This window comes from Amphibalanus amphitrite, unplaced genomic scaffold (genome assembly GCF_019059575.1).
Source record: "Amphibalanus amphitrite isolate SeventyFive unplaced genomic scaffold, NRLGWU_Aamphi_draft 000097F_arrow, whole genome shotgun sequence".
NCBI classification, from domain to species: Eukaryota; Metazoa; Arthropoda; class Thecostraca; order Balanomorpha; family Balanidae; genus Amphibalanus; species Amphibalanus amphitrite.
In genome coordinates this window covers 485,967-557,647 of record NW_024881592.1, presented here as the reverse complement: position 1 = coordinate 557,647, position 71,681 = coordinate 485,967, and the positions used below count along the sequence as shown (strand labels likewise).

The 71,681-nt window shown below is 50.2% G+C and overlaps 2 protein-coding genes and 1 long non-coding RNA gene across 3 annotated transcripts in view; all 3 read left to right on the top strand.

Moving 5' to 3' along the window:
- The first annotated feature begins 18,591 nt into the window (after window positions 1-18,591).
- Window positions 18,592-20,492, top strand: LOC122380374. Its single transcript, XR_006256317.1, has 2 exons — window positions 18,592-19,242; window positions 19,496-20,492. It is a non-coding gene; the product is annotated as an uncharacterized LOC122380374 (long non-coding RNA).
- Window positions 20,493-22,055: 1,563 nt separating this feature from the next.
- On the top strand, window positions 22,056-55,210 carry LOC122380414 (MAU2 chromatid cohesion factor homolog). The gene is made up of 11 exons (XM_043363566.1): window positions 22,056-22,281; window positions 25,705-25,884; window positions 26,225-26,347; window positions 26,998-27,105; window positions 27,815-27,935; window positions 29,956-30,126; window positions 30,842-31,001; window positions 32,424-32,511; window positions 38,367-38,572; window positions 40,721-40,923; window positions 53,923-55,210. Exons 1-11 carry the CDS (start codon window positions 22,057-22,059, stop codon window positions 54,948-54,950), a joined length of 2,613 nt encoding a protein of 870 aa, XP_043219501.1. The 5' UTR covers window position 22,056; the 3' UTR covers window positions 54,951-55,210.
- Window positions 55,211-71,034: 15,824 nt separating this feature from the next.
- The window catches only part of LOC122380401, a 2,745-nt gene continuing 2,098 nt past the window's right edge, over window positions 71,035-71,681 (top strand). The window contains exon 1 of the mRNA XM_043363554.1: window positions 71,035-71,300. Coding sequence (XP_043219489.1) covers window positions 71,144-71,300 — 157 coding nt within the window. The 5' untranslated portion in view covers window positions 71,035-71,143. The remainder of the gene's footprint in view (window positions 71,301-71,681) is intronic.

Sequence of the window (71,681 nt, the reverse complement as noted above, 5' to 3'; positions counted from 1 at the left end):
CGTCACGGAAGGTCAAAATTGCAAAAGTGACGCATCTAACCTTGCAAGGAGTGCATCAAATCACGATTCTGTGTGCTTGAGATAGTTGGAGATCGTTCCCGGCGCCAGAATAGCAGTTTTCATTTTTCCCCATTGACTTATAATGGTGAGGTCACGAAAATGACCTGACCTCATATGACCTTTAGGAAAAATCCGAGATATACAAGTTGTGAGACTCATAATGGATACTAGATCCCGCAAGTTTCATTTCCCTGTGACATCTCCTCTGGCAGTGAGGGCGTTGCGAAGTTGCGACATCTGAAAACCGTGCAGAGGTTCACTTATGACGTCATAGGTCAGTGAACTGACCTGACCCAAAAGTGCGGTTGAAGTCAAAAGATGCGGCTTGGATCAAAGGTCAGGTATGCCAAGTTGTAGCTCTCTATCGCCAGCGTGTTCGGAGCTATCGCGAAAAAACCCTATGGGGGGGGGCACCCGCCCCCCCCCCTCAGCCGGCGAGGGTTAAAACCTTTAGCGATGAATGAAAGTAACAGTATTTATAAAACGTATGTCTGGGAATTTTGATATCGGTGACCTTAGGTCAGGTCAGTTTTGCGGCATGCCTATTAAAATTCAATGGGAGAAAATTGAAAAGCGTCTGTTTTGCACGAACGCCATTCTCGACACTCAAACATCGGGATGCAGGTAAAATTGACACACTGAACCGGAAAATGGCAACTGTGACCCCTCGTTATGTACCCGGGGTCATCTCAGGTCACGAATAGTGTTAAACAGTTTTTCGCTAATAACTTCTGATAGAGGCATGCTCAGTGGCGCGGAAACTTCTTTCAGACTGGGGGGGGGGGACTGACCCAAAATAGAGATCAACCTAAGGTACCCCCAAATCTAGTTTTCTCACCGGTTTTAGGCGACTTATTTTTCAGACCTTGGCCTTTTCAACGAAAAAAAAACGAAAATATTTGCAAAAAAGTGAGGTATTCCGTCTCAGCTGAGTGAAGGAACTACCGTTTTGGCAGCCTGGAATAAAGGTTTTAATCTGCCAAATGAGTTGCCGAGCCAGTGAAAGAGGTGGATTTTTCACTTACATGCTTTCTTCCTTTGTGACCCACAACTCCTAATTTGGGGAGGACAAGCTGCCCAACGGTTCCTGGCCTCATGAAAAGTTGTGGGGCACCGCCCCCATGGCCGCAGAGTTGTGGGGGCAAGCTTCCCCCACTGCCCCCTCCCCCGGTTCCCGCGCCTATGTATGAATCTATGGAATTATGTTGGTAGATTTCCGATTTCGATTCCTCCAGCTGGGGGGCTCGAATACATTACGAGCCCCCCCCCCCCCCCCACCCCGCACCCAGCCGAAAAGTTGGAGGGGCTCAGCCCCCGATAGCCCCCCGGTTCCCGCGCCACTGGGCATGCTGGAGTGATGAAAACGCCTTAGATGTATTCAGCAGACGATGCGGATCGACTGATATGCAACATGACCTTTTCCGGTCACGTCATGACTCATGACCTTGACCTGAGGTCAAATTTTCAAGTTGACCTTTCAAGGTTAAAATATGGTTCATTCGACGCGTCTCGATAAGAGGAACACGATGCTGGCAACAGAAATGTCGTGGCCCCTTAAGTCAAAAATTATTGCCGAAAATGAAACTTTCGCAAAAACGGCTATTTTTGGAGTTTTTCCCTCTGGAGGCTAAACCGTTGACCTGAGAGCATATTGGCGAGAGAGCGTTAACCCGCGCCGGGCCGGTGCTCTGAGATTCCGCAAGCGGCAATCGAAAGAACTTCCAAAATAAGGACGAAAACACTTCGGTCATTTTTTGGGTCAGGTCAAAGGTCAGGTCACCAGAGGTCACCAAAGGTAAAATGTTGACTGTTCAAACATTTTGGAAACTGCCAACGACTATCTCGGGAACCGATAGAGCTACAGCGCCGCGGAAAAGCGCATTGGATAGCCCTTTCACAGACCTTTCTGAGTAATGTTCTCAGATTTGACCTCAGGTCAACGGTTTAGCCTCCAGAGGGCAAAAACTAAAAAAATAGCCGTTTTTACGAAAAGTGGTTTTTCGGCAATAACTTTTGACTCAAAAGAGCTATGACATTAGTTTTGCCAGCATCGTGTTCCTCTCGTCGAGACGCGTCGAACGAACTATAATTTGACATTGAAAGGTCAACTTGAAAATTTGACCTCAGGTCAAGGTCATGACCTGACCGGAAAAGGTCATGTTGCATATCAGTCGATCCGCAACGTCGAGCCAAACACATCTAAGGCGTTTTCAGCGCTCTAGCGCTTCTCTATCAGAGGTTATTAGCGAAAAACTGTTAGATTCTGTTCGTGACCTGAGATGACCTCGGGGACATAACCAGGGGTCACAGTTGCCATTTTCCGGTTCAGTGTGTCAATTTTACCTACATCTCGATGTTTGAGAGTGTCTAGAATAGCGTTCGTGCAAAACAGACGCTTTTCAATTTTCTCCCGTTGACTTGCTATGACGACTACGAGCATTCTTATTTTTTCTGAGGTGAGGTCACTTGGCGTGACCTGGTGACCTGACCTAAAGCGACCTGGGTCTGAAATTTGCACAACACGTGCGGAAAAGATGCCCGAACAAGTGTGCCAAAAACGGCGGCGCTCCGCGCCGCCGTTTTTGAAATATCTGCGAAAAACCGCAGGGGGGGGGTGTTCAAACACCCCCCCGGCCCGGCGCGGGTTAACCCGCGCCCTGCTGGGGGGGTGTTTGAACACCCCCCCCCCCCTTGTGGTTTTTCGCGAATATCTCAAAAACGGCGGCGCGGAGCGCCGCTGTTTTTGGTACACCTTATCATTCATCAATTCTACACATGTTGTGAAAATTTCAGACCAAGGTCATTCAAGGTCAGGTCACCAGGTCACTTGAAGTGACCTCACCTCATAAAATGTTTCAATGTCTGTCATAGCTACACCGAGTGACCGATCGCTTTGAAACTTTCAGCGATTGCTAAGAGCAATAGCATGTACAAAATGTATATCTCAGAATTTTGATATCGTTGACCTAAGGTCAGGTCAATTTTGCGACCTCCCCATTATAAGTCAATGGGAGAAAATTGAAATGCGTCTCTTTTGGACGAAAGACATTATAAACACTCCCAAACACCGAATTACAAGTGGTTTAGACACACTGAACATGAAAATGGTGTCCGTGACCCTTGTTTATGCCCTGAGGTCATCTTAGGTCACGAATGGTATCTAACAGTTTTTCGCAAATAACTTTTGATAAAGGCATGCTAGAGCGATGAAAATGCCTTATATGTGTTCAGCTCGACGATACGGATCGACTGATATGCAACATGACCCTTTCCGGTCAGGTCATGACCTTGACCTGAGGTCAAATTTTCAAGTTGACCTTTCAAGGTCAAGTTATAGTTCATTCGATGCGTCTTGACGAGAGGAACACGATGCCGGTGAAAGTAAGCTCGTACAAGGCTTGGGTCAAAAGTTATTGCAGAAAATCTGTTTCCGAAAAAATCGGCTATTTTTGCAGTTTTTGCCCCCTGCGGGCAAAACCGTTGACGTTAGGTCAAATCTGAGAGAATTACTCAGAAAGGGCATTAAAAGGGCTATCGAATGCACTTTTCCGCGGCGCTGTAGCTCTATTGGTTCCCGAGTTATGCGTTGGCTTCTTGGAAGTTTTCGACATTCGACCTGGAAATCGGCGAAATTTAGCCTTCAATGACCTCTGGTGACCTGACCTTTGACCTAACCAAAAATTGACTGAAGTGATTTCGTCATTATTTTTTACGCTCTTTCGAACGCCGCCTTCCGCGTATCGCTACGTGGCCCAGGAGCCGAGTTACAAGGGGGGGTGTTCAAACACCCCCCCCCCCAGCAGGGCGTGGAAATCCAGGACCTCCAGCAGGGCGCGGGTTAAAAGAGCTATCGAATGCGCTTTTCCGCGACGCTGTATCTCTATCATTTCCTGACTTAGCCGTTGGCAGTTTCCAAAATGCTGAAATAGCCAACATTTTTACCTCTGGTGACCTGGTGACCTGACCTTTGACCTGACCAAAAAATGGCCGAAGTGTTTTCATCCTTATTTTGGACGTTCTTTCGAATGCCGCTTACCGCGTGTCGCTACGCGCTACGTGGACCAGAATCAGTGCTCAGACACCCCCCGGCCCGTCGCGGAAGTTGCGGAGCACCGGCCCGGCGCGGGTTAAACTTTGTCCAATCAAATCCTCCCGTTACCCGAAATTGCGCGATCGGACGGTGAGGGTCGGGGTCTACGCAACAAGCTCTGTTTAGCGTAGGCTCCGGCTCTGACAATCCGTTCATTAAAAAAGTCGGTCTAATCTCTGAAAAGTAAGATTAAAAAGTAAAAGAGGTTAGGTGCAAATATGATCAAGTCTGGTGCATTTGCCATATAAGCCGTCGTGAAAACGACTAGTATTGCACAATTGCTTGTGCTTATGATATGCAAAACGTTTCAAAGTTCTCAGTTCAAATATATACGAGCATGTCTACAGGACTCTGACCATATTTTCCTTGTTTCAGATAAGAATAATGATGCAAAGCTTCCCAGAAACAATGAGAACAGTCAACCTAGTCAACATCCAGACAATCGAAGTACAGAAGGACTTCTTGTACTCGAGGGAAAGTCTAGAAAATATCACATTTAGCAACATCAGCAAACTGCTGCTGTTGGAAGACTCCCTGATGCGTGAACCTCACCATCCAGCTCTATCAGTGATAATCGACAACGTGGTGAACCTGGAGATACATTCAAATGCAATCAACAGCTGGGGTCACGACAGCGAGCTCATCGTCAAGAATGTGGAAGTTTCCATGGTGAAGTGGTCTGCATTCTCAAGCACTTCAACACTTCGCAAGGTGCTCTTTGAAAACATATCGTCACTTAATTTCGAAGGAGGGGCATTTAAAGCAAATGTCTCCCACCTCATGATTAAAGACTCCACTTTACCCACGTGCTCCTTCAACACTTTTGGTGGACACATTGAAAACCTTTTGCTGCACTCTGCGAATGTTTCAGAAGTCGGAAAGGAATGTCTCAATGCGCACAGCATGAACAGTCTGGTCGTAAGATCCTGCCGCCTTCCGCAAATCAAGTCCAAGGCCTTCAGCACACCAATCAACAGTGTGGTTATTGAATCAGCCAGCATTGGTGTGATTGAAACGGAGGCATTTCGACTGCCAGTAGATACACTATCGATAAAGGCGAGCACCTTCCAGGACATTGCGTCAGATGCGCTGATTGTAAGGGCAACAAGGTACATTCTGCTTGACGGAAACAATGTGACCAAATTAAGAGAAAACAGCTTCAGAGGTCTGCAAATTGGCCATTCGGAAGCATCCATTAACATCACTAGACTATCCGTCCACCAGGCAGAAAACGGCTCCCTCCAGTTTGTCAATGGCGCCAACGTGGCTGTTCAAAAGCTAACGCTTCATGTTGATTGCATGTGTAACGTCGGACAACTGTTTCAGCGACTTGTGCGCGGACCAGAAGCTGCGCCATCTCACAACAGAACAGAAGGGGAGCTCCGACTCCAAGGACTGATCCACGACAGCTCGTGCTCGCTCGATAACGTCACTTTGGCTACGTCCGAGTTTATCGAGCAGTACTGCCGGGAGGAAGGGGGCAGTACCACTTCACCAGGATCCGCTGGATCCGAGGAACAGGGGACGGCCGCAGACCAACAACCCGACAAATCTTCGGAGGAAAACACTGTGCGCCCGCTGTTCGCCTTGGTTGCGGTTCCGGTCCTTCTGGTTGTGGTGATGGTGATCCTTGTCAAGAGACGATGGGCTGGAGCGAGCCAGGACTTCCCTGGCGAGGCGAAGACAGGCGCTGTGCATGTCGAGAATGCTGCCACCGAAGAGCCCCCTTTGACCAAGAAGCCAGCTGATGATGGCGAGGACGATCAGACGTATTGTGAGATCCTCGTCTCTGCTGACAAATCAGGTGAAGATAAGACGGTCATGTCCATCAGCTTGACTGCCTACGAGGATTTACAGTTCGGACAACCGAGTGTGGAAAACGAATATGAATCTGTCTATGAGGATGTGACGGCTGAAAAGTTTGCAACCATGAGTACAGAAGTAGCGGGTCAAAAGACGCAACCGAGCGTGTCCATGAAGACATTGAGGCAAACCCCCCTCCAAAGCGAGGAAACGTCAGAGCAAAATTCTATGGATGCAGTTCAAGCAGTGTATGCGAAAGTAGTAAAGAAAAAGTCAAAAGAAAATGCGGGAGGAACTGATAACAACAGCAAGTCCACGGGACCGTTCCCTCTTTATGCCAGTGTTGTGAAGGGAAAGACTGATGACAATATGTCACAAGTAGCTACCGCAAATGGCACACATGGTGGAAGCATCCACGGCTCGGAGCCAAGCGACCATGCTGACAATCCTAGTGGCGCAAGTGCAGAGACACTTCATGACGTTGACACTACGAACAAAGATATGCCTGCTTATGCAGTGGTGTCAAAAGGCGAAAGAGCTACAAGCAGATCGCTGGAAGAGCATTGCAAAGTGTTGCACATCAAGGGATCGCCACCAGTTCATGTTGAGCAGGAATGTGTCCTTAACAACGAAAACAAGCAGAAAACCAGTAGTACCGTAGTAGAGGATGAGCGTGGTTCTGCTACTTATGCCGTCGTTGTAAAGGGCAGGAAAAACAAACGATCTGAGGATGATGAATGTCTCACTAGACCCAACCTATCTTACAACCCGACATCATCTGCAGCCTCCAATGACGATGCTGCCTTCAAAACTGAAAATTGTCAGGAGACGGCACCCACTGAGGCCCTGTACTCTGAAATTGATTCGACTACCGGTGACTCGGTTCAGTGGGAGAGTCAGCACGTCGACGAGCTCGTTGATAATCCTCTGTATGAGTCGATGCCCGGAGCTTCGCCCACAGATCGGCGCTAGCATGCCCCCGTCCCACGCGTGGCTCGCAGAAGTTGTGTGCCCAAGCTGTGGCCTTATGTTTACGTCAGTGTGAGTGGACATTTATCTACTTGTAGGAGTACATGCTGTAGCTGTGCGGAGTAAAATGGAAAGTAGTTACTTATTTATATGTTTGCGGGTTATAGTGAACTCGCTACGACGTCCGCCCTTTGCTTTCACTTTGGAAGCATCTGATGCCAACTGCAAAATCATGGTTAGCATCCATGGTGTTACGTCTGTTGGCCTATGGGAGTCTAAGAGCGTGGGGTCGCTGTGAAATCGCTACCTATTGCTTATCTTTTATATATTGTTCAGCTATGGGTAAGGTGTGGTACGTTGTGGTATGCTGCACCCTCCATCTTTGTTGCCGAGCTGTCGCCAACAACTACCTACGATTTACGAGCTAGGCCATGAAACTAGAGCGTATACATGATTTGATTATAGCTTTCCTCTGTCCTTCGAAAATATGTCCTGTGTATTGCTGTGTGGGATCTGGGAATGCATGGTGACAAATGATAAATAAAATTAGACTCGTTCTAAATGAAAGGAAATGTGAGACGAACCAATCTATAGCGGCAGGGTTTACTTAGTTGAGGATACCTGGAGCATGCGTTGTTATTTGCTAATACGATGTGCATTTGGTTTTGCCCATGTCTAGAAGACGGATCAATGCTGGCCAAAGTGACCGGTCGCGCAGCTTGAGAAACAATGAGGACATCCAAATCCAATTTTTACTAAGTGCCACGCCTATAGACAAATTGTGGGTGCTTTGTAGGAGTTCTAGCCTCTAGGGGTAACATATTGCTATCTCAATCCAATTTTACTGGTTGACAGTGAACTTGAGTCGATGTGTTTCGACCCTACTTGAAGCCAGGGATAGTAGTTTCATAGCGCTCTTGCTTTTCATTCTTTTTCGGTTTCTCACCATCTTGACCACCTGGAAACGTGATTTCATACTTTTCTTGGAAGGTCCGATGTGAGGTTTTGCATTGGAGACTTTCATATATGACGTCATATAAAATATAAAACTGGTATCTCAGATTTCTGCCATCGGTGACCAAAGGTTAGTTCAATTTTGCAACGCCTTCATTGGAAGTCAATTGGAAAGTAGTGGACTGCGCCTTTTTGAGCGAAAGTCGCATTAAGCATTCTCAAACATATACCTCAAAGGCATTGTAGGTATACTTTGCCGGGAAATAGCACCTGTTCTGTTACCCCACTTCACACGCCTGAGGTCATCTTAGGTCGTATACAAGGTTTTCAAAAGCTTTACCACAGCATCTTTTAGGGATATGCTGTAGCAATGAAGAAACTTTGATATGCCTTACTGCTTAGCTCAGCGAAACGAGTCAATAGCCTTGAAGCATGACCTTCCCCGACATGATTGGCATTGACCTCAGGCTAAATTGGCAGGTTAACCCGCACCGGGCAGAAGGGGTGTTTGAACACCCCCGTGCGGTTTTCGCAGATATCTCAAAAACGCGCCGCCGTTTTTGGCACACCTGTTTGTGCATCTATTCCGCCCATGTTGTGAAAATTTCAGACCCAGGTCGCTCAAGGTCAGGTCACCAGGTCACGCCATTGCAAGTGACCTCACATAATAAAAAAATGACATGTTCGTCATAGCTACACCGACTGAACGATTGCCTTGAAACTTTCAGCGATTGATAAGAGTAACAGTATCTATAAAACGCATATCTCAGAATTTTGATATCGATGACCTAGGGTCAGGTTAATTTAGCGGCCTATCCATTATAAGTCAATGGGAGAAAATTGAAAAGCGTCTCTTTTGCACGAACGCGATTCTAGACACTCTCAAACATCGGGATGCAGGTAAAATTGACACACTGAACCGAAAAATGGCACCTGTGACAGCTATAGCCGCACTGCATCCACCTTTGAAATCCATGTGTTCTAACAGCGATCAGTCCACGAACCGAGCTGGGCAATGGAAGGACAGTGAAAGGCTCGGGCTGCTGTGAGTGAGTTCCGGGTGCGGATGCACCAAGCACGGTGCTCATTAGCGCGGTGTTCCCGGCTCTGTGACAGAGCACGTCTCTCACTGAACACCCACTGATCGATGCCAGCAGTCGGCCTGTGCTGGTCGCCGGTCAGAGTCGGTCTCAGTGCGACTACAGCCACCGAGTCGCCCTGACCGCCCGTCCAGTCCTCAGTCGTCGGACGGCGTCGGTCTCGAGCCGCGCGGGCCGGCTGTCCGATCCAGTGCTGGCTGAGCCGCGGAGGGAGCGACAAAACGCTGCGCCTTTTGGACAGGAGGCTGGCCAGCTGGCATGGTGAGATTGACAGCTGGCAGCTTTACCCCATGTGACTATGGGCAAAACTGTATACTCGATCACTAGACTGTCAATGTTAACGGTTTAGAGCTGCAATCCTCCCGCGGGTCTTATTTGTGAAATTGAAAGGTAACGGCAGATATCACAGACAAATTTCTGTTGTTTGCAGACAGTAGGTGATGTGGAATCAGGCTTGTCGAACAAGACAATCAAGCTAGTCACCGATGACAGATCTTTGACACTGGAATATTCACAAAAGTTTTGTGTTAACCGTGCGTGCAGCGATTTAAACTGCCGTAAAGCCAAACACTGCGAGCAGTTAAAACTGAGTTCAGTACAAAGGACCGAATGTGTTCGTAATGCGTCATTCTCAAGCACAAGCCGTCTCCAGTAATGAGACTGATAATTTCACCAGCAGTCTTCCAGAAGGACTGCTGCCCAGACTCTCCAGTACCTGTCTGCTGTACCTGGAGGAGCGGCTGACGTGCAACGCCCGCCACATTGCCGACAACAGCTCACAGCTGATATGCGAGCCCAAGGAAGGGGACGACCCCATCAGTACTGATAGAGCCTACAAAACGTTCGTAGCGGTGGTAACGGTCACAGTTATCCTGGCGGTAGCGCTCAACTTAGTTGTCCTGCTGACCATTTGCCTCAATAAGAAGCTGCATACGCTAGTGAATTACCTAGTTTCGCTGTTGTGCATCACCCAGCTGATATGGATTGTACCTCCAATTTTTGAGGCGCATGATCTGCCAGTGACGAATTCTGTCTTTTGTGAAGTTCGATATTATCTGTCTTCAATCGCATTTTCGTTCAACTTCGGCTTTATACTTACGATCACTGTGCTGCGGTACTTGCTGGTAGTATGCGACCACCACTACCCAACGGAATGGAAAAATGTACTCTGTTTCACATCGCTTGCTTTGTTTCCCTGTGCGATGCGGCTGGTTCTGCTTTTGCCCTGCACTCAGTACAAATGCGCAACATATCTTGGTAGGACACCAACCGGATACATTGTCACCAATCTTCCGGAGGGAATTTGCGTTTCCGAATATTTGGTCATTCTTATCATTGAATGTGTAATCGGCTTTGCTATCATATCTTTTTGCTATATCAAGATTTTGTCGAAGGTCCTTAGTTCTAGGTTCGTGGTGATCAGTGTGGCTCCTCAGAACATTCCACAGAAGAAATTTTATCAACGACTTATTGATGCGTTCCAAATATCGTGCTTCTGCTTCGGCGACCAAACATCAAGCGATCAGCTACCCACAGACCAACAGTCAGCATTCGCTGAAAGGGCCGGCCAGCCGCCGCAGACTGCTCTGCTTCCAGAGGCGAACGGGCAGCAAGCAAACGTCAGCACCCCTACCGCACCACAACGAAACTCAGAGTCTGAACAAGCTCCAGCCAGCACGGAACCAGATGACGTCAACAAGAACAACGGCAGTCCCGAGACTCCTGTGCAGACCAGCCCTCCTGCCACCACTGGCGAGTCCGAGATTCAGCGCCAGCCCGTCGACTCTCCCACTCCAGGCCCTTCCGGGTACCGCCGAGAGGTTGTCCTGGAACCATCCACCCTCGACTCTACGGGACCGGAGAACGCAGCAGCCGTCGAGCCTGGCGGCTCACCAGACGTGTCTCAGAGGGACGTCGCCAAGCGGAGCGTCTCGGCGGCGGTGGCGCGACTGCTCCCGGTGGCAGAAGTGGCTCGACCCGCTGTTCGGAGGACCGGCAGGGTGGACGTGGTGGCTACCATGGCCATGATCACCTACCTGCTGACGTTCCTCATCTCGTTCGCCCCGATACTGGTGGTTTATCAGTACACAAGCGGTCTCAGGTGTGTGGTGATGCCCAGCGAGAGATACTACACATTCACGATGATAACGACAAGCGGAGGCGTGACTGCAGTTCTGAACCCTCTCGTCTGCGTCATCTTCAGTAAGGACTTCCGTGAGGCGTTCATACGCTCATTCCACCGGTGTGTGCGCTGCGTGCTAAATCACGTGGAGCCACTTCGTTAATCCGTGTATGATAGGTAGGAACGTGTGGTCGAAAACAGGTGCGCACATATGGATCCTTGAATGGTTGGGACACGACCTGCAAACTTCCCTCCCCCCATGCCGAAGGGCCCCAGGCCCCAGCCGAAGACCTTGCCCTACATGGACTCATGGGCCTGTTGTGACCCGATTTTGGCCCTCCTAGTCTTTTCAATTGCATCATTTCAGCTCATTTTAGACGGTCTTCGACGCTCAAAAGACTGTGGGCCCTTTGAGGACCCTTTGAGGCCGCCGAAGCCCGCCTCAAATACCCCCCTCCCCAATTCAAATCGAAAGGGCACGGGCCTGCACGTGCCCCTCCCCTTGTGTGGGCATTTGGTCGAAAAAATCGGGTGACTTGTCAGGTTTTTCTCTCTCCGTCACTCTAGCTTATCGGCCACTGCACCGTTGGTCTTAGCCGTATGCCTCATGGACTTTGACTTTTTTCAAATACCTACTTTTTTGTGAGTGTGCGAGCGTCTCTCTAAATCTTCAATAGTTTCAGCGAATACGGCTTCATGTCCAATGTTGCACCATACCGAATACAATGGTTCAGACCCTTGTACTGATTCTGATACTTTATACTTCGTTCATAAAGTTATCGGTAGTATTCGGTTGTCCAACAAATGATGATTGCGGTTGAATGTTACTTAACGTTACATGTTTATTGCTGTTTATGAAACTTACGTAGGTATATGTGCTGTTCGTTTTTACTCAGTGGTTATTGTTTTTAACGGTCTATGAGTTATAATTATCAGTTGAGCATAGACTACTCTATATCTTTGGAGTGGGTGTAGTCTATGTCTTGAGTATAATGGAGAACAGCAATGCTTCAAACATCAGCACGGCAGAGCAAAACGATACAAACTTCTGATAACCTACCTTACATACATTTATTCTTCTCCGAAATATTAATTGGAAAGCCAGCCATGGACACAGTTTATGGCAATCAGCTTAACTCAAGATGTGCCATTTGTTAATAATTTAATCTTAATCAGTAGTTAACAGAATTTAATAGCCTTCTGTTCAGTTTTCATTTTGTGGAACACGCTAAGATTGGTCTTTGTATTGCACGTCTATATGGTGAGCAATGAACATCCGCCACCATATAGGCTATTGTTCTGTCTACCCGGCTTTTAGCATGAAACTGTAAGAATTCGATCGTATGAAATGTACTGGACTGTGTCGAATGATAACCGTATACTGCACTGCTGTCGAACAGTAGGTAGTCGTGAACTGCACTGCTATGTCACACGGTGATCATGAACTGCACTGCAATTGCACTGCTATGTCGGACGGTAACAGTGAAGTTCACTGTTAATTCGGATGGTAGCTGTGAAATCCGCTGCTATGTCGGACGGTAACCGTGAACCGTGAGCACGATGTCGTATAGGAATAAGGTGTTGGATGTTCTGTTGTATCTGAACAATAAGAATTGAGCTCGGTAGCGCAGCTGAAGGAGCCGAGACGATTATTATCAGGCCAATCGTGCTCCTGCCCTTAAAAAAATGGACGGCTTGTGGTTACTTTCAAGGCACTGTTTTCTATTTCTTTCTATGCTTATATGAAGTTAATTGTTAATATGCTATATGTTATGTTATAAATCGTATATGTTAACAAAAGATATGTCTGCAACGCTCCATTCGTCAAGAAAATATACTTTTTATTCGACTATATTGCCTCAAGAATGATAACGTCAATGTCCATGTGGTGCGGGGAGACCAAAGATGCGATAATCGATGAGGGAGGACTAGGAGTAACAGAGAGCTTCTATAACCATGCAGGTTTCGGAGTCGGAGTCGTAATCGGAGTCGGACTCGGAAACGGAGTTGAAATACTGCTATTACGACTCCGAAACTCCTGGTTTATTGCAGGATCACGAAGTACCATGCCTGTAACTCATACATTCAGTACTTTCATTTAGGTACCTACATGCTAAATTATAAACAGCAAAGCATTTTCATTCACTGATTTACCTAATGAGAGTTACGTGAATTCGATATTATTCTTAGGGTTTGGTGTTTGTAAATTTGTTCATGACAAGTTCGTGAACAACGTTTGTTTACGGGCGTCACTTTCTGAATATCGGAGCCATTCTTTTCCTGCAGCGTCGTAGAGCTTTTCTTAAAATTTTGAAATTATTGGTAGGCGGACCCTACCGGAGTCGGACTCGCAAGTGTGTCGTTTTGTATATTCAAAACGACACACTTGCGTTTATTCGTTTGTTTGATAGTCTCAAAGTCTCAAAGTCTCAATCTCAGACTTTCAAGTTGACCTTTCGAGGTCAACTTATAGTTCATTCGATGCGTCTTGACGAGAAGAACATGATGCTGCTTAATGTAAGGTCGTGCAAAGTTTTAAGTCTTAAGTTATTGCATGCGGAAAAAACTGTTTCAGCAAATGCGTCTATTTGGCAGTGTTTGCCTCCTGCAGCCTATAGGCTGCAGAAGGCCCTAGGTCAAATCTTAGAGAAATACTTAGAGAGACCGGTAAAAGAGCTATCGAAAACACTGGCGGTCCCAGGGGGGGGGGGGCCACGGGGGCCATGGCCCCCCCTTTGGTGCTGAAAGGTGGGGCCATACTATCTTTTGGCCCCACCTTTCAGATCGAACAAAAGTCCTAGAAAAGCTTTTCGTATGATTCATTTCCTTTCTTGCGCCATCAAAGGACGTAAATTTCACTCATAAGTAACTCATGAGTGGGCTCAGTTTCGCATTCTGTCAATTTGGCGGTCAGCGTCGCTGGCACCGGTTCACGAATATGGCCGGATCTTATATGGAATATCAGCGTGGGTTTACTTGAGGCTCTCGTAGGCCCAGCAATGGCTGGCATGAGACCCCCTTCGGCAGTGGTGGGTGGGCCCTGCTAAAGGAGATTGGCTCTAAGACACTAAAGTAAGACCTCATGGGTTGGTGCTGTGCTCATCAGAAGCCCGGTGGTGACGCCGCATGCCGGCTTGGTTTCTTAACCCTCGCCCATGTAGGGGGGGGGTTGGTGCAACCCCCCCCCCTGAGGTTTTTCGGAAATAGTGCAAAAACGGCGGCGCGCAGCGCCGCCAAATTTTGGGTACCTTATGGAGCAAACCTTGCGCATCTTTTGATAAAAAAAAATTGACCGGGTCATGTCAGGTCACGGAGTTATGACGTCACAAAGGGAACAGCCTCCGGCCGGATTTTCACAAACTGAGTGCCAACGCCCGAGGTTTCCTGCCGGTGGTACGGAGATCGGTTGATGGATCGTGATGAAACTTCCCATGCATGTTGGGGCAAGTATTGGCTATCATATGGTATAAGAAACTTGACCGGGTCAGGTCAGGTCACGGAGCTATGACGTCACAAGAGGAACAGCGTCCGGTACTATTTTTGAAAAGCGCCCGAACCACTATTTTGCTAATTCTTGTCACCTCAATGGGAATATGCAGCAATATTAGCTTCTATAGGGAGCAAATGGACCTCCCAAATCCAAAAATACAATCAGATTTCAAAAATTTTAATTTTGATTTTTCGAATTTCTACTGTGACCTTGCCGACTTGCGGCGCTCCCAACGCGCCATTTTTAGAGCTAGGGAAACGAAATACATACCAAACGATAGAGAATTGATCAAGGAATACGATAGTGAAGGTTTCAAGTCGATATCTCCCACCGTTTTGCCGCAATCGCCGCCGAAAGTTGAAAAAAGTCTATTTTTCCGAAAATTTGACCTTTGACCGGTCAAAAGTAGGTCAAATGTTGACCTAGGACCAAAAAATATACCACCAATCGCGAGATCTCGGCGAGAGCAATCCGTTGGTCTATTCCGCTAAGCTCTACGACGCTCCGTTTTCAAACGCCAAGGGGGGGGTCGCACCAACCCCCCCCCCCTGCATGGGCGAAGGTGGCAGATCGCCGTTTACGGGCGAGGGTTAACCCGGCAGTTGCTGGGGTATTTCGCCACCCACCGTTTGCTGGGGGGGGGGCGTTAAACGCCCCCAGCCGATAACTCGAGAACCAATAGGCGCAGCGAAACGCACGAGGCGGCAAACGAAAGAGCGCGACGAGACGCTTCAGATGAGTACTTTAAAGTTGAATTTTGAGGTCACAGGTCAGGTCAAGGTCAGGTCAAACACCTGAAATCGGGCTTTCAGTAGCATGGACTTCAGGGCTTCGCAATGGGCGCCTCTCGTCAGAAACTCTGTCAAAACGATGCACAATCCATCATATAAGGCCTACAAGAGTGTCAGCTCCATGTAGGGGTCAGTCAAGCATAGGTCAGGGTCAAGGTCAGGTCAACCGGGTAGGCACATATCCCCGAAAATCAAAACTGATATTCGCAGCCTGTGACACATGTTTTATGGGTAATTTGGAGCGTAGAAAACGATGGTGACATTCCTTTTTCTCATATGTGTACGTGTTTGGCTCAAAAAGTTCAATTTAAGAAATGCATGCATCATGGTCGTGAAGTAGTCACGAGAAATTGCCAAGATTCAGTTCAAGATTTTGGAAAATGCGGAACAATAATCAATAATCGAAGATAGCCATTTGATTGCTCAAGGTATTGGCAGTCTAATGGCGTTTACGGCATGTCTGTATATCTATTCTGTGATTTTATATAATTTTTTGAACATATGCCGTTTTTGGTCGAAAACTCAGAAATCATGACGTCACTAACACCTCGATATCTCAAAAATTTTCCGACCGATTTTTTTTGAAAATTTGTCACAACAAACTTCAATCAATTCCCTACAGGTACCCAAAATTTGGCGCGCCATGCTATGGCCCGGCGAAAAAAGTGGGGGCGTTTAACGCCCCCCCCCCCCCAGCAACTCGCGGGTTAAGGATTAGCTTGGGAACTCCGGGGCCTGCATAGAGTTTGCATGAGCTAGTATGTAATCTCAGAGGCATGTCTGTAATGTGTACACAGTGGCAGTCGCGGGGGGGGCATCAGGGCCATGCCCCCCCAAAGGTCAATAAAGGGGGCCATCATATCATTTGCCCCCCCCCCCACCTCAAACAACCAATGGGCCCCCATATATGTGTATGGGGCCCTGGCAATTATTCGATCGTCACAAGGCTAAAAAAACCCACGCCCAGCTATTAATATACAGGGTGTCCCATAAGTTCGTTCTCACCTAAATTTTTCGCTTATAGGCTCTCTTGCTCAAAGGCACGCTGAAATCGGTTCGTAATTGAGCTTACGTGGTTGTCATGGCTGGTAGCAATATGCTCCACAGTAACTAATTTCTGTAGACAAAATAGTTTTTGCTAGAGAGCCCGCTTCCTACAGAGACGGCTAACGCCGCAACATAGAGGTCTCCGATACGGGTACGTCTCGGTATTTAGTCCGCAAGTGGGCCATTCGCGACGATTGAGGGTGATTGAGGCCTACCAGTCTGTAGCCAATGTCCATCGCTAACTGGACGCACAGTCAGCAAGTGACGCCGATGATTTGTCGGGAGTCAATCACTGCAAGTTTATCCTCTTTCCAGTCAGCCCTCAGGAGTGAGCCAAGTGGCCAAAACTGTGCGGCGCCAAAATGGCCATCAAAAAGGTCAAAGGGTTAGAAAGCTGGTAAGCAGACATTTCAGGATGAATTACCAGCTGTCTAAGAGTGTTCTTTCGGGGTACATGACTCAAGGTGACTTAAGCTTTGCTTACCGGAGGGCTCAAAACAGTCAAAAACGTCTTAAAATGGCCAAACATGAGTTTCGTTATGCCTGAGGCTAAAACACTATAAGGGGCTGAGGACATCAATCAGGTCATCTGGACTAACTAGTCCACGTTCGAGATGAAACACCCGTCCAAACCCGAAAACAACCCCATAAGGGCGAAGGAGGCCTCCGTTTCGTCCCGTTAACTTCCTATGCAAAAGGTCAGGGTCACGATATTGTGGGGTCATAGGCGTCCAGACGCTGACCAGGTTGCGATTGGCACTCCAGAAACAGTTTTGGGAAGCAGAATGCTTTTCCAAGAACATCTAGGAGGAGTTTTAGCCTTCAAGCTGAACTCGAACCGCGAGTATGAACACATTTATAGAGGAGAAAATGGCATCCCGGGAGGTCGTAGGCCCATCTCCAGGCAAGACAGTGCATCAGTACACAGGTCAAGCAAAGTTTAAAAGCGGTGCAAGGAGACTGTGACAGGCGTTTGTGGCAAGATCACATGCCAGGCAACTCATCGGATCAAAATTTCATGGAAATTTGTTGGTTATACTGAAATTGAGGCTCGTCGAAGCAAAGCGCTGTTCCAGCCTCGAGGAGCTCACGACGCATGTCAAGTCAGTCTGGGCTAACTTCAAGCCTGCTATGCAGCCATACATGCCGGTTGGCATGCCACAGCATGTATTCATGTGTTTGCCTATCAAATGGGGAGCGGAGCACATTGAGGGGTCATACATATATCAAAACGCAATGTACTCTGTTTCACATGCAAATATAATGTGAGAACGAACTTATGGGACACCCTGTAGCTCCCACACCGGTCTTTGAGTGTCCTACACTGACCTCTGAGGGAACTTCAGTGGCGGTCAAGCGCCCACGTTGACCGCTAAGAGCCTACATCAACCTCTGAGACCCCACATCTGGCCTATGAGGGCCCCTAACCGGCCTCAGGGGTCCCAACCGGCGTCTGAGGGTCTCACACCGGTCTCTGGTGGCCTTATTTCTGTCTGTGGTGTCCCAAGACGAACCTTTAGGTGCCAATGAGGGCCCCGCACTGGCTGCTGAAGACCCGATGCGCCTGCATTGGCCTCTGAGGAGGGCCCATCTTAGCCTTTGAGGGCCCTCTGCTGGCCTCTGGGGTCCAACGACGGCTCATGCCGGTCTTTTAGGGCCCCACGCTGACCTCTGAGGGCCCATGTTGGCCTGTAATGACCCACATTAGCCTCTGAGAGCCCAACTCGGTCACTGATTGTCTCAAACTACTGGCCGTTGTAGTTTGCAGGCCCTGTACTGGTCTCTGAGGGCCCTAAACTGGCCTCTATGTGAAAACATGCATGGGTGGGTTCCTGAAGATCAGAGGGCTCACGCAGTCTCCGGCACAGCCTTACGTTGGTCCTGATCGAGATTACTTTACGTCCTGATGGTACCGCGCAGATTCCCTCATATTTCGACGTCGGGACCCCATGAGCCGGTGTGGGTCCTGGGGCTGGCAGAGACTGATGAAGTCCTTAGGGCTCAGGGCCAGTCTTTTTAGCAGTAAGACTAGGCAGGTTGAGTGAGCCCCAATAGAGCCGTTGCGATTTGCGAAGCCCCGCAGGAGTCGCGCGCGGCCCTCAGATGCCAATTTTGAAAGCTCGGAACCTGTGGGGGGTCTCCAGAGGTCGGTGTAGACTGTACACTGAGAAACACATTTTAGAACTTATACTGATAGTACTCACCTGAGTACCTTCGATGGTTTCCATTTTGCCGCTTTGAGGAATTGGTCTTTCCCGAGAACTGTGCATGGTCTCCACTCTGGTTTCAGGAGTGGATTTGGTCTTGACCGAGATAGTTTAGTACTGGAAGTTGTCTAGCTACCCGTGTAACGCAAACAGTCGGTCTGCGGTGAGATTCGAACCAGCAGTCATTCGGTCAGAAAGGATGGTAAACTTCTCACTTTTTTCCTTATAGTTCTCGCAGCTGACGTGTTTTGACGACAGATGTCAGCACAGAAGGAAACTAAAGGCGTAGGTGGCGCTGTGTTAAGAGTAGAGCAGTTTGAAGTGCTGCGATTCCATTTTCGCTTAGGAAAATAGCAATTATTGATAAAAATAAAACATGTATTTTTCAGTAGAAGAAATAATTTTTAATGAAAAAGAGCCTTACTATATGACACGATGTTTATCGATTTTAACAGTTCAAACCAATTCAAATGGATATCCCTAAGGAACATCTCTATAATGCCTCAGTGCTTCCGGTCCTTCCTTTCTCGAAAGCACTGCAAAGGCTGCCGGCAGCGTGGTTGTTCCTGTCGCGAGTTGGTGTCTGGCGCACAGCGCGAACGTCTCATGGTGAGTTTGTTTTCTGTATTCTTTGTGTGCACTTAACAGCCTGAAAGTAACCACAGCAAAGGTAATTACTTACTCTGGGAGGTGGCAAAATCTGTGTGCCATTGCCCATTTTTGGGATATAGGTTGCGATTGCCATCTGTTTGCCAGTGTTAGCAAAATCTGCTTAAATACCAATTCGTGTGCTTTGAGGATATGGCTCAGAAATTAAGCGTTTCTGCCGTTTCTCTAATATTTGTCTTACTCTCCCTTTCAGAGCAAGAAGCCGTAGAGACGATGCTCTCAATGTTGGACACCGAAGTGAGGCAACTCATCGGGCACAACGCCAAAATGTCCCTGTTGTGTCCTGGCCCTGGGTCACGCGTGTCGCGCCTTGACAGCCGTAACCTTGAACGACCTTGACCGGCCGGGCCGGGCCGAGCGGCCGAGGGTCAGTATCGTCCGAGCGGCGCTGGTGTCAACACAGCTGAGTGCCGCGAGGTGAGGTGAGGCGTGTTCGCCGAGACGGTCCGGCCACAGTGAAATAGTGAAATAGTGGTGTAATCGATAATATGCGTGGCCAGTACGCGAGTGAGATTGACCCTGTGCGCGACACCGATTCAGAGACGCACATAAGTTAACACCGTCTTGTCGGATCGCTCGTACCGGTGATGGGAGACAACGAGCAGCTGGAGCGTCTGATGGCGCTCATGGTTCAGCAGTCAGCAGGCTGCCATGCTGGAGTAGCTCCTCCCCAGCCAGATGCAGCTACCAGCTGCGCAAACTGTCTAGAGCGGCCAACCGGCTGTCGTCGCCTCCGCCGCTCCTATGGCTAGACTTCGGTCTCACATGGACTGCCGTCGGTGGTGTTCACATGCCAGCACATACATTTTACCTGTATTAACTTTTTAATGTCTGTGCCTGTGTAACTATTGTACGTGCCTGTACTTAACAGTGTTTGAATTGTACATCGTTCGCACAGTCTAGTGTGGACCGTGGGGAACGCCGCTTGACATGCATTTTTGCACTTACCTGCATTCCGTGTTAAAAGTAAAGTAAAGGGACTGAGCTGTCGTGCACCGGGAGATATTATGGTCTCTTGCTAAACGACACAGTTGAAACTCAGCACGCTGGTCGGTACTGACTGGGGCGGCAAGCGAAAGGGTTTGGGCAGCTTTTGAAACAAAATGTTCGCATCGAATGACTGCATCGCATGTTCTGTTCCAGAGTGAGTTTTTTGACATCTGACACAATAAATATACATGCCTGTTCTTTACCTTGTTTGTGCATGGAGGGAATGGGAAGGATCGAGAACGCGGATGCTGTGCCATGAAAAGCTGGCGCTCTATAGGGAGGGGAGAGGGGGGAATGGGTCGTGAGCGCGAATGCCGTGCCAGGAAAGCCGGCGCTCTTAAGTTGTAAAGTTCTCGGAGACCATACAGGATCATATTATGAGCGGGAATTGTGTTCGTTTATGATCTCATGACCTGGTAAAGGTTCTCATGGGAGATCATCCCGCAGTATAAGAGTACCTTATCCGGGCAAAGTTCTCGTTCAAGATAGCACACCATTCTCACTCGAGAACGTTACGGGGAGAACCTGAGAACTTTACCAAACTGGAGACCAACAACTGTAAACAAAGTTCTCCCCAATTGAGGCTCTCATACAAGACCAGAACGACCCCTGCATGGTCTCCGAGAACCATGGATAGGCTTGAGTGTTTCTCAGTGTAGGTACCTACTCTCTCCCGCCACACCACACAACTAGGTATGTTACCTATAGGTAGGTATGGGTAAATGTCATAGTCTGAAAATGCTCTCTGGGTTTCACATGCTTGTTCAAAGCAAGAGGTATCTGTACTTTTCCGAATTGTTTTATACATAGTGGTAAGGTCATGAATCCGCGTGCCTGACCTTCCAGTATACCTATGCTACACCGATCCGTCGTCATGGTGCAGTGGGCCGACCGGTGGAAGCACCGTGGGACGGGAAATGGAACTGGTGATTTTGCCTTAAATTGAGCTTAAAGATTTCACGCAAGAATCAGATGGATGAAGCATAAGTAATGCCAACTGCGCGGCACCTCGTGGACGTAAAAAATTAGCCGATCACCCCCCCCCCCCCCTCCCGGTGACGGATAAATGTTATGTCCCGCGAGTGTGACTTTGGCCCTCCCTTTTGCTAGCGGCTGCGACCGCCAGTGATCGAAAATGTGTTTCCGCGGCGCTGTTGCTCTATCCGTTCCTTAGCTATGTGCACCGGTTTGTCCAAAATTAGCTAAATTTGTAAATTTAGACTGGGAAAGACTGGGAAATTTGTAAATTTAGACTGGGAAAGTGACGAAATTTTACCTGCCGTGGCCTCTGCAGTGACCTGACCCTTAGTCTGACCTAAAAAGTGACCGATACAATTTCGTCATTATTTTCTACACTCTTTCGAACGCCGCCTATGGCATGTCGCTATACGTGGGCCGTCGGAGCCGACGGAGCAAGAAGGTTGTTCAAACACCCCCCAATAGGGCGTGAAAATCCAGTAGCCCCAGCGGGGCGCGGGCTGCATGATGCCGTCGATCGGTCCCTAACAGACCGAGGATAGGCAAGAGGGAAGGGGGGGGGCAGCAGGCGGCTGTGGGACAGCCGTTACGCTGGGTGGGCGGCGGGTTACGATATTCCCGGAACGCGGCTCATTCACCCGCTGGTGACATCATCAGTTGTAGCGCGAGCCAGCTCCGCCGCATATCGACCAATCCCACACGGCGTTGGAGGCTCCGCCCGTTGGATGACGTTCCACCTTTCGGCGCCGCTCACCAGGTGGCAGCAGCTGCCGACCAGTCTTAAAAATGGCGTCAAGTCAGGATGCTTGGTATCTGTCGCTGCTCGGTTTGGCCGAACATTTTCGAAGTTTGAAGCCACCTGACATAAAATCGTGTGTGCAGTGCCTGCAGGCAGTGTTTAACTTCAATCCGCCCCCACGAGTGGAGGCTAGAACGCATTTGCAGCTGGGGAACATCCTGTTGAACCACACAAGAAATTCGGATCTCGCCCGTAAACACCTGGAAAAGGCGGTAAGTGGCGAAGATAATCCGTAAATTGGTATGCGCATTCTGTTCTCAGGGCATTAAACATAAGTTTCTATAATTTTTCCGTTCAAATTGTTCGTTGGCCGCGCCGATGTGCTTGGAAAACGACGCCGCTTTCACCGCAAACCGAAACCGTTGCTCATTCAACGAGCTATAGGCAGTCGCAGCATAACAATGATGTTGCATTTTAAACCATCCATAATATTTTTTCGTTTCTATTGAACATTTTTCAGTTACTTAATAGCAATCCTTTCAGTCTTTTACTGTTGTATTTAGATTTAGTATTTACTTATTAACAATATAAATTGCAAAGTTTTCACAGCTTGAGCTCAAGCTTGCAGAACCCTTACATGAAATGTTTGGTTTTTAGTTTAAGGGTTTTCTGAATGAAATCGGAGCCTGTGAAAATTCCCACCCACAAATTATAGTGCATCAGTTTTGCATTGCTCTTATAATTGATTTAGTTTTATTTTTCACTGTAAATGTACTTTATTTTGAAAGTTGTTTCAATTATGGCGCGTCTGTTACATTTATGGTGCAATTGGAGCTGCTAAATTATAATGTTTGGAAATCTGATAATGTATCGTATTTATAAACATACGTGTATTTGGTGAATGCATTCATAGTATTCATTAGCTACAAATTGATTTTTCTATCTAGTGTAAATGATATGAATCTATCAACCCTAATGTTTCTTGAGTGGTTGATGTATTGATAATTGTGGGCCTTGTTAACAACTGGATACAATCAGCTGGCGACTTGTAATAGCCGTTATATGTGTGAATTATCATCATAAACCAGTTTATTAAACAAAAAAATGTTGTTAAATGAGCTGGTAACATGTTTATATATAGATATAAGCACAGTACTAGATGGACATAGACACGTAAAATGGCACTACATGAGAAATTCATTGATAGACATTTATTCTTGTATGTCTAGCATTGATCTTATATAACAAGCTTTGCTAGCACCATTATACGTGCCAGATGGCAAATTCTCCAGTTGAGAAATAGCGCGCCCATAATTGTTTGCCCACTTTCCTCAAATAATTTTTGCTATTGTTTATGATTTTTATGTTATGCTAAAAAAGAGAATACTAATACTCACTAAAGGAATTTTAAAAATGTTTTCTGGAACTCTGAAGGGGTATTAATTATCTATGGCTGAGGCTAAACAGTGTTTTAGAGGAAGTTTACCTACCTATTATATGTTGACCAATTGTATTGTGTAGTTTAAAAACAACTGCATGCTGATTGGCTGACAGCTTCTTGAGTTGACATTCTTCTGTAAGACACCTGACTCCTGCATAAGGCGCTAATTTTGGAACAAGAAATAGAATATTTTTGCCCAGGGTGATTGCAGGGCCATGAAAGCTCCTTGGTTTGTGCTAGTTTCAACTCTCAGCTCAAGCTTATAAATTGCTATTCCAGTTCAGAGCCCCATGTTAAAAGTGGTATAATTCCTTTAAAAGGTTACAGATACCACTTGCTATTAATCTCATTTTAAAAAGGGTAGGTGGGTTCATATGTAGACTCCGCCATGGCTCAGACTGCTCTGCAGGGATAAACATATTGGGTAATGCCAAGGGTTTGCCAGATCTGCCTGCTCTACTACAGGGATGCATGGGGCTGGGTGAATTTTTAGTGATGGTTACAGTGAAATTTAAGACCTTTACTTATCAGAACAATTTCCTTTGCTTGGACTCGATTGGTCCATGTCAAAAACATGTTACATTACTTTTCTCTACCTGGGCTGGTCATCAGAATAAGAAGCCACTCAATCTATATCTTGACCGACCTATCCTGGCCTACTACCCTACCAGCCTACAGCTTACCATCTAGATTATGCCATACTCTAGTGCTGTTTCAACTATCTTGCTATCACAATCGTCTAATCATGCATACTGATTACTGATACACAACATGCTTAAGCATCCTGGTCGCACTATTGTCTTGTGAGCTTATAGAGTAAAATTTTACAAAAATGGGTTTATTGTTAAGCAATAAGCATGCTAAATTTTGGTGTTTTGGGGCACGACATTTTTGAAAGGCAATGTGAAGAATCTGATTCCAGTCATCAAAAAAAAAGAAGAAGAAAATTAGGATAGGCAGGTACAGATATAAGTGTTGCTCTGCTGGCTCTGTATCGCTTCTGGCTATAGCTGCCTTTTGCACCCTCTTAACCCGCGCACCGATGGGGGTGCGCGGGTTAAACTTGCGGGTTAGATCTCGAGAACGAAGCAAGCTAGCGACAAGCGGTAAACGGCTGGGATGCGCACGGACAAGATCTGCAAGATCTGCAATTTTTACGAAGGTCGTTTTCAGGTCAGGTCAAAGGTGACATCACAAGGGTAGAAAAAAGTCAAAATGGCAGCACTAGAAACGAAGATACATAGTTTTTTCTCGAATAACTTTCGAAGTAGCCAAGCTAGGAACAAACTAATGGCACCATCGTGATCCTTTCGTCAATCCGCATCGAATCGTATATGTGGTGACCTCAAAAAGTCAAGGTTAAAGGTTGACCTCAGGTCACGTGACCAAGGTCAGCATGTATTATCACTCGATGTGCCTTGACGAGCTGAACACAATGAGACCATCCGCGCGGCTGTATCTTGTTCCTGTAAGGAAATATTAGCAAAAAAAAAAAAAACATTTGGTGACCCTTGAGGACATATTTTTTTAGGACATATTTTTAGATAGTTTATGTGTTCGTCTTTTTTACAACTTGTATTGACGAGAGGGCAGAAAAGCCATGTTTTATGGAGCTCTTAATAAACCTGACTATGACTATGACTATGACTATGACTTGATGACGTCACATGACATTACAGTTGCCCAAGAGCAAAAAAGGCCTCAAGATATACTCTGTTTCATTCCAAGCTTGCGGCCGAAGTGCCTTGCTGAAAGCAGTGCGAGGTTTCTGTATACGCAGCTCTTACATTCAAGGTCGCAAAATAATGAACGGAGAAGCCAGAGCAAAATGCTGGAGGAAATCCGACCGCAAGCTTTTATGGAACAGAATATAGTCAAGGTTGATCGTATATGAAGTCATTCATGGTATATTGGACCATCCGACGCGTTGGTTCATTTCCTCCCTCCCCTCATTGACTTATAATGGAGAGGTCAAGAAATTGACCTAACCTTAGGTCATGGTATCAAAATTCTAAGATATAAAAAGTGTAGCTATCATTGACCTCATTACATCCAATACTTTATACACAAGACGTTTATAGGCTACACCCGACCACCTGTTGAGTCAGGTGAGGTGAGGTGAGGTTTCGTTAGGTAAGGCTAGGTAGTGCTCAATGAGCCCCACTCCCATCTCATGAGTTTCTCTGCACTCTCTCCCTACCACCTCTCAAAGTACATTCCCACTTATCAATTTTTCTTTCTTTCTTGTCCACAGTGGGATCTGTCGCAGGGCATCTCTTCATTCGACGATGTCAAGTTCGAGTCGGCCAGTGTGCTGGCGCAGCTGTTCGAACAGCAGCAACAGCAGAAGTGGGCCAAGGAGAAGCTGCGGCGCGCCATCGAGATATCGCAGGGCAACTGCTACTGGCACTGCCGACTACTGTTTCAGCTGGCGGTGGGTGGACTGCGGCGTCCGGCCGACCAGTGCCGGGACAGTCTTGACACACCGTGTGTTCGAGAGCTGAAGATGATTTACTATCCTTTACTCTGACAGAGTGCAGTTGTTTGTTCATGAAAATAGTTCAAAACATAAGCTTGAATGATGGGTCACCATCATATTTTGTCAATGCAATTTTTTCTTAAATGCTATGCAATTGATAGTGTACACTGCATAATAAATAATTAACCTGTCTCCAGTTATAAAGATAACTTCCTGACGTTAGACACAGATACCACATTTTCACCTGGTTTCTCCTCGCCCCTGGCTGACTGCCATTTATTGGGTTTCCCCGCAGCAACTGCATGCCAAGGAGAAGGACTTTGTGTCGGCTTGCGGCCTGCTCGGCGTCGGCGTCGAGTTCACCCGCATCTCAGGTGCCGGCTACACGCAGATTCTGTTCCTCCTTAGCAAGGCAATGGTGAGCAACAAACGGATACTGTGACCTGCTGCTTTTATTAAAATGAGCAGTTGAAACAGTTATTTAATATGAGCAGGCATCCCATCTCTTTGAATTAATTAGGTGAATTAATATGATGCAGAGGGAACTGCTTACACTGTGAGAACACCCGTGCTTAATTTTTTTTCGATATGGTCCTTTTTGTGGTGCTTGGATTTGTAATCGTCAATAATGCTAGCATTACCAGCACTATTTTGTTGATGATTCATAAGTAACTCACCTTTTCACCCACCTTGCCACCTCAAAAGGTATCAATGCTTTCAGATGTGGCTACCATTCTAAATCAACTGCAATTTGCTCTGCATGAACGACGTATCCGTGCGCCTATTGGTTTTCGTCGGCGTGTACGTCCCCAGGGACCAGGCATGTGCCGAGTCTACCGACTGCCCATTCGAGATTCTATTTTAGAATCTGGTGGGAGCCGCTGTATAGGACGACCGGGCGTGATAGTGGCCCTGGCCGCTGGCTTCCGCGTCCTATGGAGCGTCCTTCTTCACCTCCCTGAAAGGGCCGGAGGGAACAATGACGACGGGCTGTGTGCTGGGGAACAATGTTGACGAACTGTCTGCTTGCTGCCTATATAACCGACTGTTTGCTGTTGTGTGTCGCAGCTGCTGCTGGCTGAACGGAAGCTGAGTGAAGCGACACCTCTGCTGCAGCAGGGCGGCCCTCTCGTGGACGCCTGGCAGGGCAGCAGCCAACAGAAGGAGTACCTCAAGGTATGAGCCGGTGGACACGCTGGCGGTGCGTGTCCCCGACGCAGTACTGTCTAGCGGTGGCGCACCAGGACGTGCTCATTTGGAGGAATTTAGTGTCATTTCTGCTCGGTGGTGCTTGTCTTCTCGCTTTCAGCGGCGTAGGTTGTGGTAGACTGGTAGAGACTCGCCTTTTAGCCATGCCCGTGATGCGTAAGTGCATTGTTTGGCCACTGTAAGCAATGTCGGATTGTTTCTCTGGTAGAAATCGCATGACACTGGACCCTTTCAGCTGCTGCCCGTATGTGTGCGGAGTCAGTGACTTTTCCATTACCCTCTAGTCACTAGCGTAATTACTATGTTGTTTCCATCCACTTATTGCCCGAACGACAGTTACTTTCGGGTTAGGCAATGAAATTATCACATTGGACAGGATAACAGGACGAAATTTGTCGACTTTGGACACCGAGCTGCGAGCTGCCATCTGATGATTCTCCCGTTCAGTCGCTTAGAAACTGACCCCCCCCCCTCGTTCAGTCGTTTAGCTCATGACCGCTCCCCCGTTCAGTCGTTCAGAAACTGACCTCCCTCCCGCTCAGTCGTCAAACTACTGACCGCCCCCTCCCGCTCAGTCATTTAACTCAATGACCGCCCCCCCCCCCCTCCCCCCGTTCGTTCAGTCGTCAAACTGCCGTTCAGTCGTCCGGCTACTGACCGCTCCCGCCTCCCCCAGGTGTTCTTCCTGGTTCTACAGACTTGCTATTACCTGCTGGCCGGCCAGGTCAAGTGCAGCAAGTCGTGGCTGAAGCAGCTGCAGCAGAGTGTGGAGGACATCGCCAAGTGGGCCGACGAAGGTCAGTGGGCTCCGCCGGTGCTCATGGAAACATCGGGCAGCGACAGATTCGTAAAACGACAATGGCTGGCTCACGCTGGTGTTTGCTGTAGTTAGGCTATGCCTGTGTGTATTTGGATGCACATGTTGGAAAGCAAAAGGTACTCTGATCTCCGATCTCGTCCAAGTTATTTCGTTGGTGCCAGGGGTGCCGGATAGGTTAGTATGCTGTGCTGTTCGCACACCAAGCACTCATTTTGTGTAGAGCCTGTCCCTTTCTCTCCTCCCTATTTCTCAGTTGTTTTGTTATCCCCGGCGCTGTATCGACTTTTCACTGAATGCATGTATTCTCCCTTCGTGCAGCATGAGCTCTATGCCCTTTTACAAGATGTAACTTGCATCGAACCATGATTTGTTTACATTGATATGCGTTATTGTTGGGTTTACGATAGCGGCTGGCTTTGTTCTGTTTTTGTGCACGTTGGTTTTATCGGATTCCCACCGACTTTCTGCTTTATCGCATCTGTAGTGAATAGTCGACCGCTACACATCTTATTTGGCACGGTAGGGATATAGAGTATAGAGTAATTGATGCTTGCGTTTTACCGAAAAGGCATCTGCGGGCCATCAGAAGCAAGGGCCTAATTTTATAAAGTGCCGTACTTCTTATTCTATGTACGGGTTTTGGAACATATATGTATGTATAAGGATACCAGTGTTAGCAAATGCGTATCGGAGGGAACAAAACGTTTCATTAAAACGTTAGCTTGGTCTGCCAAATTCTTTCTACTGCATTTAAAAGATTTGGCTCTGAGCATGAGTCGCCCAAACCCTGAGCTCTCGGGAGGTGTTCGGACCCGAGGCGCCCTCTTTTCCCCAGGGTCAGTTTGCACTGTTGCGAGGGCATTGGAGACACCTGTTCTACATTTGACGATGTAGCAACTGGCTCAGGCAGCAATAATTGTTCCACACTGCGCCACTGACGTCAACACTACAGCGAGCTAATAGCCTGTAACGTTAGCTCGATCTTTCACTGAACATCGGTCGGCGAGCCGTGTGCGATTCTCTCGGGCGCCTGTCGTCGCCTCCTTGCGCCGTCGCACTTAATCTGTTTTCTGCGGTCGCTTGTTTTTCTGGTCTCCGATGGTATCTTACCGCGCCGTCGCACCTATCATTCTGCCCCGTGCGGCTGCTTGTTGTTACTTGTTAGCAATACCTACCCACTGGGCTATTTGTAGGTTATATCTGGAGCTGCTGCGTGTCAGCCTACTGCTAAGTGACGCTGTTGGCCAGAGTTCCGCTCATAACCGACACAGACCCGGTTCTTACTAGTTTGCACCTGCCCTGTGTCGCCTGCCTCGGTAGATTTCTCTGGCGCCTGACTGCCCGATCTCGTCTCGTGCAGTGGCTCGCCTTTACCTGGGTCGTCGGTTCGCCTCGTTCTGTTCGACCCATGCTGTCCTCCTGTTCGGGTTGAACCTCGCTATGGACATATTCCCTAATGACATGGACTTCAGTCGTCGAAACTGTTTCTTCCGTTTCTCCCTTGCCATTGCTACTGCCTCCGCATGACGAGGGCTGTTTCTGCTAATGATAATCACTGCCTATGATCGTCGGGTCACCACGGTGTGGTGGTGAATTCAGCGGTCCCTCTCATCGAGACCGTTTGGGCCATTGACTGCGGCTACGCGGCCGCTGTCTCAGTTTTGCCGTCTGTGGCCCCTTAGTGATGTCGCTGCTTTGGGTAATGATTCATATTAAATCAGGAGGAGCTGGTATCTGGTGTATCGACATGATGCTGTGTTTCAGTTGTAAAATATAGACTGCCTAGAGGCTTTGTTAACTAGGAATTTGCTTGTGCTTATTGTGATTGGTTAGCTCATCGAAAGTATCTTGAAAGCTTGATAATATAATGCCGCTGAGCTATAATTTATCCTCGGAGTAACCATCCGAGCCGTCTGGTGTTTCATTTCGGCCACCTTATCTTCCCGCCCGTGTCCCGCTGACGTGTGTCCGACCTTCCCTTCCCTGTCGCCTTTCAGACCGGGTGCCGGCGTCAGCGAGCACGGCCGACATGTTCATGTGGCTGCCTAAGGAGGAGCTGCGCGTGGTCGTCTACCTGGTGACAGTGATGCACTCCATGCAGGCCGGCTACATGGACAAGGCGCAAAAGTACTCGGACAAGGCGCTAAATGAGATCGGCGCCCTCACCGGTGAGAGATTTGGAGGGGAGGGAGGGAACTGGGGGATGGAGTTCAGGGGTGCTGGTCACAACAGCTGGTTGAGCAGCAGCTGTTGCGGGTGGTAAAGGTAGGCTGCTTTTGGACTTTAGTCGGACTGATTTCCGAGCTTGAGTTGTTGCATTTTCCGAGGGTGATGCTTATGTGTAGACTCAGTCTTGTTTAGGGGTGTGGAGAGGGATAGCGGTGTTTGAATGGTCTGGGAAAACCGCCCATGAATGTCACAGTGAAAGCATCGCTAACGGTTTTGCGGACAATGAGGTGGCAATGAGTGTTTTCGTTGACGTAAGAATTTACAGCTTAGGGGGACGTGTGAGCTTAGGGGGACGTGTGAGGCGCTGTTTAGCTTTTGCTTTTGAATCGCAGGTGTGTTGATGTTATTTACAGGAGGTATCGTTGAATTTGTTGTGAATTTCCACTCCAGATCCCTTTTGGATATCCGTGTTTCTTGAAGACAAATGGTTTATCCTGCAGTGTTTTATATTTTAACATTTTAGCTGTTGCGCTCATGCCTATGTCACTGTAACGGCTCGTAAGGGTATGTAATATAATATGCATAGATCGTGCTGCGCACCGTTTCCCGGGGCTGAGCCCCCGCCGGTGCCGTCCTACAGCGATGTTGTCCCCCACCACTGTTTCGTCCCGTGCTCGCTAGATGTCTCTACTGACCACCTCTCGGTGCCGGCAGCCTCTGCAGACCGTCCGATCCTGCATACGTTCCAGCTAATGATTCTGGAGCACATCGTCCAGTGTCGACTGGTAATAGGCGACAACGCCGGCGCCATTCAGGAGATCGCCAGCCTGTGTCAAATCTGCCAGCAGCGGCCCAAACTGCTCAGCGGACACAGGTGACGAGATGCGGCGCGGACGACAGGTGGCCCAGGGGTCGGCGGGAGAGGTGGCCCAGCGGTCGGGGGGGGGGGGGGGTTGGCCCAGGGGTTCCGCGAGGAGGGCGATGGATATCCCGGTGGTGCGGCAGGAGTGCCGATGTTGGGTCGTTTTGGGTAGCCGAGGACGGGATTACGGTTCGCTTTTGCTAGACGCTCCCTCCCGCTTCGTAACTTAACTGCTGGTTAGCGTTGTGTCATTTGACGTGTGAATTTGAGTGTCCTTATCCATGACAAGTGCGTGAATGTTATCCATAACCAATTCAGCAATTTTATCTGACATCATGACATCATCTGATGACGCCTGCTAAATGCCATAACTAACTCCATACAGCCGAGCCGCTGGTTCCATTCGCCCTTATCCCGGCTCTTCTCAGTCGAGGTTCGAATCCCCCGTCTGCGTGTCTTGGTGGACGATAGGTTTTCCCTGCCCCGGCGGTATACCCGAGAGCGGCTCCCCGCGTGCTCCTGTGTCAGATGACTCTGCTGATTGTGTCGCTGGTACCGTGTGTGGGGCAGTCTGTGCCTGCAGCGCAGGGTGCTGGGGGATTAGAGAGGTTCCCGACATCGTTTTGGGTTTACGTGTGTGGGTTCTATGATAGCTTGATGAAACGTTTATTTGCTTAGGCGACCTCCGTGATTGCCATCCACTATCCAGATGTCCATGGACCCTATTTCTGCCGCGTAACCGTTTTGTTTTGCAATTCTTCCTCCCCATCCTACGGCATCCCTTTTATTTTGTCAGCCTGTCAGTCAACGCAATTGCACATTAGCTTTTCCCCTCTTTTATCTCAGCAATTTCTGGAGCACTTGCTAGTTTCTACTCAGTAGCTGTTCCTGTCGTGCGCATCGCTCGCTGCCGATCTGCCCTCTGCTGGTCGTATTTGCTCTCTGGCCGTTGCGCCACTGTAACTCCAACTCCCGAGACATTCGTCCGATGCTCCCTCTGTATGCGCTCCCGACTCTGCTGTGTTCGCTACTTTATCCACCTGGCACCACTGTCCCCTGACACCTGACGCCGCTTTGTGCGTGCGTGCGTGCGTTTGCCATCCGACAGAGCCGAAACTCACACAGTCAGAGGTGCTCACCTGAGAGTTTTCGCCGCTATGCCCATGTATTTGTTCTCACATACAGCATGTAGGACTTAGATCCTCTGTGTGTATGTTCGGACAACGATGTCTTTGTTCTCCTACAGGGCCCAGATCCACTGTGTTTGGTATGTTCTGACACCAGCATATCCAGTGTTTGATATGTTCTGACACCCGCGTTGTGTTGCCCTTCGGCAGGGCCCAGGGCCCCAGATCCACAGTGTTTGGTATGCTCTGACACCAGGTTCATTGTGTTTGCTATGTGCTGACACTGTTGTGTTTGTCCCTCCGGCAGGGCCCAGATCCACACTGTGCTTGGCCTGTACGCCATGAGTATGAACTGTATGGAGCCGGCCGAGGCCCAGCTCAACGCTGCACTACGGGTGAGTGCGCGACGCTCGTGGCCAGTCAGCGTGTAGCTGGCTGAGTGTCGGATGACTTTGGTACAGTCGCTTACAATATCGGCAACGATGAAGGCTAAGGTTCAGGCTCATCTGAAGGCTAAGCTTCAGGCTCATTTCTACAATAGTGTTTGATGACCATCTTGCAACTGAACATAATGTGGACCATTGATCTGTTTGTTGACCATGCTCTTGGTATGGTCAATACAGCAAGCACAGTTTGTAATTAATTAGTCTACCACTGTCACACGTATGCATTTATCGTCATGATGTCGTCTCGCGCATTATCATCAGGAAACTAAACTAGAAGTTAAATCTGCATCAGCTGGCTAGCTGCACCAGGTTCGTCTCTCTTTAAATATTGAGCCCGTTTACCAAGTGCTTGGCCACTCAGGTTTTGAGTTCGGTCCGTAGACTCGACTACTGGGCTTGTCGATTCATCAAGTACCAACCGCCCGAGCTGTCGTGGACTCGGCTGACCCGTGGCTCCCCTCCTCTCGCATATTCTAGGTCACCCAGTTATCATCTGTTCTTATGGTAGCGCTAGCGAAGCCTCATGGAATTAATTCTGGTGATTAGAATCGCCTCAGGAACGGTGGCCGTCCCTCCACCCTCCGCCTCAGCTATCTGGGGTGCCAGCTCCTAATGTGTCTGACCCATTGCGCGGCCGTCGCCGTAGACGCCGTGGCGTCTGTTGTGGACCTGCCCCGGGCACCTGGCCTCCCCGACTCCACGTGTGACCTCGTGTGTTTGCGGTGCGCGGTCGGGCGGCCAGACGGAGATCTGCACTGGGCCGTCTGAGCTGCCGGCGGCCGGTTCGCCGAACGCCAGCCGCGGCATCCTACGGAGAGCGGGACTATCTTTGGCGAGTGCGGTGGTTCTGGAAAGTGGTCACAGACGGGACAGGATAACTGGCGGATTACTGTTCCGAGCCGCGGCAGGTCGTTTGTTTGTCGGATATTGGTCAGAACGTATCTGGGAACCGATGTCTCCGATGGCAAAACTTGTGTAATGGGAGTTCAGTGCATTTCCTCATCGTGTCTCATATGACGTAAGTAAAAATCAGCCAGTTCCTGAAATGATCCATTCGCTTTTACGTACTTATTGTTATCGTTCCAGCAGCATGTTCAAAACCAGCATCGTTAACCCGCGCCCGGCTGGGGGTCCTGGATTTCCACGCCCTGCTGGGGGGGGGGTGTTTGAACACCCCCCCTTCTAACTCGGCTCCTGGGCCACGTAGCGATACGCGGAAGGCGGCGTTCGAAAGAGCGTCAAAAATAATGAGGAAATCACTTCGGTCAATTTTTTGGGCAGGTCAAAGGTCAGGTCACCAGAGGCCATTGAAGGCAAATTTTCGCCGATTTCCAGGTCGAATGTCGAAAATTTCCAAGAAGCCAACGCATAACTCGGGAACCAATAGAGCTACAGCGCCGCGGAAAAGCGCATTCGATAGCCCTATTAACGCCCTTTCTGAGTAATTTTCTCAGATTTGACCTAACGTCAACGGTTTTGCCTGCAGGGGGCAAAAACTGCAAAAATAGCCGATTTTTTCGGAAACAGTTTTTCTGCAATAACTTTTGACCCAAGCATTGTACGAGCTTACCTACTTTTACCGGCATCGTGTTCCTCTCGTCAAGACGCATCGAACGAACTATAATTTGACCTTGAAAGGTCAACTTGAAAATTTGACCTCAGGTCAAGGTCATGACCTGACCGGAAAGGGTCATGTTGCATATCAGTCGATCCGTATCGTCGAGCTGAACACATCTAAGGCGTTTTCATCGCTCTAGCATGCCTCTATCAAAAGTTATTTGCGAAAAACTGTTAGATACCATTCGTGACCTAAGATGACCTCAGGGCATAAACAGGGGTCACAGACACCATTTTCATGTTCAGTGTGTCTAAACCACTTGTAATTCAGTGTTTGGGAGTGTTTATAATGTCTTTCGTCCAAAACAGGCGCATTTCAATTTTCTCCCATTGACTTATAATGGTGAGGTCGCAAAATTGACCTGACCTTAGGTCATCGATATCAAAATTCTGAGATATACATTTTGTACATGCTAATGCTCTTAGCAATCGCTGAAAGTTTCAAAGCGATCGGTCACTCGGTGTAGCTATGACAGACATTGAAACTTTTTATGAGGTGAGGTCACTTCGAGTGACCTGGTGACCTGACCTTGAATGACCTTGGTCTGAAATTTTCACAACATGTGTAGAATTGATGTATGATAAGGTGTACCAAAAACGGCGGCGCTCCGCGCCGCCGTTTTTGAGATATTCGCGAAAAACCACAGGGGGGGGGGGTGTTCAAACACCCCCCCCCCCAGCAGGGCGCGGGTTAATCGATTTTTATCTGTGCTGGTGGCTCATCCAGCGGCTTGACCGTGGTAGTAGTTCTATTGTATCCGGCAGCCTCCGTGAAGTAGTGGGTGCTTGTCGCAAATGAGGTAAAAAAACTGGAACAAGAAAAATGGACGCCGGTCTTTCCGGTGCGGCTGCGTATGTTTGTGTCGGTGCCTTTCGAGCCGGCGGTCGGCTGTGATCGCGCCGCAGCCGGAGAAACTGAGTTCACCTGTCCGGTGCGTTCCGCCCGCAGTCCGGGGCGTTTCTGGCGGAAAGTACAGACCACGTCTCCCGGCCGAAACCGGACTGCTATTTGAATGCGCCACTACTCCGAACGGAGAGGTCGTGGCAGGGTCGCGGTACAAGGTGCCGGCGCAGTTTTGTCGTTCTGTGACAAAAGTCATCGCGTCACCGGTGTCGTATGATCGGTGGTACGGCTGTGACGTAGTGCGGCGCTGCCGCTGCGCTGACTCAGTTTCGGCGAACGGACGAGGACACCTGCGGGGGCGCCGCGACCCGTTCCCACCTGTGAACTTGCCGCCCGGCCCGGCGCCGCTCCTACCTGGTGTGGTGGGCGAAGTCGGCGGCCCGCCCGCCCGCCCGCCCGCCGCTCGGTAGGGCAACGTGGACGGAGGATTTCGGAAGCGCCGATCGCGAACAGACGCTGATCCGGGCCGCCCGCTGGAGTGGAAAACCGAGCACGGCTGTGGGAATTTTGCGCTGAATTATTTCCATGGCCACGGTATGTGGAAATCATCTGACCGCATATCTCGGTACCAGGAGCGCTCTAATATCAATCATGTCTCACCCTTATCCAAGAGCTCCTTAAAAATGTTCTTTTCTGTTTTGATTCGCATATGACCTTGTCATTGGTCATTGATGTGCATTTATCGGTGGGGATTACGTCAGAACGACTCTAGATGACCCCATTCCGCAGTTGCAAACATTTTCTGCCTCAATGGTGTTAGATGGAGGCCCAGACATCTGCGTGCCGCAACTGGAAATGCCCAGAACGGCGGTCATTCCGGACGGTAGCCGCCCCTGTGGCCAAACATCCGGGCGCCGATCGGGCGGCAGACCACGCCGCCACGGACAGAAGTCGCCAGAGTCCAGCGGTCGAATCAGCGCCGGCGGCTCGTGGGGTGGCTCTCCGCCAGCGTGGGGTGGCGGCCGTCCGTCGGGGCGTGTGGCGGCGGTCACAGGAAGGTGACTGCAGCGCTCATGCATGTCCTTTGTTTGCCGAGCTATGTATGTACGAGCTGTCGCTGCCACCGTGTCAGTAATTGGTCAGCGGTAAACAGCAGCACTGTTTGGCGGTCGGGAGGTATGCGTCCAGGTGGCGGGCATCTGTGTTCTGTGGCAGCGGGCATCTGTCGCTGCGGCGGATCGTGACTAGCAGACGGGAGATGAGGCTGGGCCCGCGCGGCACCGGATGGGGCCCGGTTCCGGCCGCCGCTGCCCGGTCGTCTGTTTTGTGCAGCCGATAGTAAACAGAACTGTGATCGCTGAGACGTTGCTGACATGGCTTTTGTCGCCAGCGCTTCAGTTCGCACGCGACTGGGAACCCAGTTTCACGAGTCGTGAGGGGTTTAGTGCTGAGCGGCCAACGAAAGGAGCTGATAAAAAGAGGGTCACACATTGCTTGCGATAAAAATTTATAGATGTTAACACGTATTTTTATACTATCGTTTTAGTTAGGGCGATTGTCACTGTGCAAACTGCAAATTCGATTACCTTCCTTAGATTTTGTTCTGAAAACTGAAATGCTCATATTTGTATCTTCGTAGAATTATAGGGCCTTCGGCCCTTCATGTTGATGACATCAATTGTTGTCAGTTTGACAGAGATTCTCAATTACTTATCAATGGTTTTTTTAACTTCGTCGTCGGCAAATATGGACAATCTTGAATCAGGCGGTCATTGCTGATCAATTGAAATTCAGAGCAGCGCGTGACCTATAAACGTTTGATATTTGACAGCGAGCTTTTGTCATATGTTCATTGATTTGATGCACGTTGACTCCATGGCCTTGGCCTGAATCAGAGGTCAGATCAGCCGCACGGATGATGGCGGCCGTCACGTCAAGCCTCCTGCAAACGCTGTCCTGTATCGATAAGTAGCCATCTCATCTGCACATGACATCCGAAACGGATACTCTATTCAACCTGGCTGCACCGAAATGCTCGCATGCCGGGAATGCCTGGCGTACATCGCAGAGACGTTTGCTTTTTTACCGAGCCAGTGCCACACACAGCTCGGGGGAATCATTCTACCGGCGAGTTCCTGGATTCCGTCGGCGGATTCGCGTGCTTTTCAGCGTGTCTCTGCGCTGAATGATGCTCCATTAGGGAGGCTGCCTACAGGATCCTGTCAGTGCTGCTCGGAAAAATGCCCGGTTTTGTTGCAGTGCTTGATTTATGGACGGAAGTTTTCCATCTGATAGTGGGTGGACAAGGGTTTGCCAGCATCTCATTTGTCGGCGGGTCACTGGGGGTGGATTTTTCGGGTGCTCCAGTCACGCTCCAGTTGTGTACCGGGAGGAGGTGCGGAGTCCGCTGGTGGGCTCGGTCGGCGCAGCGCCGCCCGGCTGCGAGCTGTACGCCGGGATTTTTCCGCGCCGCGCCGTCGGCGCTGTGGGAAATCCGTTGACCCGTGTATGGAGAAGGGCATGGTGTAGCCCACCACAGAATGCTGCTGCTGTTGGTAGCTCCAGATGTTTTATTGGGCCTTTTTGAAATGGTTTGTGCTTGTCTTGGGCCGAATGGTTGATTTGATGATGCACACTGCTCATACAGTGATTTTTGGTGTTGGCGTGTGCGGTCGTGTATTCGCAGTTAAATTGACCGCGCCGATGTCCTTCATCCTAGAGCTCGATACGCAGTAGCGGAATAACCACTCGGCTCCCAAGTCCCAACAGTCCTATAAACAGGAATGGCCCAGTGGTGAAATGCAACTGATATACCTTGTCATAACTGTAGCTGCTTGCTCACCACAGGCTTCTGTGCTGAGAGACATTTCTTCAAAACGCAGGTGGCGCTCACACAATGCGAACTTGCCGTTAATACGGCTTACAGTGGCTTGTAGCGTGGGTATATCCTCGCCAATTCTGTTCAAACATGGTGATAAAGTCGATACCTACTTGAAGAACTGCATTGTCTACATTGTGCCTTTCATGCATTGTCCTCATTGTTTTACACATTAGAATGGTCCTTTCGGTGAAGACGGGAAAGCTTTCTTCTAACGAAATTCGAACCACCATTGTGCCACTGCAAACAGCTCTTTCCAAAGTAAATTCGTTTTATAGTAATCCCCTAGCCTCTATTACAAACGCTCATTTCATTTTACTCTTTTACCATCCACATCTTGATCTTATCATGTCGTTCTCTGTCTGCCTTGGATGTGTGTACTTCTGTGCACGAATTGACCCTGTGCACCTCCCCACCCCTCATACCCCGCCCTCCCGGCTGACCCCCCCCCCCTTCCACCCACAGACATCACAAGAGCGCGAGCTATGGACGTTCGTCAACATGAACCTGGCGATCGTGTACCTGCGCACCGGTCGACAGTCGGACTTTCTGGGCCTGCTGGACCGCATCAGTCCCGAGTCGCTGCCCAGTCAGTCACACAGTCTGCGCGCCGCCAGCTACTATGTGCAGGGACTACACGGCTTCTTCCAGCGCGCCTTCAATGACGCCAAGTGGGTTCCACCGCCGACTGGAGGGGGAAGGGGGAGGGTGTCGGTGCCAGTCGGTGCAGTGAATGGGTGCATGTAGAGGGAGGGGGGGGGGGCATTGACACACTTGGTGTCATGAATGGGGATTAGGTTGCATGTCGTTACTCGACGTTTGAGGATAACAATATCAACAAAAATGTTTTGTTTCAAGTGTGCTTTTAAACTACCTTAGAGCAGGTGCAGTGTCCCAAAATTAATCGATTTGGGTGTGAAACGACATCCAAATGAAAACCATTTTCCACTCTCAATTCAACCTTTCAAGATCAATGTTCCACTCCGAACGTAAAAAGCAAAGGGCATATGCGTACATGGTCTTAAACAACATATCGATGCTCCCTACATTACACGCTAGTCTACCCTATCATTTTTTTTGTGAAAATGCAAGCTATCAATTTGTTTTTACTCCACTCTTATCCCTCGCATCTGTTGTTAGCTTTACCTTACCGGCAATTTTTCACTCTCTTCATCCTGTCTACGGAATAATTTTCCCCTCTGACACCCAAGCTAAAATATAATTTTGGGACACTGAGCAGGTGTGGCATGTTGACACCATTTTACTGTCCATTTCACTTGCCGTAGTTTGACCAATGAAATGTGAAACTCGTTTACCAGTTGGTGTAGGCTTTTTAGCCCTGGTCTATGAGTAGCCCCGGTTGGGGAAAACGTCCCGTCTCCGGGATGTGCACGGTACCCAGTAGTATGTTGTGACGACGTATGTGTGGCGTCCCACGCTAGTAGCGGAGTCGGGACCGGGGAACACCGGACACCGCTCAGCTACGCGCCCAAAAATGTCGCTATATACAGCGTGGTCCACAACCTGACATATGTCGTGGAGAAGAAATGCCTTACAAGCAGCCTCAAATGTTTCTTCCTTGTAGCTGGTGGGGAAAATAGGTCAGTCGAAGCATATGATTTTCATATTTTGCTCCCAGCTGTAGCTGTGGTCTGTGCGGTGTGGTTGAGAACCAGGTGTACCGTTTATTTCGGTCGGCGGCGCTCAAAAGTGCCCTCGAAGGCCCTGGGACTGGACATCTGCTGGTGCTAAGTGTTGTGCCGCTAACTGACCGCGACACAACAGGAGGCGAGCGACACAGCTGCCGCCCGAGCTTGTTAACCAGAGCAAAAATAACAGCGCCGCCCGCAGGTCTGCCCTGCCGTGAGTCACGGCGGATCGACGTGCCAGGCGGAGGGAAAACATCGCTGCTGGGATGCACCGCGCCCATAGAGCAATGGGACTTTTCGATCCTGTGGCGATATATCCTGTTACGGTCCCATGTGCGCTTCGGCGGAACGATTTTCGGGCTAGGCGCTGCGTTGCCACCCGACCAATCCCTTCGAAAGTGTATGAGCTGACTTCATGGAATGGCATAGCAGCCACTTGGGTGCGAGTCCGTTACGATAATGGCACCTTTTCCCGCGATTGGCCGACTACCGCACGGGATATCGGGTGCAGACATCTGCCCAACCGAGGGCGCTACTGCGCGCCGCCGAGTGTTCCGATGAACTGAAAACGCGCGGGCGAACAGGTCGCTCACCCCGGCTGCGGTTGCATAGCTGCACATATTTGCCGAGAACTGTGTTAGGCGGTGAAAGATAGCGTCCGCTGGCCCCGGCCGACGCCGCTCGCGTGCGAGCTGTTACTATCAGTGACTCACGTCTCAGCGACGGCCTTGGATTGGGGAACATCCTGCTGCCGATGTGGGTCTGCCAGCGGAAGATCACGTCCGCCTGCTGAACCAATTAAACACGGCCTGAATTTCCACACAGCGGCGCCTTACGAAAAATCGTCCGCCCGCAGCGGTGTTGGCGGCAGGGAAATTGCCTGACCTATCTCACCGTGTTTTCCGATGCTCGCCAGCCGGCACTGACCAAATATAGTCACCCACTCGCGCTATCGTTTGTTGCATAAGCGATGACATCAGCCGCCGAGAGCGCTCTCAAGGCGTGCGATTGTACCAAGTCTCCCTTCTCTTTACCCTTCCGAGAATCAGTAGGGCGTCGACGGAGGAGGTTGGGTCACTCACCCTGTCGAATGACGTCCTCGGCGCCTGGCCGCCGCCTGACGTGAGTGCTGGTCTGTATCGTCTTACAGCACGTCACCCCTTCCAACAGGCGCTACCTGCGGGAGACGCTGAAGATGGCCAACGCCGAGGAGCTGAACCGGTTGACCTCCTGCTCGCTGGTGCTGCTCGGCAACATCTTCCTCTCGCTGGGCAACAACCGGGACAGCTTCAACATGGTCACGCCGGCCATGCAGCTGGCCAGCAAGATCCCGGACGTCAACATTCAGCTGTGGGCTTCGGCTGTGCTCAAAGGTAAGATCAGTGGGACGTACTCATGGTTTGTCTCCCGCTGGTGATACGATGTGTTATCGCTGCTTTTCTTAGCAGTTATCACTGCTCGAGCTTAGTGATCCCGAAACGCCAGGCCCCAGCTTTCACTCATTCCCATTCCAGGTCATCTGTCAAATTATATTCCAGGGAATGATGTACTGTCTTGTGTTTAAGACTCCCCGCATTGTGGTGAGCCAGCCACTTGGAGTATGTACTGTCCATCCTCTTGCGGAGTGTGTTAATTCCGGCGCTGCGTGTGGCATCCCCCAGCCACCACCATGCGTCCGCTGGGTTTACCGGCACTGTGGGGTCGGCCGGCCCGACAGGAGACCCGGGGCGCCCCCTGTCGCCGCGGTGTCGCAGATGGTGCGCTGTATGGCGAGGATGGATGTGGGTGTAGCATCCGCGTTGGGCAGCGGATTGGTGCGCTGGTTGGTGGCTGCTACCGATTGGGGATTCCGCTAACCGCATTGCAACTGGCGACTACCGACTGTTTATGGGGTATTTCTCAGAGCGTGGGCTACAGACGGTTTCACCGATTTCTGCCAACAATGGTGTGGGCGGTCGCAGAATGGTGGGAGATTTGGCAGATGTGGGACTTGTAAACAAAAGTTGTTGCTTTGGCTTGCTGCAAATCCACAGACATTTTGTGATGACAGAGTATGTCATTCACTTGAGAGGTCGTTGCCTTAACTGAGGTCAGGTTTTTGGAAGCTAGACTAATTAAAAGTTTTCTTTTTGTCGGGTTCACCCGCTGTCAATCATGCCTGCATGTGTGGAGTATGGGGACTGTTTCCAGCGGCTGTCGTTCTTAATTGGTCATAAAAATAGTTCTGCATGAGCTTGCTGGCTAGATGTTTTAGCTAGTAATCGGCTAATCATGCAAAACAATGATTGTTCAATGGTCGTAACCGTATTGTTGTTATTAGCTCTCATTGAGTTTTTCTCGGCTGATTCGCTGACAGACGGCCGCATCTGCTACCGGACACAGGAATGAGACTAATGATTGCCCGTCATTGTTCTACAGAGCATTCGAGAACATTGTTGCGGTTCCTAGGAACCAATCGTCATTACTCCGCGGGATGTGGCGTTCGTTCCGAACAAGACTGCGTGTTTAGTAGGAAGTCTGGATCCGTACCGACCGTGGGGGTCATCAGGTGCACCGTGCCAGTGACAATCGCACTCTCCGGCGAGAGAGGACTGGTCCGTTTTTACCTGTGGTCGGCCGGTGCTTCTGTCCGTAGTGTGATATGTGGTTCAGGCCGCCTGCCGTAGTAGAGGTTCAGTAGAGGTAGATCTCCATCTTTACCTGTCGATGGCGGTAACTGAGGCTTTGATGGGGTTCCGGTGTATGCCCGGCGGTCAGTCCTCGGCAGACGTTTGCTGTAGCAACTGGGGCTTTCGTTAGGTCCCTGTGGATAGCCGTCAGTGTTCAGCGGATGGCCCCACCGGCTGCTGCGGCTACGGGGACTTTCGTCAGGCCCCAGCTCACGATCCCGCCGTGTGCCGTGACACTGGGACTTTCGTCAGGTCCCGTTAGACGATCTCAGTGCCCAGCGCACGGTCCTGCCGTGTGCCGTGACAACTAGGGCTTTCGTCAGTCCTAATGAGCGGTCGTTAGGTCCCGGCGGACGGTCCGTCCGACTGCCGTGGTGACGGGGACCGCCGTCGGGTCCCGATGGTCGCTCCCCGTCGGCGCCCCCAACTCGTGTCCTCCAGCACCACTCCAGTCGTCAGGGGTCACTGCCCGACGGTGGACCGCTGCTGTGGCAACAATAACAGCTGCAGCAGCGACGACGGCGTGACCGCTGGCCCCCCGACAGGCGCAGCCGACAAAAATCATCCCCCTGGAGAGTGGAGTGTCCCCTCTACCGGAACCGGTGAAAAATGCTGCGGGATTCGGGCCCTGCAGCGCGTTGCAGAGACGATCGGGCCCAGTGGGGACCCGGCTGGCTGTCGTCGAGCAGCGCCTCCACTAGACCCGGCTTCAGCCGCGGTGACCACAATTAGAGGCGCTGTATTTTTCCGATGCAGACTGACGGGCGGCTGCATTGTTTACGAGCCGCCGGGCGGTGGTGGCCGTTTTTTTTTTTAGCGTGGCCTGCTACGCCCCTCGTGTGTTAGATGCGATAACCATCGTCCGGCAACCATGCGGCATCGTCGATGCTGCGACGATGCCGACATTCTGTGATTGATATCGCCAGACATTGAAATAGTCTGGAGCTGATGACCGCAGGTGCAGGACTGGTCGGCCCGACGCAGCTGTGACTGATGCGACTGACCTGTGTCGGGTCGGTGGGGGATTTGTGTCGGGTAGGCGAGGACCGATGGGAAGGGTTGACGAGGGTTTGCTGTGTCGTTTAGGGAGCCAGGCAACGGCTAGTCTGAACGCCTGTTTCCGTAGATGTTGCTGAATGCATTACAGAATGAGCCCGGCCGCATGTAAGGCATATGACACTACTGTGACCCGCGTGTGACAGCTGTCAGGAGACATCCGACAGTACTGTGGCAGCCGCCGGACAGAGTTCGTTTGCAGGCATGGCGTGACAGTCCGGTGGCAGTTATTGGCAGTGATGGACAGGCCGTGGCCGGCCCTTTGACAGCCGCTTGACACTCGTCTGGCGGCGAGTATTTTCAGTGAATGTCCCGTTACACCGTACGGTCGCCGTTCTGTCCGGTTCGTGTCCGATCGACCGGGGCTCGGCTATCGGTGGTGTGACTCAGTCCTCTCGGGTTGGACTACCGGTGAGATCCTCCTCCCTGGGGATCGTATCGTCTCTCCTCCGCCTAGCACACCCGGTAGACATGATAGGTGAACGGATCACAGGGCCGGCCGCCGGCTGGTGGACCCTGGCCGGTCACCTCACCAATCGGCCCATCAGCGGCTCAGTTCGGTCAGCGGGTGTCGGTATCGGTCACATGCTCGGTCGTGTCTCGGTGACAGCGGTACTGCCGCCAGTAACGGTACGGCCCGCCCGGTCCCGCGCGTCGTGTTGACACCGCCGGCTACAGGTGTTCCTGTCGCCACCGATATGAAGACGTGATGTTCGCCCCCGGGATGATCCGCGCAGCGCCGGTCCACCGCGCGGGGTTAGGTGCTGGCGGGGAAGGTGAAACCTGCACGTGGCAGCGAGCATGGTGTGCGGTCGCTTTGGTGTGACACGAACTGGTAACTGAAGTGGCCGGTTCGGTGGCTGCGACTGGTTTCAGGAATTTCACCTCTGTTAATTACGTCGTCAGTAATGGCGTGTTTAAAGCATGTTGAAATATCCGACTGCCATTGCGCGTTGGACGTCTCGCTGGGCCGAGTGTGTCTCACTGAGTGTGGCCGAACCTCGATCCGGTTTCGCTGTGCTGATGTCTATGTTTGCTGTCTAGCTGGATGTGAGGCTACATGTCGATACGGTAGACACCCAGCCCGCCGGAGTGGACAGACCGCTATGTCCAGCCAGACCGTCCGAAGCGGATGTCGCCCAGCCAACCACCCGAAACCGGTGCACCGACGGCGATAAATATGCGGACCGATTGCAGCCGGCGCGGCACGCTTACACAAATCACATGGATTTAAAACTCGCCATCGGCTGATGGTTATGGCATGGTCGATTTATGGTCCCCGGAGAGCGCCGACCGACTGTACAAACAACCCGTGCCGTCGCGCCGGGTCGGTGAGTACCGTTACAGTGGGGCTGTGAGGACGGGGGGGAGGTGGGAGTTCAGATGAACCCAAGAGGTGCGGACAGACAACTGCAGCGCTGACTGGCTGTAGGATGTTGTCTGTCAACTCTCCTCTTCCTTCCTACTAGCTCGATAGTGTCGTGAGTCACCTCACTGGGGCTCTGACCCCTGAGTCCCGAGAGTCCCGATGGTCCCCATATCGGTTAAGTAGCAGGTGCACGGGAGACGAGCGCCGACCGGCGTGGGGGCGCCGTTCCAGTGAAGAGGCGGCGGTTCGGGCGACGCTGGGCGTGCCTACGCGCCGTGTGGGAAAGATATTGGCACAGGTTAACGCAAACGGAGCTCAACTTGGCCGGGTGGCCACGATCCATCCGACAGCCATCGACACCCGTGGGCCGAAAAGCGAGCTACCTAGGAACTCGCTGCGGCTGAGCCGCGATGTTGCGTGAGATAGCTGATAGCATCCTGGTCTCTGGCGCGCCTGGCCGCTTCCTGGCCCGCGGCCGTGACTGTAAACACGGCCACTACCCAAAACTGGGCTCCATTCATGAACGGGTTCCGGCTCGGCTGTTTCACCCATTTGGCCATGGCTGATGGGATCCAGCGTCGCTCTCTCAGGCACGTCTGTCACACAGTTGACCGGCAGTTTCAGTGTCGGCTGCTCTGACACGAACAGGCCGTTTTCTGGGGTGTCTGCGGTACCGGCGGGGTGGAATTCCTTCCACGTGAGGTGCTGGCTGGCCACCTGTTGTTGACTGGGCCCGTCACGAGGCGCATGTTCACCGAGGTTCGGATTGAGCCATGTCCGGCGTCTGCGGCCGAGGCGTTTCTCTGATGATCGCGCCTCTGAATAGGGAATTCCGCGCCGCGCTGGGCCGGACGAGTTTCGGAGGAAGGTTAGATTAGCGGCGTTTTTCGTGTTCAGAAGGCAATCAGTGACATCTTGCCCAAGTCGTGATACGGAGAAGGGCCAGCCAGCGTGATGCTGTGTTCAGGTAAAGCGGCTTTGGGGCATTCTTGTCGTGCCGCCCCGACGGTCTGGAGGCGTTGCGTGTTGGGTGGGCGGGGTGCGCCGTCCGGCCGCCCCCTGGGGTGTGTACTAAACAGCGTCTGGGTGCCGCACTGCCGCGACACACGGACTGGGCAACGGCCGGTCGGCAGGCGGCGGCCGCTTTGACCATGGTGTCACCAGATGGGGGCTTTCATCAGGCGGTGCGATCTGGTGTCTAGGGAAAATGCCGATCTTGGACGGAGGAAAGAAGGCACAGAGAAGGAACGGGATACATCACCCACTTTGCTTGCCGGCGGTTTTGTCTACACGCGTTCCAGTGACGCGGCTGCAAGCTGTCTCTTGCTGGCCGCACCTGGACAAAGCGTGTTAACGCTAACGAATCCCGAGAATAGAGCCTCGCGAGCTGGCACCGAGCCTGTTCTGAAGGCGTGAGTCGCACTCCGCCAGCCGAGGACCCACGCTTTACTTTGGGTCCGCCAGACGAGTAAGCAGCTCGCGGCGCGGCGCACTAGCTCTTCCAGGTAGCACCGCGACGCTGAATGGTGGGTGAGCCGGACCGCAAGCTGTTGGGTGCGCGCTGGGGGCGGGGCGCACCTCATTCTGAGAGGGGTGTCAACAAGGCGCGGCCTGAGGGAGGGTGTAGGGGGAGGTGAAACCACATTATTCCGTGAAGTGTCACAAAGGTGCGCCTTGGATGCCATGTAAAGCATAGAAACACTCAACCGTAATTTGTGTCAACGTTTTGCATGACCTTAAGCGGAGAGAAAACCAAGTAGCACTGAGAGTTGCCGCATTAAGAGGTGAATAACGTCATCATTATTCATCGAAGACTGGCTTTCTCCACCAGAACCACTCGAGGAGCTCTTTCCTTTCATTGAAGGTCGTTGCTCCAGTAGTCTTCGTCGCAATGTCTCCTGAATGGTCGTGTGACCGTCACCCGGATCATCCGGCTTGCTACCCGTCCCGCCGGCCCTCCTATCACATCTCGTGGTCGGACAGCGTGTGCGTGTGGGTGTGCGCCTGGTCACCGCAATGGCGTCATGGCGATCGTCATTGGCGACCGCGGAAATGACGTCATCAGATACCATCACCGGCATTGCTACTGATCGGTGATAGCAGCGCGGGACGGGTTGTGACGGCGTCGATGGGAGTCTGTTTCTTGTGCATCTGTTGCCAGAAAGGTCGGGGAAGCTGGGAACGCTGGCTTTTTCGAATAATAATTATCCAAAATGGGATTGTGGTGTTCGGTTTAATCCGTTATTGGTTGTTGGTCGCTAGTCTGGCGAAAGTGAGCTTTGACTGTCAGTGTACAGTAGGGTGTCCCAAAAAAACTTTTTTGTTAATTTTTGACCGGCTGAAGGCTGCCCCCATTCCACTTGGCTGGGATATGATGCTGACAAAATTTCAAGTGAATCCGAGTACGTTTAGAGGTTGCGAGCAAATGAACATTTTTATCTCTTCTTAGGTGCATTTTAACATGGCTACTAGGATCGCATGCATGGCATGATTCAGACGGGGCAGAATCGTTCGCACTTTTTCCCTCCAGTCGTTTCAGCTGTTTCCTTGGCGGTTTCCGGAGGTTGGCCACAATTTTCATCTTCAAACTGTCCGCAAGGCGACCATCGACGAGCATCATTCCAGAAACCATCGTTAGGCTCCTGATGGTGCCTGAAGTCGCGGGCAAAGGCCGCGATCACTTCCCTTCTCTGCAGCTGCGTCTCGGTCGCATCTTTGTTGCCGGTTAACTTAAGATGAAGATCGTCCAGGCACATACACCGGATCAGGATATGGTCAGGTGTGTCGTCTCCTTGCAAACGGCGCACCTCACCGCTGAGTACCGCAGGTCGGGTCACCCTGGGCACTGGGCAGGTCCGCGCCGGGAGGCGGCCGATCCGGTGGATGTACTGGTACGACATACCTACTGCAGTATCCAGCACGTAGTTGATGCCGATAGGCATCCACCGCCTAGCCCTTGCTTACGCCAGAGACTGAGGTGGAGGTCGGCATCCGGTCTCCTCAGATCCTCTTGAAGAAGGAGTCTGGCCATGTCATGCGTCAAGCAGTTGCAGCCGCCCCTGCTCCGGCACTTGTGATGGCCTTTGCTTCTGCCGGCACCTCCTGCGGGAAGCCGGCCGCTTCTCTGACCAGCTCGTCGTCCCTCTTACGGTCCTACTGCTTAGCCTGAGACGGAATATGACGATCTCCAATTGCCGCCATGTTGAAGCAGCATTGGTATTCCTCTCGAAGACTTTGTAACCTCCTGGTCCATCCATGTTCCTGCTGACGACTCTGGTGGTGGACCCAGGTTTCATCGCGAAATAAACCAAGGAGTTTAAGGAAGGACGACGCAGCCTATCACATGGTCAGCCATAGAGCAAGGGCTCTTAATATCGTCAATGATGCCGCCGAACGGGGAATCTCGCTTATCTAGCGGTACAACACCACCACCAAGTCAGAAGAGCAGAAGCAATACCTGCTTCAGCTAGTGCATCACCATCAGCAGGCGCAGCCCAAGAAAATCAAGGATGGATAGACAAAGCAAGTGTTTCATAGATAGTGCAGTGCTACCTTCTGCTGTAAAATTGTCTAAATACCCTGATTTGTCATGCTTGTTCAATCGGTATATACCTACACATTAGGGTGTGTCATTTTGGGCACTTTTTTCGCAAAACATGGTGCTCCACTGATTTTATCGTGCCCCAGACACGTAGAAACTGTGTGACATTTTTTATTTCCCCCAAATATTAACACCCATGCGGCGCCGACCGCCGACACTTTGGCCTATCTCTCAGCATTAGCGACTTCAGCGCCCCTAGCGGCAATGTTTTGAACTAACACGCTCGCTATGCTTTGTGAGCTTACGATCATCATTAAATGCATTTTACCGAAATGACGCCTTGCTGCTGGCTTGTCTGGCACTCAGAATGCTGGTGAAAATGTGATGTTATGCATCTTAAAGCACGAAATAGTTCTGTGTTAATGTATATTGCGTAGTACTACCCCCGATCCCCGTCCTGGTCTGACGGGATACGTACGAGCGCATGTTTATAGTGCCTGCTATTAGGTGTCACATGTTTTTTTTTGTAGCGTCGTTCACTGCATAGACCCCGGGGAACAGGGGGGGGGGCAGTGGGGGCGCTTACCCCCCCCCCCCCCTCCAACTTGAGAGCCGAGTGGGCGCCGCCCCCTCAACATTGATGCAACGATGAAGGATCTCTGCTCCCTTTTATGGACCTACATGTTTGTTTTTATATAAACATTAGCACAAGGTATTTCTCTTGCATGTGAATGGTTTCTGCTGATTCGGCATCGATTTAAGAACACCTGCTATTGTCATCCCACTTTGATTTTATCTGAACTTGATCATAACTTTGGTAGGTCAGATTTTATACTGGACCATTTGGTTCCGGATGGTATTTGATTTGGCGTGATGAGAACATTATGACGTACAACGGTGGTAAAGTCGTTGATTGATAAGGGTTTACTCGCTCCGGTGGGAGGCAGTAGCGGCGGAACACCTTCAATTAAGTGGAGGGGGGGGGGGCACTGCCGACTTTTGGTCCCATTCTTTCCATGCAACGCCCATAGGGCTAATGTTAAAATGCCCAAATCAGAGGGGGCACGGTGCCCCGGTGCCCTCCCCGTTCCGCCGCTTATGGTGGGAGGGCGGCGTGTGGGACTCAGAAGGAGACTAATGGCTTGTGTTGTGCCTTTGGTAGGACCCTCAGTATCACCGATGCAGGGCCTTCAGAGCCTCCAATTAGGGGCCTTTAGAAGCACTGGTGTGGGGTCCTCACAGACGCCCGTGTGGCCCCTCAAAGGTGCTAGTGTGAATCCCTCATAAGCGCCGATGAGGGTCCTCACAGAATACAGACGCCGTTGTGGACCCTCAGAGACACTGGTGTGGGTCCGTTACATGTGGGTGTGTGTGTGGCCCTTAGAGCTGCTGGTGCGAACCCTTTAAAAGTCGGCAGGGGGCCCTCAACGACCGGGGAGGGGGACCTCAGACCGGCAAGGGGCCCACAGAGGCCGGCGGCATTTTCAGAAGCCCTGTGGGGTCCTTAGATACCGACAAGGTACTCTGAGACGCCAGTGCGGCCCTCACTCTCTGGTGTAGGGCCCTCAGAGTTGCAGGTAGGTGGCCGTCAGATATGCTTTTGCCGAACCCTCACAGGCGCAGGTGTGGGTACCTCAGAGCCACCAATATAGGGTTGCATAAATGGTGTGGCACTGGCTTGGGGGACCCTCAGTGGTGTCCTTATGGGCCCTTAGAACCACTGGTGTGGGTCTCTCAGAGGTGCTGGTTGTGAACCCTCAGAGGCCCTGCTGAAGGCCCTCACGGTCTCCGTTATGGGATCCTCAGAAGCCGGCGTAGACCCTGACGGAGATCTTAGTGTGGCTACTTAGGGGCTCATGATGTGCTCTTACGAGACCTGTGAGGTCTTTCTCAGCTGAAATATAGTCAGCGTGGACCCTCAGAAGTCAGTTGGTACCGCAGGGGTCTTTATGGCCGGGTGGGCTCTCAGAAGCACCAGTGAGGGCCCTCAGTCTCACAGTCGTCGTAATGGGGCCGTCAGAGACATTGGTGTGAGGCCATTACTGATTACAGGTTGGCGTAAGGCCCTAGATATGGCCCCTCTTGGGCCGGCAAGGACTCTCAGAGGCACGCTAGCGGCCATAAGAGGCCGGCAAAGGGCCCTCAGAGGCCGCCAGTAGCCTTCAGAAGCCGGCGTGTAACCCTCATGGACAATTTAGTGAGGCTTCTTTGGACTCACGAGGTGCTGTTACGAGCCCTATTCTTTCTGAATCGAAATATGGCCAGCATAGACCCTGAGCGGTAAACTGGTGCCACAGAGCCCCTCCGACCCGAGGGGTCCTCTGAATGCGATAGGGGGGGGGGGACTAGATGGCACGTGCCTCCTGGGACCCCCTGACTACGCTACTATTTCATATGCGTCATGTCAGGTATTTTGGGCTTGCACTCCAACTTGAAGAATGTTCCTGGGCCCCTGTGACAATATATTGTATTCATTATAGGTATTCGTCATTAGCTTGCACTCTCTGCAATCTGCCCATACTATTATTTGTCCCTAGACGCGCTTACAGAGAGCAGGGATAAGCCCATACAGTCAACGGCCTGTTAGTTTCGCAAACAGCCGCCAGGGGCGCTAGGGTCGCCTATGTTGTGAGATAGGGCAAACTTCTCTCGCTCGGCGCCGCCTGGGGGTTAAAATTTGCGGGAAATTAACAATGCCACGCCCTTTCCACATGAGTGGAGCACAATAAAATCGATGGAGCACCTTGCATTGCGATTAGTGACACACCCTACTACACATATTATGGAATGGGGTTTGCTCAGTTAAAAAGTGCACAAGCTCGCAACCTCTAAATATACTCTGATTCCTCTGAAACTCGACCAGTGTCTTCCTTACCGGTAGTGGAACCGGGGCAAACTTCAGCCCCTTGAATATTTCATAATTTTGTTTTTCCCATGTATGCTTGGGACACCCTAGTGTACAGTGTCAGATAGGGCATCGTTTTTTCCGACCGATGGTTGCTAATTGTTTTGGTAATGATGGGATTATTTAGTAAAAGTTATCGCTCGGGTCCGTCATCACTAATTCACATGTATCGATCCGTACTGACATCCCGAAGAAATTTACAGTTGTGCAAACTATCGGTGGCGAGTATTTCTTTGATAAATTATGCAGATGTGACGCTGCGCCTGGATTGAAGACGATAGCGTCATTCCTGCAAGATTATATCACCTAAGCTTGCCTGTGTGACATCAAATGTCATCAAAACCGCCCCTTTCAGCTCATCGCTGGGGTATTTTTCTCAAGCTTTGCACATTACTGCGCGGCTAAACGTGTTAATGTTGAGCTCTTGCAGATTGACCGGTCGAAGGGCATTTCTAGGAACGCTTAGATCATACCTTCGCATTGGGTTGGTTCTGTTCGTTACGAGCGCCCCAGAGCGCTGATGCAATGAATCGCACACATCTATACGAGACGCGTGCGAATGTCACTCCCGAGTTCGGAATAGCGCCGTTCGAAGGGCGAGCGATGCGGTATGGTACGTTAGAGTGGCTCGATGTACTGTGCCAGACCCTCAGCAGTGCTTGCCCCTCGAGTGGCTACGCCGTACCTCAGGACAGAGATTTGTTTAATAACATGAGGTCGAGTGGACGGAATGGCTGCTTGAGATTGTTTTAGTGCAACTGGTACGTTTTTGGCCGTGTGTTAAGATGATGCTAACCGTTTACATGAGTTTGCATCTAGTTATCTCGAGTATGCTCAACATCGCAAAACTTGTTCGAATTGCATTCGGTTTTAGGATGTAACCAAGGCCGTCTGAAGGTGTGGAATGTTGTTAAGCTACTAAAAATAAAAAAATGAAAATTGTCTCAAGAGAACGAACATCGACACATAAGGCTGATTTCGTTGCTAAGTTCAACAGACAGGTCCGGGAAGAGGTGATGACTAAAAGAAGCTCATTTTCACGTCACTTCAACCAAAACATGTCCATCCGTTTTCATGGCATGATATGAAGGTTGGCTGCTGCAATGGACTGTTGCTACTCTCCAAACTACCATCACTGTTGTTAACGTGAAAAAAGTGTAAACCCGTTCCTTCAGTAACTGTCTCTCGCGTCGAACAGAGATTATTCCGTTTGCAATCCAGCAATAAATGTCCCATATTGACTGATGTTGTTTCTCTACAGATAATTGTTGTTGGAACCTGACTGCGTCGGTTGCCTTATGCCGTTCGGTGGTCGCCTTTTTCGGATTCTGGACGGCTGCGGTGGCGAAAACAATCTCGAACTATGTGTGGATTGCCCGCCCGATGGAATAGTTGAATAGGTGGAATTTTCTTCTAGATTTATCGTTGCATCCACCGTGGAAGATGTTGCAGCTTATTTTTGTGTCCCAGGGCTGCAGACGGGGATAATCCTTCTGCGAAGTAAACTTCTCCCTCCTGCCAACGACCTGGCGCTTCCTCGAACGGTGCGTGCGAACACAACCTGTCAAGGACAGATTTCGCCGAGACCAGGCATCGTCGGCCGGACCACGTGCGTCGTTCCCCGCCACCGCCACGCCGCGCTTTGCACAGAGTATCGGCGAAAAATGTCAGCCTTGGCCCTGCCCGGTCGACGTGGCTGAGTTTTGTGGCTGGCGTTGTGAACAAACGACTGTCATTTGTTTAATGACGCTGTGGAGAAGCTGATGACAAACCGCAGTGACCAAATGTACTTTGTCTCGCTCGAAACTATGTCTGCCGCGAATAATTCGGCATCGTGGAGGAATTTGCAAGGTCATGGTGTGGTCCGTGGCGCGGATGGTGCAGCGGGGTTTGCCCTGTCTTTTGACCGAGATCCTAAGGAAATCGGGGAGGGGCAGCTTTGCATCGAAACAGGGAGTTGGCTGCTGCGTGGATTTAGTCACTTTGCATATGAATGCGCGAGTCTCCAATGAGGGCTCCTCTGTCGCCATTGACGAGCGCTTTTCTCCTTTATGTGTAACGAATCTAATGATGTGCGGTGAGCGGCAATCGCGGCCCGAAGGATGGGTCGCTAGACCGTGCTGTATTTGTGTCATCTAATGACGCTGCTCTGACGTAAATATGTTACCACCAGTGATAAATGCTTTCTTTGCTTCAGCACATTTACGACGCAAAATGTCCCATTTGACATTTTATTGTCGCTCATATCTCAAGACAAGTAGATATATTTCGTTAAATGGCCTTGATTTTTGTTTTCTCTTTCACTGAAGTGATATAACGGTGACTTTTATCGAAGCACACGTGTAGAGCGACGGAGGCCCGAAGGGGCTGTTTGAACGGGCGTGGGCAGCAAACCACATCCGCCGGGCACAATCGTTCTCCGAAGGGAATGACGTAACGGTCACCAGCCAGGCACTTGTGGTCTGTTGACGTTATACACCAGTTGATTCAGGAAAACTACTTAATGGAGACCAATTGCATGAGACGACGGCTATTGATTGAATCAGCTGTGCCCCATGTGTTTTGTGGTGATTCGCCTGGATGGTCGCCTGTGGTTGCTTAGTGGTATACTTGTTTGTTGTTCTTTGCTGTCTCCGTGTGGTGTGTGGTGTGTATGTTTGTTGTTCTCTGTTGTCCCCGTGCGGTGTATGTTTGCTGGCCCCTGTTGTCCCTATGTGGTGTGTATAATTGTTGCCCCTGCTGTGCCCCCCCCCCCCCCGGCCGCCGATGTGGTCCGCTCGGCTACCGTCGAAGTGCCGTGAGTGACCGAACTCCCCTTCCCGCTGCCGACAGATCTGTACCGGTCCTGTGGGGAGCACGCCAAGGAGGCGGCCGAGCTGCAGAAACAGACCAGCTTCTCGCAGACGCTCGTCAAGGACCAGTTCGCCGCCTCGCACTCACCGCACCACGCGCTGCTCCGCTGGACGGACGGTCCGCTACCGGGCACCGCGCAGCCCACGGCCACCGCCGCCGCCGCGCCGCCCCCGCCCCCGCCCGCGGCCACCGCCGCCACGGCCGTCCGGGCGGCCGTAGCGCCGGCATCAGCCCCTGCGCCGGTCTCGGCGCCGGCGGCCACTGCCGCGCCGCCGGTGACCACGCCGGCTGTCGCCGCGGCGCCCGTGGCGGCGCCCGCGCCCGCGCCCACCAGAGAGCCGGCGCCGCCTCCGCAGGTACCCGCCCCGGCGCGGCCGCCCGTGCCGACCCAGGTGCCGGCACAGACAACAGCACACATGTCCAACCAATCCCCGGCCCATATGCCCAACCAGTCCCCAGCACACATGTCCAATCAGTCGCCAGCACACATGTCCAATCAGTCTCCAGCGCACATGTCCAATCAGTCTCCAGCCCATATGCCCAGTCAATCGCCGGCCCATTTAGCGAGCCAGACGCCGGCGCACGTGCGGTCATCGGTGGCTGCGCAGGCGTTGTCGCACACGCCGGCACGGTCCCAGCAGGCGCCGGCGGCGCACGGTCCCGTGATGGGTATGTCGGCCGTGTCTGCGGGCGGCCCGCTCTCCGGATACCAGCCGACCGGCTACGGCGGAGGCGTGGCCGGCTACGGCGCCGTGGACCCGCACGTGGCGCACCGCGCGCACCACGCGGCCGGCGGCGGCCTGGTGATGCCGGCGCACAGCAGCCCCGGCGGCGCGCTGGGCTTCCAGGCGGCGGCGGCGCACCACCACCCACTGGCCGGCCTGCAGGGCATGTACGGACACGCGGCGCACCCGGCCGCCGGTCAGGCCATGATGCCCACGCACCACTACCACAGTCACGGACATCACTACCCGGCGGCGCCAGACGGCGGCGGAGGCATGCGCTGAGCCGGCGCCGCGCCGCGCACACTTGTGATAGAAGTACAACTCACGCCGCGGTGGCTGCGCCCGCCTCCGCCCCGCTCCCCGTGCGGGCGACGCCGAGCGATCAGCGCGCCGGGCGCCCCTGACACTGGGCGCGCGCCAGAACTGTGTATTTATTCGTCGTGTATGCTTTTTATTGGAGTGCGATATTGCTGGTAGGGTGATGCTTGTAATTGTTTTATGTACAGATTTTTAGCTCATAATAAAATCCTCAACGCGACTAATTCTGAGAGCGTTTGTAAGGTTTGAATAGCTTTGGGATGGTGCTGCTCTCTTAAATGTCCACGCTACTGACGTCGGGGAGGATGATTTCATTCACACATCCTGCCATGAGTTCTGTTTTACATTGAAGAATGAAGGCCACCTAGGCTCATAGCATTTCTGATTTGGCGTTATAATGGTGTCTACCAGATTCAGGGTCCGAGTAGCACGATAACGCTGTGTAACCAGCTGCCTCTCAGTCGCCTGGCTGGGGCGCTATTCGGTGTCTGTCTTCATTAGCATTCCACCGATTTTACCATCCGTGAAAGTTACTTCCTGGCATTTCTCGATGTCTCATTGGTCAACCGTACACACCATGTGAATTTCACCAATAAGACGAGATGCGCCAGCATGCTGATAAAAACCGCGACCGAACAGCGCCTGGGCGAAGAAGTAAGCTGTAAGCTGGTCACTGGGTCCCACGCGTACCCAGCATCGGGCCCAGCTCCTGACGGACGTCATGCTTCATGCAACACTATCGTGGTCTTTTTTTCAATTCAAATCGCTTTATTGTCTCACACACGATTCAGTAATCAAAACAAAACAAAAATCATACCATACAGTCGCTACCGGCGGCAACACTACATCATGCAACGACAACAACACTATCGTGGTCATTGTTACCCAGGTTATGGTTTGAATTACAGATTGCCCGGGGATGGGGAGCTAGACTGAAGTCTGGTGGATTTTGACGTTAAGCTGTTGGTAAAAGCGTTGGGCTTGAAAACAATGCGATCTAACTAAGATAACAAACCGCATGTTTTAAAATTGTCATTCTCTAGGTCCTTTCTGTTTGTGCAGATTATCACGTACGCTCTCACTTGTCGCATTTCACTCAACATGCTTCTGCCGTGCACCTCATCACACGTGGGCTCTATTTTTTCGTGTCGTGACCCTCTCACCGTGCAGGTCTATCAGCACACCTGGCGTGACGCAGACCCCAGGCTGCGTCTGATGCCACCATATCGTTCTCTGACGTGGTCCGTGTTTCTCTTGACGCACGTGTCGTCAACTGACGTCAGGACGACGAGCTGGGAGACACCTGGTAGTGCCACTCTTCCGCTGAAGCCCAATCGGTGATCACTCAATGGAGACCCCGCGTGGTGGAGCATTCAACTTTGATGGCGCACATCAGACGACTGCAGTCTGAATACAGGAAGCCGCTTGAGACGAACTGTAAATAAGATTGCAAAACAAGGCTATTGTCAACGCTGGCAAATTTAACTTCTCCGGATAACATCCACATTTAACGGTCTTAGCGGCAATAAAGTAGATAATCTCAGCAGTTTGCTGTAGCGGTAAAATTGCATGCCTGTTACAATAATAAAGGAGGGGATAGTAGTATAGTAGTCTGGATGTAACTGTAAACTGGATGACAGATTATATACACATGTGCGACACAATTCGAGCTTGAAAATCCAACTGCAGTGGCTTGTGAAAACACATAATTTGCAGTGTGCGGCTGACCTTAACATTTTTATTGAGAAACAATACCAGATCTGTCAGCTTTTATGGCCAAGAATAACTGAAAACTACTAATCCTCGGCTTAGAGCACTGCGTATGGCTGGTACACAGGTTATAATGCATGTGGGCATTGTCTTTGCGTGCCTCGCATTCCCAGTAGTGACAGAATCGCGATCGGGTCCCTCCTCGTCCTCGATTCTCGAACCTTCATTCTTCGTGAACGTCCACATTATTCTGAATGGTTCCAGTCTGTTATACCTTCCCCTTCATAGCACCTTTCAAATGGCCAAACATTGAATAGGCAAAGTGCTCACGCTACTGGAGCAAAGTAATGCGATTACCCTGGAACAATCTGTAAGTACCCAGCATTTTCCTGTCACGTCCCGTCTGCCCCGGTAACCTGCATGATAGATTTAGTGGCCGCCCGGGAATCTTTCCGTGCCCGAGGCCGGAGCGATCGACACGAATGACGGCCGAACGCCAGCACGCCAGCTGCCGTCGGGGGGTCGATGCCCTGGCTCATGGCAATCGTCCCCCGCGCCGCCGCAGCCGTACCGAGAACGACGGTGAAAGTCGCCCCCGTGCGCCCCTCGTCCGGCTGCCGTGCTGCGCGCCGGGGCGGGGCCGCGCGCCAGCCTCCCGACTCGGGAGTGTCTGATCGGAACTCCGAGTGTCGGAACTCGAGTGTCGTGCCGGCACGCGGCACCCTTCCGCGCCGCCCAACCATACCTACTCTGTGCGCGTTTTTGCGGCTAATAAATTCGCCGGCTTGCGATGATAATACCAAATCTGACGCTGCCGGAGATTAGCGAACTGTGGGCGGCCGATTTGTGGAAGTTTAGCGGCTCTCGTGTAAATTAGCGGGCGATGATCGGCGGATTTCCGGAAGATCTGATTGGCTGCGCGGTGCGGCAGAATCTGTCCTTTTGGCTATACAACGCGTGATCGGCTCAATCCTATACTGCGCGGGGAACCTAATATCGCTGCACCATATCTGAGTCAGTTCCAATGCTCTGTTACAGCAAAAACGATTTATAAGTGCATCTCTGTATACCTACTTGCATTCTTGTAGGTACGTGCATACAGTGTACGTATACACCTTCAATAGCAATAAAGCGTGCAAATCAGATTGTCTACCGAGGGTCACGCATTAGCCGCTCTCACGACTATATGCGGCGGGTGGAAATGGTACGGTTTTTATAGGTAAGCTTTCTTTTCGTGTCAATTTACATTCTTACGACTGCAAAAAGTGTGGCTCGTGGTCTCCAATGCTCGGTCTGCTATTATAACTTTAACTTTAGCTCCCTGCTGAGTGAGTCTGTGATATGATATGACCAGCTACTGGTGGCAGTTAGACAGACCTTTTTGCTGTCTAAATGACAGATATTTATTTTACATCCATCAATAATAAGAAGTCACGTCAACCTGCGCCTAGGTGAAGGGAGCAGAATCTGTCGTTTTTCATGTATGTACGGCTCTCGCGAGACGGTAGGTTTTGCACTTTTACGTTTCCGGTTATATCTCAGAAACTAATCGATCTACAATGAAGCCATTTTACCTATTTGCAGTGCCTTCAGCTTTTGGCTAGCTACTTGAGTACTTGAGAAATTTAGTACGTTATGCTATAACAAACTTCCTGATATCCAGTCTCTTGGTGACGAGCAAAATTTCCACATCATAACTACCTACATCAAACCTCGACTTGGATCTCTTCGGGAACCATCTTAACTAATTCTTAAATTGAAAACATGTAACAGTTTGTACAAGCAACTAGCAAGTACTGATGGACAAAATTTCATTGAATACTCAACGCCTTTATACATGTACCTGATCGTGTTTATGAATTCGGAAATATCGGTTCGGTTGACGAATATCGATGCTTATTGAGCTGAACTTATAAGAAGTCACATATAAGTCATTAACAGATACTCTTCGGGATCTGTTATACCTATTTGTAAACACATGAAGCCCGATTACAGATACAAAAAGGAGCTTTTGCTTTAGTTTTGTAAATGGCAGTGAACGTAATCAAAACAGGTACCTGACGGTGTGCTAACTACTACACTGCACACTCAAACTAAGGCGCAGCCTGCTTCTTCGAAACAAGGAATAAATTGAACTTAAAAATGATATCCAAGGCTTCCAAGGAAATGTTAATAACAAGAACATAACATTTGATCCGATTAGAGTATATCGTCCTTTACTACACAGCTATCCGACTTAGCGGGATCGATAAACTTTTCTTTCGTGAAGTTCCAATCAATCATTAGCCAAAGGTCTTATATGCTGTAACGACAGCTGGAGGCAATAAAACATTTCATTTCTGATTCAAATAACGGTCGGTTCGTACCCAAGTCCCTCCCCGAGATATAAGCCGAAATCGGGCTCATAATGAAAAACAGCCAAAAAGCCAACTATTTTTCTTTCAAGTATCCGATTGATATTTTTAGCATACCCTACACAGTGCAGTTGGCACAAGTTTTCCGGTCCGTTTTAGCCGAACCATCTAATAGTTATCTACAAGGTGAGCCATAAAGATTTACCCATCGAAAATTTAACTTTGTTTCTAAGGCGCGCTGACATAGCTATGTCATCTTTTACATACATATAACAACGTCATCTCCTAACTAATAAATGTAGTCTGTTTTCTGTATGCTTGCATTCTTCTTATGTTACGCGCCCGAGACGCAAGAGCACTATGGCACGCGGCCGCCGCACCGTCTTTTCACTTATTTTCTTCGATCACCCATGCTATAACAATGCTGCGCCGTATGTCATTTGCGGTGTTTCAGGGACTCGGTAGAGTCGGGTTTTCAGAATATTTCAGTTTGCGAAGCCCGTGGGGCTGAAGTCGGGGATAAATTGTGCCCAGCATTCTTTAGACCAAGGAGTCAGCGGAGGTCAAATGTCTCCGATTTTGATGCTTCTTTTTTGTCAATTTAGTTACCTACTAAGTACTAACTGTTCGTCTTTCGGACTGCAGTTATGTTGCTGACAGTTCGTAAATGACGACGCTCGACAGCGTCAACTGAGGGTGGAGGCGCTCGTCGGCCATAACGGGCGCCTGGGAAGGTGAGCGCCGAGCGGTGTGCGTCTCGTAGGCGGGTCCAGTTATCGAAAGTATTTCATTTCTCCAATCACTGTACATGCAATGTACAACAAGTGTTCAAAGTATCAATGGATGCACCTACTCGAACATCTTTGACATCTACATCAGATATAGTCTAGACTGGCTTCTGGCTAATGACATGCTTGTGACAATGAGCACATTATAAATGCATTTTCCTACCAGTTCATCCATGATATCGTATGTAATTCGGTGAAATATGATGTCTAATTATTTGCAGACGGTCACTGGGTGGCCGCAAGGATCTGCCATCCGCTTACGGACCCGATAAGTAAATGTCGCACGTGGCACCCTTTACGACGGAGGATAGCGTGCAAAGGGTGCATGATTTGTACAGAGCGCCGCGACGCGAACCGGTGTAAGCATAAGGCGATGACATGTCACATGATGAAAAAACATCAATGGATTTTGCGACTAAAAAACCATCAACCATTACCGGGCCGTAGTTCCCTAAAGGCATAACAGAAAGGATCATAATTTTGCCTGTCGGCGAGGATGTTTAACGTTTGCAAAACAAAATAAATGGTATGTTAACGTTTTATGCGGCCTGCAATGAAAGATGAGGATCTGGGTGGCAACGCTGCACCTAATTGAAATAGCTAAAAAGGGAGCGGAGCACCCACTCCTTGGTAACTCTGCTCTGGCAGAGAGCTACTTACACGCTGAGTCGGAGACCTATATAGGTTTCAGCCTGATTGTGACTTCTGATGGCAGATTAATTCGGCTGGTCTCAAGACCTAGCCCCTATATCACCCGGGCCCGGCGGAGCATATTTTCTCCCTTCTGTCTAACTCTGCAAAAAATAACGTACGGCTATAAATGCGGCATCAAACCAAACATCCGAACAATCACTGGCGGTCGCAGCCGCTAGCAAAAGGGGGGGCCAAAGTCACACTCGCGGGACATAACATTTATCCGTCACCGGCAGGGGGGGGGGGGGTGATCGGCTATTTTTTTACGTCCACGAGGTGCCGCGCAGTTGGCATTACTTATGCTTCATCCATCTGATTCTTGCGTGAAATCTTTAAGCTCAATTTAAGGCAAAATCACCAGTTCCATTTCCCGTCCCACGGTGCTTCCACCGGTCGGCCCACTGCACCATGACGACGGAACGGTGTAGCATAGGTATACTGGAAGGTCAGGCACGCGGATTCATGACCTTACCACTATAAAACAATTCGGAAAAGTACTCTTGCTTTGAACAAGCATGTGAAACCCAGAGAGCATTTTCAGACTATGACATTTACCTACCCATATAGGTAACGTATAGGTTGTGTGGCGGCGGGAGAGAGTAGGTACACCGACCTCTGGAGACCCCCCACAGGTTCCGAGCTTTCAAAATTGGCATCTGAGGGCCGCGCGCGACTCCTGCGGGGCTTCGCAACGGCTCTATTGGGGCTCACTCAACCTGCCTAGTCTTACTGCTAAAAAGACTGGCCCTGAGCCCTAAGGACTTCATCAGTCTATGCCAGCCCCAGGATCCACACCGGCTCATGGGGTCCCGACGTCGAAATATGAGGAAATCTGCGCGGGACCATCAGGACGTAAAGTAATTTCGATCAGGACCAACGTAAGGCTGTGCCGGAGACTGCGTGAGCCCTCTGATCTTCAGAAACCCACCCATGTATCTTTTCACGTAGAGGCCAGTTTAGGGCCCTCAGAGACCAGTACAGGGCCTGCAAACTACAAAGGCCTGTAGTTTGAGACAATCCGTGACCGAGTTGGGCTCTCAGCGGCTAATGTGGGTCATTACAGGCCAACATGGGCCCTCAGAGGTCAGCGTGGGGCCCTAAAAGACCGGCATGAGCCGTCGTTGGACCCCAGAGGCCAGCAGAGGGCCCTCAAAGGCCAAGATGGGCCCTCCTCAGAGGCCAATGCAGGCCCTTAGAGGCCGGCGTCGGGTCTTCAGCAGCCAGTGCGGGGCCCTCATTGGCACCTAAAGGTTCGTCTTGGGACACCACAGACAGAAATAAGGCCACCAGAGACCGGTGTGAGACCCTCAGACGCCAGTTGGGACCTCTGAGGCCGGTCAGGGGCCCTCATAGGCCAGATGTGGGGTCTCAGAGGTTGATGTAGGCTCTTAGCGGCCAACGTGGTCGCTTGACCGCCACTGAAGTTCCCTCAGAGGTCAGTGTAGGACGCTCAAAGACCGGTGTGGGAGCTATATTAATAGCTGGGCGTGGGTTTTTTGAGCCTCGTGACGATCGAATAATTGCCAGGGCCCCATACACCTATATGGGGGCCCATTGGTTGTTTGAGGGGGGGGGGGGGGCAAATGATATGATGGCCCCCTTTATTGACCTTTGGGGGGCATGGCCCTGATGCCCCCCCCCCCCCGCGACCGCCACTGTGTACACATTACACACATATGCCTCTGAGATTATATACTAGCTCATGCAAACTCTATGCAGGCCCCGGAGTTCCCACGCTAATCCTTAAGAAACCAAGCCGGCATGCGGCGTCACCACCGGGCTTCTGAGGTACACAGCACCAACCCATGAGGTCTTACTTTAGTGTCTTAGAGCCAATCTCCTTTAGCAGGGCCCACCCACCACTGCCGAAGAGGGTCTCATGCCAGCCATTGCTGGGCCTACGAGAGCCTCAAGTAAACCCACGCTGATATTCCATATATATCCGGCCATACTCGTGAACCGGTGCCAGCGACGCTGACCGCCAAATTGACAGAATGCGAAACTGAGCCCACTCATGAGTGAAATTTACGTCCTTTGATGGCGCAAGAAAGAAAATGAAACATACGAAAAGCTTTTCTAGGACTTTTGTTCGATCTGAAAGGTGGGGCCAAAAGATAGTATGGCCCCACCTTTCAGCACCAAAGGGGGGGCCATGGCCCCCGTGGCCCCCCCCCCTGGGACCGCCAGTGCGAACAATACAATTATAAAGAGCCCAAAATTGGTTTCCATTAGATCAATTTGCAAGGTCAAAGGTCAAGGTCAAAGGTCAAAACCAGCAAATGTATAGTAATATTACGTGATGTGTTTCCGAGGATAGCAAGATACAAATTTTGAACACATCACATCAGGCAAAGTTGAAATGATGGTCATACAAACAATTTTTTTATATCTGTCTGTGACGCAGCGTTATCGAAAAAAATACCGTGGGATGGGGAGGATTGCACCAATATCTAAAAAATCGACTCATGGATTAGCATTAAGCAGTGGTGTGCTTTTGCTTTATCTTCTTTGTAGGTATTGATCTCGATAAATTACAATAAATAGGCAATAGGCATGCTTTTATACTAAGCACTTATCTTGTTCGGCCGGGCTTTCGTAATAATTTTCGCGATGAGATCTATAGAAAATAAATATTTGCTTTTTGTTCAACACTACTTTGAGGTAACAAAAGGCGAGGATCACTTGAGGGTTCGCTGCGACTCTGCTGACAGGTCCTATGTAAGCAGCTATACAAATACCAGGCTCACGCTTTTCCCTGGCGAACTCGTTTTCGTTTCAAACTGATAGATGAATGAACTCTCAACCTTTTTCGGCCGCCGAACTTTTACGAGCATGTTTTTAGTGACGTCATAAGAGCATCACTGGCATGTGAAATGCGCATGGTTTGCATTCCTCGCAGCTTTTTGCATTACATGATAGAACAGAATGCAGGGCATGCGTTTTGTATACCTAAGTAATAAGACGGGGTCACATTTTTCCACCTCAGACTGTTGACAAATTACATACACATGGCGAATCAAGCCTTATCTGCTATCACATGGCTATCACAACTAAGTGATAAAATGTTCAACAGTTTCCTGCGCTCTATATGTGTGACATGAACATAGGTATCGTTAATTGGAGGCATCTCATTGCTCTGACCACTTGTAGATTATATAACAACTTGCTGCAACGGCAGAATATTTGTTGCATACTTTGCATCACTCATCATCTTGCAGATCTGCTGCGGGCATCATGAGAAGTTCCACAGTTCCTGGTTGGAGCTTGTTGTCGGTATCCCAGTCTGCTGGAAGTCACGAATTTCACGGATCATCTTGCACAGCCATCACACATAAGGAAGAGAAGTGTTGTAGCTGATTGTTTTAGCGTCATCGGTGCTACATTCCTGCACCATGAATTTAATCTAGCTTGTGATTTTTTCGTTATAAAGAACAACATTTGTCTTATTTGTTGGCTTCATTGGGCAGGTCGCTACATTCCTATGTAGCGACCTGCCACATGGCGAGGTGTAGGCCACATAGTAGCCACATAGTAGGAGTGGCACATGATAACCTTCTTAACTGCTGCGCTATGTTGGCAACATAGCGTATAATAAGGTGTACCGTGTAATCGCCTTGGTATAATACAAAATCGAAGTCATACTTAGGTGCAACTTGCATAATTAAAACAGCTAAACGTAACTATGGTTTGATAAACTATAGGCAGCAGGGCATGTATTTATCTTTTAGGAGTGATGGTTCATGCATTGTTCAATGTTCAACCTCTTTTTATCGGTCGGTTTTATAGAAAGTTACGGATACAAGAAGCACAGTTAGGTCGTTTTTAGATTAATTCATTTAGGATTCTACATTTACATTGTAATGAAAAGCACGAAGAAGCAGGATCCAAGAAGTGTTTTCTTTATTTATATACTACAAGCAAACAAATCCATGCCCCCCCCCCCGCGTCTAAACTATCCGGCGAACTGGTCGAAGGAGGTACCGTTTCGTTGCTTCCATTTGTACCCATGGGCGATGATCCTTAGAGGAATCAAAACCCCTGAATAATCCACTAGTAGGAGTGGCACATGATAACATTCTTAACTGCTGCTAGCGTCACACAGGCGGTGAGAAGTTCTTATGGCTCAGTAAGGCGACCACGTTCCATTCAATCTTAGCGAAATAGCTGATGTCTCAAAGAAATGTTATGTAATGCATCAACGGCAGTTGTCAAGTTCTGTGCCTTTTTCCTGTCAGCTTTTCATTCCATGCGGGATCGAAACATTGCCTACGACATGCGTGTGACATGCTCATTTAAAAGCTCAGCTCCGACAGTGCCTAATTGAGAGATTCGGTGTCCTTCCCTTTCATGACAATCTAAAACTGTAATGCAAGGATTCCACCATACTGTGGCCTTTATCCAAATACGCATATAATAGGAGCCAGACTCTAACAAATCACCATGATGTGCACAAATTATGTGTGCAAGAAATATTACAGCCCAATAGCAGGCTCTATTCATGGTCCGGCTTTTGGAAAGATATATACATTCGTAAATAAAGAATGATTTCCTGTCACCATTGCTGCCTTTATTCCCTAGATGCTTGAGGAATGCAGCATGGCCTGATGCTCCTTCTCGACGTTACCCATTCAAAGTGCAACTCCTCTCTTCTCCTCCAGTCCTTCCATGCCTCGATGCGCTGACTCGACCGACCCGCACAAAATCGCTCGTATCTCTACCCTCGGGAAAAGGTGAATACGGTGAAGTTTGATCTGTCTCATATGTTTTTTTTTTTGCAAGACTTTTATCCAACTTTCATTGTCGTTTAAGTTTTTAAAGCATGATTTTGTTCCAAATGGTGAACATTACATATTAATCATGATAGTACTGCATTTAATTTTTGTGGTGGCATGTGGTGCTCTACCCTGTCTGTTGTGTTTATGTTTATGCTTTTTCCAGGGGCGGATCCAGGAATTTTCGGGAGGGGGGGCGGCAAGTTGAAATAGGGGCGACCTGGCAATCCGGGGGCGCCAAACCGTCGTCAAAATCGAGAGTTTAAAACCCACGCCGTGCGTTGTCACGTCCCCCTAGTTTTTTTCGCAAATAGGTATGTTTAAGACGGCTGCGCGCAGCGCCGCCGTTTTAAAGATATTTGCGCCCAACCTCTGCTTGGATCGCCTAATCCGTCATGGGGAGGCTCACTTTGCTGAAGTCGCCTCATTTCTTCTAAGAACGACCAATTTGCTGTAGGCGGCCCACTTACCTGGGACGCCCATTTTTTTGCTAGAAGTGCCCCTCTTCTTCTTGATGCGTCCCGCTTCTACTGGGAGTGCACCTTTTCTGTTAGGACACGCCTTTGCTGCTGGGGAGTCCCTTTTTCTACTGTGAATGGGGCGGCCCTTTCCTGTTCGGCGACCCCAAATTCTGCTGGGGGCGCCACATTTCTGCCCAACTTTTGCTGGGGTGCCCCTCTCCTGCAGGGGCACTTATCTTTTGCTAGAGACGCCTCTTCTGGGGGCGCCCTTCCATTGCGGGGGACGTCTCTCTCCTGCCAGAGGCATCCCTTTTCTTCTTATGGGACTCCTCTTTTTGCTTGGGCGCCCCTCTTCTGCTCGGAGCGGGGCACCACTCTCCTTTTACTGGGGCACAGCCCATCTGCTGGGGTTGCCCTTCCGCTGCCTCAGGGGCGCCCCTCTTGTGCAGAATATACTCCTTTTCTTCTTGTAATGAGGCGCCCCTCTTCTACCGGGGCGCCCATCTGCTGCTGGGGCGTCTGTCTTCTGCCGGATATTGTCAATGGGGCGCCCCTATCCTGCTTGGCGAGCCCAACTCTGCTGAAGGCTCCCCATCTCTGATCAACTTTTGCTGTGGCGCCTCTCTTCTGCTGGGGCGCCCCTCTTCTGCTGAGGGCGCCCCTCTCCTGCAGGGGGCTCCTCTCTTCTGCTGGGGCGCCCCCCTTCGCTGGGGCGCCCGTCTCCTGCTGGAGGCTCCTTTCTCCTGCTGGGCCCCCTCCGCTGCCGGGGGCACCCCTTTTCTGCCAGTGGCACCCATTTTTTTATTATGGGGCTTCTCTTTTTCTTTGTTGGGGCGCCTATCTGCGGTTAGGGCGCCCCTCTTCTTCTTGGAATGGGGGCGCCTCTCTACTTTTGCTGGGGCGTCGCTCCTCTTCAGGGGGACACCTCTCCTGCCAGGAGTGCCCCTCTTGAACAGAAGGCATCTTTTTATTCTTGTAATAAGACGCCCCTCTTCTGCTGGGGGCGCCCATCTGCTTCTGGGGCGACTCTGATCTGCTGGGAATGGGCAATTGGGCGTCGCTCTCCTGCTTGGTGAGCCCAACTTCTGCTGGAGGCGCCCTATTTCTGCTCAACCTTTGCGGTGTCGCCTCTGTTTTGCTCGGGGCGCCCTCTCTGCCGCGGGCTATGGGCGCCTTTTTCGGATGTCGGGGGGGGGGGGGGGCGGCCGCCCCCGTCGCCCCCCCCTGGATCCGCGCCTGGCTTTTTCAATGCATTGGAGCCGTCCATGTGTTTTGCATTGTGCATTTGTTATTGTGTTCACCAATTTTATAGGTACCTATCAGATTTCGTCTATACATTGGTGAGCGTTATTCTGTTAGTGATTGTACAGGTAAATAGGTAAATATGCGAATGCCTAAACTATACAACGCATGGTATTCGCAACACATTAATTAAAACCCGCGAGTTGCTGGGGAGGAAGGGGGGGGGGCGAAAGTCTGGGGACCTGTAGGGAATTGATTGAAGTTTATTGTGACAAACAAATCAACCGGAAAATTTTTGAGATATCGAGGTTTTAGTGACGTCATGCTTTCCGAGTTTTCGACCAAAAACGGCATATGTTCAAAAAATCATATAAAATCGCAGAATAAAGATGCAGACATGCCGTAAATGCCATTAGACTGCCAATACAGTTACCAATCAAATGGCTGTCTTCGATTTTTGACTACCGTTCCGCATTTTCCAAAGTCTGGAATTAAATCTTGCCAATTTCGCGTGACTACTTCACGACCATGATACATGCATTTCTTAAATTGAACTTTTTGAACCAAACACGTACACATATGATAAAATGAATGTCACCATCGTGTTCTACACCCGAAATTACCCATAAAACATGTGCCACAGGCTGCGAATATCAGTTTCGATTTCCGGGGCCTAGGTATCTGGTTGACCTGACCTTGACCCTGACCTATGCTTGACTGAACCCTACATGGATCTGACACTCTTGTAGGCCTTATATGATGGCTTGTGCACATGGGCGTCGCCACCACTACGGACACTACGGACAGTGTCCGTGCAAGTTTTGGAAGGCCCGAAAACTTGTACGGAATGTCCGTACAAGTTTCGAAGACTGCAAATACAGTCTTTGCAGTTTGCACATGTTTTGAAGTAGCTTAAAGCTTATCAGCCCCTATTTGTGGTTAAAGCTACGATCCAAGGCCGCCCCAAAGTCAATGTCACGCAAGAGTATATAGGGTGTAACGAGATTTGCCGGACATCTATTTTTTCGCCATATCTGTTCGCACAGTTTCTTTTCTGATGTCAGAAGCGGGAATGCTGGATGAGTAAGTGCCTCTAGTATCGACTCTCAACTCAGTGGTGACCTGACCTTGTCAGATGACTCTTGCTCCGAGTAAGAGTTGAGTCACCGACGGGTTCATTTGATAGTTTTCGACTAACGTAATGGAGAGAAAGGAGCAGTCTCTCCTTTCGTATTAACCCTCGCATGTGTGCGGCGTTTGCCAGCTTCTAATGTGTAGGGGGGGGGGGTCGGTTGGACCCCCCCCTTGCCGTTTGGCCCCTGATCGAGCTAGAGCTTCGCGGAAAAAACGAGCGTGTTGCCCGTGACGAGAGGAAGCCGATGATACCCAATTTTAAGGTCCTAGGTCATTGGTTGACCTTCCAGGTCAGGTCAATGACCCAAAGTCGGGAAAATCGGGACCTGTTAGAAAGTCGTAAAGTGTGGCTGCTAAGGGGTTTTTCGGGGTGCTGATTACGAATATCGTGTTAGTTTTGATCACAGATGATGTCTTGAAGCATTTAGACCAGGTCGGGTCAGGTCAGGTCAGGTCAACCAGTAGGCGTCGTGACGGGTATTCGTAATACGTGTCAACCGCCTCTGACAGCTTCGTAACATGTTACGAAGTCACCAAAACTACTTCGTAAATGTTCAAATGGTTGCTAAATTCGAATTCAGCTCCAAAAAACTAGCCTAGAAACATGTAAAACTCGAAAAAGTGACCCGAGGTCACCCGAGGTCACCAAAGGTCATTGACCTGACCTGACCTTCAGGTGACCTTGACACACACGGGAGTAACATCAAATCACATGTTTGAACGTTTGAAACCACGAAAAGCTTGCAAACACGCGGCTAGTGCGAGCCGACATACGCGAAATCGCGATTCCGGCCAAACATAGTCTCGGAAAAGAGGTCACAGGTCAAAGGTCATTTGGGTCAGGGTCATGAAATTTTCAGGGTAGGTGTAAAATTGATCAATGCGAGGGTACTGAAAGTTTCGTCGCGATCGGCCGCTTTTTACGCGAGTTATTCGCGAAAAACCATGGGGGGGTCCATCCGACCCCCCCCCCTACACATGCGAGGGTTAAAGAAACATGCTTGTCGCATGACGGCAATGATTATGAGCCTGAAGCTGCCAGCAGCTGGATATCAGCAGCAGCCAGCTGCACATCTACCTGGGGCGCAATAAGCCAATAAGCTGGGACTTGATTGGTGAACTCCTATTGAGTGAACTCAGCCTGGCCGCGACCGCAAAAGCTGCCCTTTACCAAGTGGTTAGGAGCGTTGTCAAGATAGCGACAAGGAAACGGCAACAATCAATCCGCAGATTGACTTGAATTCTTGGCAAGGCAGATAATAAGCGGGCCCACATCATGACTTATCGCTCTCCGCCCCTTAACTTTGTTCTTCTGCCCATTAAACTGAAAAAAAGACAACGAAGTCGACGGGAAAATAGCCAGTGCGCCCGCTTTGGCCTCACGCCATGACGCATCCACTGGTCGAAGGAAGACATGAGCAAGGTGGCCTGGTGGAATGAGTAGCTATTCGCGCTGTATTGTCCTTTGAACTATCAAAGCGGCCTTGTGTTGGCTGCCAGTAACTCAAACGTGCCGGCCGTCACCGCGGCGTCAAACATCCGGCCAAGGCCCAGGTCTGAAGCATATTCAGCTGCTGTGGGATGTTCCAACTGTGCATTGTGTCACAGAAGACCACCATCAGTAACGAGCATTACCGGAGCAATATCCTGGCAAGCAAGTAGTTGGAGCCGCTCAATCGGACGGCACGAGAGGGCTCGGTTTCTAAAAGGGTTTGATTTAAGCATGCTGCCTTCGTGCAGGCTGGAGCGCTACATTTAAGTCCGTAGGAGAATGAGAAGTGACGACGAGAGAAGCTCCTTTCCTTCTGGACTAACGGTCTACAAATAGCTGTCATCCTAATTCCATCGAGATTTTATGGACTTTTGTCCAGCAGGAGGTGATTAAGGGGACACCCGTCTCCAGCACCGTCCAGCTGTATGTAGGCACAATATCGGCGTCAGTCCACATCAAACCCAGCTGTGCTTGAAAACCCAGTGGCTGGAATGCTCCAGGCATTTCTAAATATGATGTTATGAAAGGTGGGTATATCATCATCAAAAGGAAAAACCTCACCTCAAATTGTCTTGTTTCTTAATTACAGCAGGAAGAAAGGTGTACAGAAAATGTCGTTACACCCTGTATCCTCCTATGTATAGGCTATTTCACTGATACGTCAGCCATAATAATTATGTCACTTTTGTTATGCTGAGGCCCTAAATGAATGCTCGCTTAGAGCAAAAGGAACACTGAAAAACAAAATGAATCTCCTGATGACCTGATCATTGAAGTCTATACCCCAATTATTCCCTTTTGATCTCTTCATTATACCTATGGGGTATATTCATGGAATCGCAATTGGCTTCATATTCCCATGATATTCCCTCGTCCTCCATGAATTATTGATTCTCTTAATAAGCTCTTGATATCACCCTTTGAGAACCATATTATGCCATTGATACCCCAAATGATTCTGCATGATTCCGTGCGTATAAGATGCTGTTGATACCCCAGTCGCTGATAGTTATGCCTTTATGATTCTCTATCTATTCTTGCAATATACCCTTTCATTGCCCAGAGGGTATCTTGCCGGGATCACAGGGAGGCTCATATTCCCTTGAGATGCTTTCATATTCTTCTGTTATGCTTCCTTTGCCTGATTCTTTCAAAATACTCTTGATATCACCCGAGTAGAACCATATTATTCCTCAATGATTCTTCGTTGGAAGCATCAGGAACGCGCCAAAGGTCCGCCATTTTTCTCCGCCATTTCCGGTGATCAGTGAAGAGCGGTGTTGGGTGCTGTGTGGTTGCGAGTGGTGCCATTCTTAGGCTGGAATTGAGCCTTATTGAGGGTGAGTACTTAACATGAGGAACTCGTATGACGATGAAATGCTTGGATTGACTTAGGCCCTTGATTTTTCATATGTAGTGTTCTTCTAAGGTTGCGGGTGAAAACTGGCTCGCTTGCGGGCTAAGAAGTTGCGGCGACCTAAAACCCCAATACACACATAATCTAGTCAACGATGGTATGTTACCTATATACAAACATCCCATTCCGTTTCTGTCCGCAGCTCTGGAAAGAGATGGAACTTATCGCTGGTAAGCCTGTCCAGCAAGAGTACAACGCCGCCCTGGGTGCTGTTTTGGACAAGGTAGTGGAGAAGACGTCGCGCAGTCGAGGTGAGAATGCACTTGCGACTTAAAATGCATTTTGTGGGAAAATGCGCCTGCAATATTATGCTGATAATATTGGTCTTTAATTATGGGTGCTATGTGCTCAGTTCAATTTCAAATATTTGCTTAGTTGCGGTCATGTCACAAAAGGCCAGCATGTTAAACCACTTCACTTGCCACATGTAGTTACGAGTCCACTCGTCCAGTACAGCACTCAAAACTTTTTTACTACCTCCTGGAGAGTTCATTTTCATCAAACCCGCAAGATAAGAGTATATTGAAAGGGTAACTCGCTGCTACCATTATGTGCATAGTAACGGTACGTGGTTAATATGAACTTATTCGCCAGCGAAGAGTATTATTACCATGTAAATATCAATATTACTC

Coding starts and splice junctions, on each gene's coding strand:
- LOC122380414 (XM_043363566.1), top strand. CDS start 22,057: ATGGCGTCAAGTCAGGATGCTTGGTATCTGTCGCTGCTCGGTTTGGCC. Junction 25,885..26,224: donor GACTACTGTTTCAGCTGGCG/GTGGGTGGACTG, acceptor GTTTCCCCGCAG/CAACTGCATGCCAAGGAGAA. Junction 31,002..32,423: donor AAACTGCTCAGCGGACACAG/GTGACGAGATGC, acceptor TCCCTCCGGCAG/GGCCCAGATCCACACTGTGC.